Source organism: Schistocerca americana, chromosome 3 (assembly GCF_021461395.2).
Source record: "Schistocerca americana isolate TAMUIC-IGC-003095 chromosome 3, iqSchAmer2.1, whole genome shotgun sequence".
In the NCBI taxonomy this organism is placed as follows: domain Eukaryota; kingdom Metazoa; phylum Arthropoda; class Insecta; order Orthoptera; family Acrididae; genus Schistocerca; species Schistocerca americana.
The window spans coordinates 761040466-761112554 of record NC_060121.1 but is presented as its reverse complement, the minus strand read 5'-3'; the positions used below and the strand labels follow the sequence as shown (position 1 = coordinate 761112554).

At 40.7% G+C, this 72089-nt stretch overlaps 2 protein-coding genes across 2 annotated transcripts; both read right to left on the bottom strand.

Annotated features, from left to right (window-relative positions):
- Positions 1-2643: 2643 nt before the first annotated feature.
- Positions 2644-14803, bottom strand: LOC124605489 (protein yellow-like). The gene is made up of 6 exons (XM_047137213.1): positions 14706-14803; positions 11036-11337; positions 10072-10271; positions 8949-9128; positions 4766-5083; positions 2644-3028 (listed from the first exon to the last, which is right to left on the bottom strand). Exons 2-6 carry the CDS (start codon positions 11328-11330, stop codon positions 2708-2710), a joined length of 1314 nt encoding a protein of 437 aa, XP_046993169.1. The 5' UTR covers positions 11331-11337; positions 14706-14803; the 3' UTR covers positions 2644-2707.
- A 32072-nt stretch (positions 14804-46875) lies between these two features.
- On the bottom strand, positions 46876-63378 carry LOC124605488 (protein yellow-like). Its single transcript, XM_047137212.1, has 5 exons — positions 63072-63378; positions 59106-59305; positions 57974-58153; positions 49781-50098; positions 46876-47325 (listed from the first exon to the last, which is right to left on the bottom strand). Exons 1-5 carry the CDS (start codon positions 63367-63369, stop codon positions 47005-47007), a joined length of 1317 nt encoding a protein of 438 aa, XP_046993168.1. The 5' UTR covers positions 63370-63378; the 3' UTR covers positions 46876-47004.
- Between the last annotated feature and the right edge of the window lie 8711 nt (positions 63379-72089).

Below are 72089 nucleotides of genomic sequence, written 5' to 3'. Positions count from 1 at the left end.
AATTATCGTGATTTTAAGAGTGCAGCAGTTAGGAGACGGTCGCAAGTGAAAACTAACACCTCAGCCCCAAGTAAATGTGCTGACACAAGTATTGTTTGTCAAATTGCCTTTTGAGCTAACATTTACCTGGGTGAAGTACATGTTTTGTCAAAGCGCCATTGAGAAAAGCCACATACAGTGAGTATAGATTATCTTAAAGAACAGGAAGTAATACAATTCACCTCATTCTTTGCGAAGGAAATTTCAAAGCTCAAAATTATCGTGATTTTAAGAGTGCAGCAGTTAGGAGACGGTCGCAAGTGAAAGCTAACACCTCAGCCCCAAGTAAATGTGCTGACAACTCGGTCTCTCGTCTCAGTCTACGAAAGTTTGTATAGCACAGTACTGACACCTTCTTGCGAACCAATTGAAAAATGAAGCAAATGATTTCAGTGCCGTTCACTATGATCGTCTACGCATTTTTCTTTATAGTGATGTTGATATTTCGGTTATCTGTCGTCACTGAATGGAGGTGGAAAGTAAGTTTGAGTATAAAGATTCATTCTTGTGTAGCGTAAAATAAAATTAAAATGGAAAGTATTAAAAACAAGTGCTGGAAAATGCAAAGTTGGAATTCGGCAACTTAACGTAACTAGCATGTTAGCTACACAAGGATCTATGTGTCGCGTTCGTGTCGTGAGATGCGCTGAACCACATTCCACTTCTTTCTGGGTAGCTACCGCATGTATATTTTCAGATGTATCCTCGCAAGCAAAATGTGTACGTGTTTTAAAAATTAAATGTCACATTGCGTGGTTGAGAGCTCTGGCGCGAATATTAGAGTGCCACGTACGAATACCCTCGCGAAACAAGTCAAAAGACATCGGATTGCGATTTCAAAAAGTGCAGTAACACCTACAGGTGCAACACAACAACAAATAACATCATCGCCATTCTCCAGTAAGGCAGTCAGTTGATCAAAACACTGCGTTCAGCCAGCAGTCACAAAAACGTTTCATCGTTTGAACAGAAAAGTAAGCTGTATTAAATTTTTCAAGGCAAATTTAAAATATTTATTGATTTTCCTCCTTCTGCGCAAGTCTTTTAAAAACAAAAATGAAACGTCATAGTGGTCTCAGTCGTATGCAAGAAGAAAACGGGTTGCCTCCTTTTTACTTCTGTTTCACAAGAAATACATGAAATTACTAATGTCAAACATTCATTCTTAAGAAATGAGCCACTGTGCTATTCTGTGATCCATAAGTGGCCTGTAATTAGACTGGTTCAACATCATATCGATATAATTCTTCTCATTGATTTCTGACACATGAAATCAACTAATTTCATTTCTATGGTGTGCACCCCCGGTACCTGAGTGGTCAGCGCTACAGAATGTCAATCCTAAGGACCCGGGTTCAATTCTCAGCTGGGTCGGAGATTTTCTCCGCTCAGGGACTGGGTGTTGTGTTGTCCCAATCATCATAATTTCATCCCCATCGATCCGCAAGTCGCCGTGGTGGCGTCAAATAGAAAGACTTGCCTCTGGCGAACGGTCTACCCGACGGGAGGCCCTAGTCACATGGTGAGACACCAACAGTTCTCAGTGTCCTAATTATTTCTATTGTCTTTGTTTCATCAACGGACATGAACTGAGAGACAAAAACAAATGACACAGTGCTTATTGGAGGAGGCTCGCATTCGCGAGGATAACGGTTTAAATCCCCACTTTTGCGTCAAGATTTTGATTATCTATGATATACAAAGTTGATTTAATCAAATGACTGGGTGTTAGCCCAGAAAAGACACGGCTGATGTTCTTCCCCTGTCTGAGTTTGTACACCATCGTTAGTGGCCTTAGCGTCGATGGGGCAAGACATCACACATTTCCAGTAAGAAAGGGGTTATCTTGAAGTGAAATGTTCAGTTTAAAATGTCTGTGCTTTAGTATCTAACTATTGTACTACTGAAGTTTGTTGATTATTCAAAGCACTTTTCTAGTGCTCCCCCCCCCCCCCCCCCCCCCCCCCCCCGGCCAAATTCTTTTCGCTTCCTTGAAGTTATCTACTCGTCTTTTTCTCTTTTAAAAACCTAATGTATAAGGGTGTAAGCCAACATTCTTTAAGTGGAGTAATATTTATTTGAAGAACCAAATTAAACAGTAGCAAGAAAATAAGCAAAATTGATACTTCTGCTTTTCCAATACTTCACGTTCATTGCCTGGATAGGCTGGCGACCATTAATAAAACCACCAAATAAACTTGGAAATGAGTTGTTCTAGCTTCAGTACAATGTTATTCATACTGCCTTTCTATCTAACCGCTGGGTAAGATCTTAAGAAAAGAAGGGAATAGTCTGATTTAAGTATCCATTAGACCCAACACACGGTCAAACCCTGTAAAAAGGGTGACTACATTGATTAGCTTTTCATATTCACGGGACTATCCTCCCATAGAGTACTTTATATGGAAACTAAACAAAATTTTATTAAGAGGGTTATATGTGGCCACATAGAGACAGGTTTTCTGTTATTCAGGTAAAAGCACACTAATTTACAATAGTATTGGTAGGGTTACAAGTTCATGAAATTAGATCGACCCCAATTTTTGCAGTCTATATTTAATTCGTTTCAGTATTTCATATAGTGGTAGTTACATTCGTTTGATCTTCCAGGGCACCAAGTTTATTCGTCTTCACAAAATTCACAAAACAAAATCTGTGGTACGCACAACTAACATTTTATATCCTTTATGTCAATATACAATATCTGGTAGTTGTCTTCAGAATAGTTGGTGGTATTTGAAAGGTATGATGTAAGTCGATCGCTCATTATATATAATCTTTGTGTTTTGGTGTCTATTTCCATGCTGCTGACAAATTGTAGATGTTCTTCATCTTGAACAATCAGGTGGAAGTTCTTACGATCGTGAGGCTTGCTCGTGTCCCAGCAGTAGATGGCCAGTTCATCCAGAACAGGGAAGAATAGTAGCTGACCCTTCGGATCCACCGTCATTACTCCACTCTGTCCCGGTAATTGTCCTGGCAGATCAACCTGAAACAGATACATCAGTCTCGATTAGAAAGTTAGTATCAGATAACAGAAAAAGTATTACCTGTATCACCCACTACTGAATTTCTGTAGTAATACCAAGGAACCACCCAACATTACTATTTGTATGGCATTTTTGGTTAACCACATTTTCCAAGATCATTAAGAGTATTTTCTTAAATGTGTCATTGGCTGAGTAAATAAATTCGTAAATAGAATCCAGAAAATTTTACACGACGGTTAATGTCCCACAGAAACGCAAGTAACTTCGGATGTGTTTCAAGTGAGAAAAAGCGCGTAAAAAACTTGTTAGATAGTATCAGCTGCTTTATAAGATTTTTCACTCACAGTATTGCTGTACTCATCAAAATGTCATCGCTCGTGATTTTTCTAAATAGCAGAAACACTTTGACATAAATTCCAATGTGTGCAACGAGCGGCAGACCTTCAATGCTTACAACGAAGAGAAAGAATGTGGCAGTATCTGATTCCATGATTAGTAATGAATAACTAGATAAAGTCACATGTTAAAAATATTTGGTGGTAATACCAAGAAGCGGTACATATAGGGCCATTACGCAATTTCAATATTATGTGAGGCGAATAGAAAACGAACTTCTTGGAAAAGATCTATGAAAATTCAATGCATTTGTAAAGTAAATCACATTCAAGAAGCTACCGCCACTAAATCTAGAGTAGTGGTCCAGCTTTTGGAGTCCTTACAAAGTGAGCTTGAGAAAAGACTTCAAGCGAGAATATAGACACTCGATGTTGAGATCGTTAACAGTTCGGTGTAGGCCACGTGAAAATGTGGCAGAAATATTGGAGATGGAAGTGGCAATCCTGGAAGAGAGGCGATGTAATCGTCGAGAACCACTGTTAGGTAAATTTAGAGAAGGTGTCGTGAATAATATCGTGGCTTTCCTTTGGACGATGACACTGACCACAACTCGCAGCCATAGAATGCCTAAAGATGAACAGAGCTGCACCACTCGCATAGGTGTAAAATTAAAAACAAAGATGGTATACTGCAGCATCACGCTGATAAAAGAAACCCAATGGCCCTGCAACTACATGAATGAGAGTTAATGTCTACAGTAACCACAGAATGAGTACAGTTTCCAGCAACTACGCGCTAGATTACTCTCGTTTACGTAACAGGTTTCCCATAGATTATAATGTTAAATTTGGTACTCTAAGATTTGACAAATGCGTCTAGAGATAGCTGGTTGCACTAGCAACCGTACGAGAAACTGAATGAAAAAACGCTATCATTGCATAGGGCTTAAAAAAGCCATCGAATTCTTCATTTCGTGTTATGAATAAGACGGTAATTTGTCATTCTGCTAGTGACAACTAAGGTAAAATTAGTTGTTCTTTCACACCATGAATGAGAATTGAACTGTAAAAATTCAGGAAATTACCAGTGCAAAGCATGAGTGGAATGGCTTCGCATAAAAGTGGATTTTTGTTTAATTAGTTTTTCATAGATGCTATGACACCAGTAACAACTGTACTGTTGCTGTAAATGGAAACACAGTTGCCAAGGAAAGCCGTGGTGTGAAACTTAGTATAGTTGACTTGCGCAGTTTAGCACCCGCGTCTTATAGTCTGTTCCACCGAGGTTCTCAGAAACTGAAGGATTCATATTCCAGAATCACGGCATCACACCAACACAAGTACTCGCTCCATGCGGAAGTTTTCACGTATTCTGCGACAGCGGAACCCATGTGACGTTACCTGCGTCTTGATATCCAAAACATCCCCGTCACATGCATCTCGGATGACCTGCTTGTCGACAACGCCCTGGATGTTGCTGGCGAACGCCTGGAAGTAGAGTTTCCCATCGCAGCTCTCGTCGGCCGTCGCTCCATTTATGCCGTCCGGTAGGTAGTAGGCTGGACCTCCCGCCTTCGTGAAGAAGAAGCCGGGTTTGGGGTAGAAGTACTGGCTCTGCAGGTGTTTGGAGGCTCCAGTGGAGAGGTCCGTCACCGACAGTACGTTGCCTCTGCTGTCGGAGCTGTAGGCCGTCAGGCAACCATCTGGGCACGCGTCCACCTGAATAGGAACTCATGTCTGTGTATGTCCTTTAACACACTCGTTATCCGTGTTTGAAGTGAACACAGAGGTTATTTTAGACAACTCTCAATTGACTGACATAAGAACGTACATATCTACCAGGAAAATAAATGTAAATCTCTTTCATTTAAACAATGTGACTGCATCATCAAACAATTCCAAAAACTATATTTGTCTTTCATTTGAATGTCTATGTCTAAGGAAGATTGACCATGGAGGTGGGTGAATCCTAATTCTCTCAATAACACAACCTCTCTCTTAACTATTGGAATCATAAAAGACCTTCTTCTACAAAAGAAATAGTGACCAGTTAAAAGAAACTTACGAAAAGCTACTCAGCTGTATTACGGTTTATTCCATTTTTAAAAATTGGCTTAAATACAGCAAAGTTAGAGAACAGATTTGATGACGACAGTAATATAGAAATCTTTTACATGGCAGGTAGGGGCCATATTCCGAAGCAGCTCTCCCATGGAGTGGTGTCCCTGTCAGTTCACAGTTTTGCAGCACACTGGCCCAGTGCACAGAATATGTTAGAGATTTCAGCCTCATCTACCAGCAAAGGCCCTAACGGTATCTGCAGCGCTCAAGATGGACCTCGATAGTGTGAAAATAAGGGAAGACTTTTTACTGAGTGAGTAATATGGGTACAAGGCTCGTCAGCACTCACTACTGGTGCAATGCTGCTACCGTTAGATGACTTTGGATGAGTTTTGTTGACTTAGGTTGCCCTTGTGAAACACGACTCCTAGTTGCCAGATGTAGAGTGAGTAAGAGAAACAAAACAAATCTTCTCTAGTCCTCCCTCACCCTCGTCCCCCTCACCACATACACACCACACACCACTTAGTCGCCTCTTGAGGACCAGAGTGGATTCTTGCCCTGACATTTAATGCTTTTATGGGCCCATCAGTGTTCTCAGTATTTCTCCTCCCGCCTCGGCGGTAAAATTACAAATTGAGAACATCGTGATGAATACCTAGGCGCCAAAGGTTCATGTGTTGAGGACATATACAACTCTCCTACGAAATTATTTTAAACGAAGGGAATTAGTAGCAACCAAGATGAGATGGTTTCCGTCAATAAGGGTAAAAAGTATGCACTGCTTTCTTATGGTAGTAATCCTAGTACCAATACTCAGGCTGCATCCTGTGCTATAAGGAATAATGCTCATATTGCTGCCTCTTCGTATGTTAAAAGGTCTTCCAGAGTTTACACACAATGTTATGGGATGCTGTATGCTATGGAAACATCGCGAATATGTAAGACAGATTACGGAAACTATAATTCCACAAGACTTATCATCTACAACCTTAGACATACAACGTTGCCGCTGAACTGGCTCGTTGGATTCATCACTGTTCTAATCATCGTGTCATTCAGGACTAAAGGACCATAATTCCCATGGTTGCTATGGCAGTCGTGTCAGTTATGGAAGGTGTCGACTACGTATCTGCTATATTCACTTATTTACTAGTTCATGTATTTATTTAACCTGATCTGATTAAGGCCATCAGACCGTATCTTTCATTGGACCAACGGTTTACTTACACAATACCTTCGTTACCTCATAGCTACCTAAGAAACATTAATTGTAATATGACAGTTAGTATTAAAGAGCTTTGAGTGTTTATAGTGGCAATGTGAGTAAATAATAAAGACTGTAATGATAATAGTAGTAACAATGATGATAATAACAATAACGACAGTAGCAGATATGAAAAGAATTTGTAGATGTCCAAAACAGAAGTTTCCTGATTTAGGGAGTCCTGGCGATTGAAAAAGTAAGGATTTATACCAGCTAAGAAAACTGGGAAAATTTGTTGAAAGATAGTTGTACAAGGAAGGGTAACGAGTGCATACAGCGACACTGGTGGTTATTATTGTTGCTTTAGTAGATATGTCAACTACTTCTGAAGCTGGATAAGTTATTCAGATCTATAATATAATGTGGGATTTTATTTCAGAATGGGGATCCTGCTATTGAGAAGACGTCGACAAATTCGCTGGATGACGGAGTGGGACACAAAGGACTTAGCACTGTTGGAAACGCCTGCTTCTGCCATGCCCTTCAGACAAGAACGTTATTGTCAAACAAAGATATGAGGGACAGAGTACGTTGATAAGACAGTAGAGAAGGCAGAGGACATGGAAATCTCTGCACCTCTGCCCACACAGTCAGGGTAGCTGTGCATATGTTGCTGAAATATGATCAAAGAGTCGAACATCACAAATATAACAAACACAGGTATTCATAACCACTTACAGGCGCCCTGAGGTTTCCTCAGAAAGATCTTGCCGGATGACATCACTGTTCAATAATTCAGACTTTCCTCTTTCAATACTCCAAGACTGTTTGTTGAGGGTGGTCGGTTGATATTTGACCCAAAGGCTAAAAATGGTAGGGATTCCCGATATTTCGGGCTAATGAGCCTACAGTGAGTAACCAGTACCGCTTAGGTCTTGTATGGGTTGAACTATAAACGTGTATTCTGTTCCAATTTGGATAGTGCACACAGGTCGACATTGCGTTTCTCGACAACTTACTTCAGCGTCATCAATTTTATTCTTAGATACAACTTGAGGTTATCAGCATAAATGTGGTATTTGCGGTAAGACATAACTGATGACACCTCAGTGGCATATTTGCTGCGATGTTTACGGAAACTAGATTGGTATTCTTGTAGTAGGTTGTAGCAGGTTGTTACAGTTATGCACTTTGTTAAATGGCCATTGAGAAAAATACGTTGTCAATCAGTTGTGTAGGAGAGCCGGCCCGGCTAGCCGTGCGGTCTAACGCACTGTTTTCCGAGCAGAAAGGCGTGCCGGTCCCCGGCACGAATACGCCCGGCGAATTAGTGCCGGGGTCCAGTGTGTCAGCAAGGCTGTGGATGGTTTTTAAGGCGGTTTTCCATCTGCCTCGGCGAATGCGGGCTGGTTACCCTTATTCTGCCTCAGTTACACTATGTCGGTGGTAGCTGTGCAAACACTGTCTCCACGTACGCGTACACCATAATTACTCTACCACGCAAACATTGGGGTTTCACTTATCCGGATGAGACGTTCCCAGAGGGGGGGGGGGGGGGGGTCCACTGGGCGCCAAACCGCTCAATAACCCTGGGTTCCGTGTGGGGCGGCGGTGTGGGGTGAGTGGACTGCTGTAGCCTGTTGTGGGGTTCTGTACCACTGAGGGCTATGGGGGGGGGGGGGGGGGGGGACAAAGCCTCTCCATCGTTTCTAGGTCCCAAGTTCAATACATACATACATATGTAGGAGAAATCCTCGGGGCGAATAAGTCATTTATGCTGATTGTATAAAATATAGCTCTTTTTTAATGTCTGCAGTGCGTTATTTTTTGGAAAGAGTGATACATTCCATACAATATGCACGATGCTAAGGGGTGACTGGAAGTACCCTCACGTATACTTGGAAATGTAAACAAGTGCCTGAAAAGAAAACATTGAAACATTATTTAAACATTATAAGATCATGGCTGTTACTATTGTATTGAATGGAAATGAGTCATGGGCCGCTAAAAGAACGTAGCAGTATGGAAATAATAAAGAATAATGAGATCACGAACCAAACGAAATGTATCATAAGTGGCATGACCACATTAGCAAGAAATATACTAAATGATTATCTCTCATGATCATTAGATACAAACCTAAAGGAAGATAAAACAAAGGAAACAATTGAAAAAGATTTCTTTTGACAATATGTAGTTGTGTAAAATAGAATCAGACGTTGATAGTCAGCAACACTATCATAATTTTATAGTCAGTTCTCATACGGAGATATAAGGTCATTTTTACATATACTGTCTTTTCCAATAAGTACTCACCCATAAATAGGTGTAGAATGCGTTGCAAGCTGCGTTCTGGATAACTGTGGAGCTGATGATCTCATCTTTTCGCAGGTCGAAGATAACAATTTTGGGTGGACACACGTTTTTGGGACTCGTTGTCAGGTCCAAAGCACCATTGTCGAGAGCATATAGTGTATCGTCATCCGCCCACGTTTTCTGAAACAGTCAGTGAATGAACTCAAAGTTGAAACTATCGACGGCAGATGTGCGTACTAGAATCTTGGATTACTGCACAGAGGAAAATATTAATCTCCTTGCAAGTTTTTATACCTGGTCCTTACCTGATATGTTGCTTGCTATCTACTATTTAAGTAATCGTAATAGAAATGACAGAAGAAACAGTGACGAACAGCTTTCGTAAGTTACTGACTGAAATTACACGATTCAGAAATGAATGTGTACCACTACTTACGATGAGAACGATTTTAAATCCAAATTAATTTTAACATAAAATACAACTACAACATCGCCAAAAGTAACAATAAACTGGACTTCTGTACCGATAGAAGTTAAAGTGTCCTACAATGTATTCAAGATAATGCTTGACAGCTGAAGCTGTGAAGCAATAACGAGTAGATTGGAATAAGCAGAAGATTATTTCATCGTAGAGGGAAATGGTTTGACTGCTTATTTAATTACAGAAACATTTCACCAAGTAAAATTAAGGCCCCGCCTTTTGTATGCAATCAGATTTCTTTGAAGGTGGTATAACAATGTGTATATAACTAGTGATACTCACAATCTTAATATGATTAATAAAAATAAGGAAAATAGTTACAAAAATTAGATAATTATTGCAACATTCTCAGTTAATATTATGGAAAAAGGTTTTTGGCACTGTAACGTTAGTGTAAAATGAACTAAATAGTAACAACCAGATAGATAGGTCAGAAGCACTGGAAATGTTTATTGAGTACTAGCACTATTTTCGGGATGAAAAAGAATAATAGAAGTTACATAGAAAAGGTTCTGAAGAAAGAACGTGATGAATGGAAGAAAAGGACACAGATAACCAGATAAGGATGGAAACGCCTGGAAGACCTCAGCACAGAGACTGCTGATGTGCAGATTACGAATGTACATGCCACGAGAGACTCACGGTCGTTCTGATGACGTCCACCAACTGTGAGTTGCAGTCGGTGATGGAGTCCTCGGTGGTGTGGTGGATTTCCAGGTTGGGGTACGGCTTCAGGGGCGAACTCTGCTCTCCGTCACAGGGGATGGTGCTCAGCGTTACCGGGATGCCGCGACGGACAAGAGGGGTCGTGACAAATATGCGGTTGCGCTGGTGATCGTCCACTGCGACGAGACGAACATAGGCAGTTCATATTGTGTATTATAATCAGACATCTAAATAGACATTAGCTTCACTGCAGAGCAACATGACCATAAAGGCATCACACGATACTCAATTCACCCATAGCAGAGTACTAGCTAAAGCAAATCTACACCCACTACCTGCTTCCGCATCTCCTTTTATCTCTATGTTCTGATAGCGTCTGCTGTACTTTTGCGTACACGAATTAGACACAGTGTGTTAGCCTGAAGCAATTTAAACATAAATTTTTAAAATAACTTATAAAACAACGGTGCTTATTTTATGATTTAATTGTATATCATTACAAATTGTTACTCACTTGTGTGGAGATAATTGACAGTTACCAGTTGTGACTCATTGACATTATCTGCAACATATACCAATTTGAGCATCCAACGTAACATAATATGCTAAATTATGCATCAATACGAGCAGCAACCTAACTTTCCTGTTTCACCAGTAAATGTCACAGTTACACGTATGTTATCTTTCTGGAGTTTTTCGTATTAACAATAATGATACACCTAAACCTAACGCTGCAGATCCCACAGGCGTCACTAATCGATCTCCTTCTTGCTCCCTTACTGTCCCACTTTTTGTAGAAATTAGCACAGTAGAGTTACTGATCTTACTGTCTTTCGGCCACCTCCTTGGTTATGATCAGCATCATGCTATCAGCCACATGCCATAACAAATATCGGATGATAAGAAGTAAGAGTAATGTGTTTCTAACTGGAATTCTTACTTGTGAAGTCGTATCCGAAAACCATTTTAGGATCATAGCGCCCGCTGGCTATCATTTCCTTCTGCAACGTCCCGTCGTCTCCGAAGTCGTATTCGAGCTCTTTGGCGGCCTTGATGGTGACGAGCAGCGACTCATCGGAAGCGCCCTTGCTCCTCGTCCCTGGGGACTTGCCGGTCCTGTGAGCCGCTCTGACACGACCGCCGTGCCTCGTGGCGTGGCTTGACCTGTGGTGAGCGTCACCAGCCGCCACCAGCAGCAGCACCAGCAACGCAAACGTCGACACGCGAGGTCCCATCTCGTACCTGTTTGAGAATATTTTGTTAGTAAAATTCAGTACCCTATCAAAATTAACTAGATGGAAACGAGAAATCAAGACGTCCATAGATGCAAAGTATTGTCATTAGTCTTAGGAGATTGCATAGAACTTATAGAATTGGTTTTCGTGTCGGTGTTTCAGTGATCTCTTGTGTTAATCTGCTTCATCAGCAGAAGTCCAGATGCTGCTAAATCTAATTTGCTTAAAGATTTTTTTATCCGAACGAGCGATCTAACGGGCACCAGTTGTTCTGTTAAGATAGATGGACTGTAATAATCCTTACGGTTAGGGGGTGGAGGGGGGAGGGGGGGGGGGGAGGAGGAGGGAACATTCGCCCCGTATTTACCATGTGGATTGACGTACATGCTCTTGAATGCCGTTCAGTAAAAGCGGCAGACAATCCGATCGGAACATTCACATAAAGTTGCAAAACATTACGCCATTCCTGAAAGGACCCGCGGGACGTTTACAGACCAAGGTCGTTTTTTATCCATTTCTCTTGTTTTACATGTATTTTGAACTGATCAGTATAGTATGTTGAATAGATATTTGTCCCGTTTTGTTAGTAAAATTTGTGCAGAGGGACGGTTTGTAGCTTTCGCAGTCACCTTTCTGCCATGGAAGGAAAATTTGGAAAGCTGGTTAGTAGTATGGTGTGAATGTGCTAAAACGATAGTTGCATTTCTCTCATCATTTCTTGTTTTTAGTTGGGGTAATTTATTGTAGACGCCTTGGGTTACTTGGATCTTGAATTTTTTTATTCCTTTTACAAAAACAGATCGCGTCGGCTTGATTGGATCAGTATGCATTGCTGCTTATGACCACACTGTTCCTCTAATAGCTTTTCGAAATTCACTATAAACGGTAAAAGTGTCCTCTTTTTCGACTCTTGTAAAGTGAAAGTCTGAATGACTTCATGAGCGAGTTGTCTGGCCACAATAAGAGCAACAGACCCACTGACAGGTTTCAAGCTCACAGGTAAACATACAAACCACGCCTGAGGTAGTTGTTTGCTTACATTTCACACAGTAAACGCTTGAAGGACATCTTTTCCCATTTCACAGTGTTTTCCGGCTGTATCATCTAGTTGACACTTGATTAAATTCTACTCCTGTTGTGTCGTAGAAGAACTGTTTGACGGCATTTTACGTTTTGTTGTTCCCTTAGAAAAGTAAATTCGTTGTCGTAATTGAGCAGCTACAAATGATGGAAGCTAATAGCATGCAGCAGATAATTACAACACAAAATCAGTTCTAATTTAGCAAAAGCCATACCTAAATAGTGTTCGTTGTCCTCGATGTATTCGAGCTGAACTGTCTCAGGTGCCACTCAGGGTGTGGGTGTGAATGATAATATTTGAAGAAAATATATCCAAAACGACTGTTCGTACTTATTCCCTGTATTTAGTTGCCACTGAGGCATTTAAAAGTGTGAAGTGCAGTTTGTCCCTTGTTCGTGTTGTTCAGTGTAACAACGAGATCGCGAGAATGAGTACTGCAGCGAGCCAATAATCTTATCACCGTGTTTCGTGAAGTAAGATGAAGCCACACTACTCAATACCACAGGTAAATTTAAGATCCTCTCTGGAGTTGTTTGGGGTAAAACAGCAGAGAACCAGACATTGTAAATGAGTGCAATATATTCCAGCAGGCGATGTAGAACGTATGTGCATGTGATCGACTTCAACCAAAATTTGTACATGTATTGCTTAGTATCCGGAAAAGAAATACTGCAGGGGGAGGGGAGAAGGGGATGAAAATCACCAACCTTCTATTGGGATGGAGGTGATAATAGGGTAATGGATAGAGAAGGGCTGAGGGGGTGGTTGACAGAGATGAGAGATCACAGAGAGACGGCAGGGGAGAGATGTAGAGAGAGACAGACAGAGAGAGAGAGAGAATGAGAGAGACAGAGAGAGAGAAGGGAAGAGGGGATCGATTATAGAAGGTTAGAATAAATAAACAGCTAGGCAATTCCATGTTTCTCAGCTTTCATGTAACAATGTCATGCAGTACAATATAACGAAATAATGTAATACGTACACAAATCAGTGTGTTAGCAGTTTTTTCTCTGTGTCAAATTGTATTTCTGCAAACACATCACGTAATTAGCTACACGATGTTTTCTGGACTGTCATAATTGCACCACTATTTCGACTACCCCTGTCAGTATGGGCCAATCTTTTGTGTACACGTGTGTACACCCGCCCCTTGACCTGTCCATGAAAAAATACACGTTAATGGCTTGGTCTTGCCGCACGTACTTGGAAGTAAAAGTATGCAACTCAAGAAACGTACGACTTTTAATACTTACAAATATTAGTCTGCAAATGACGTAAGTACTGTTTTAATTGTGTTGAGGGCCATCCTCAGAAACATCCGCACTTACATGTTTTACACCCTGTATACGTATTGTGTCGCAGTGTTTTGCGGTAGATCCCTCAGGGTGATACATCGCGTCATGAGTACTTTTGTTAGGAACAAACTGCTACGTGACGCTTCCTAAAGCCATCGTTTCACTGAATTCGTGTGCTCTAACACGATCAAATTTCACGAACTAGTAGGGTCTACTAGGCACCTGTACTGCATCTATCTGCGAACCATCTACGGCAGAGGATGGGTAGAGTGATTCTGAACAAGCAAAACTTAAGAATTATTGTCTCTGAGCGGAGAAAGGTCCATTAGAAGCTACGCCTACCCGCTTTCAGGGCGCGCAGAGGACTCGCATAAATGCAAAAAATATTGTCTGTAACAGACAACGTTTGTGGCAAAGATTTTGAAATGACTCCTGTATATTCCTGTGTGCCTTCCAGAGTCCATTCCTCACTTCAGTCTCTCATCAACTTTTTTATTTATATCAGTTACGTACATAAGAAAATGCCATTTCGTGCCTTGGGTACAATAAAACATCTGTTGCTCTTACTGTGAAGGAAGGAGGTAGCTTATGGGAGTAAGCACCTAGGTACGGGAAACAAGAGACAATGAGGCTTTTCTCTATGAACAGTCAATTGTTTCAAGAAGAAATTTCATACCAGCGCAGACCAACAAGTGATTACCAAAGTCGACGACTGTTATTCATTCTGTGTTAAATATTACACCTCAAAGAAAGGGACAGCGTAAATTTAAATGTCTGACTTTTACTGAAAAGCGATGTTTGTCATCACTAATTCTCAGGTGTTACCAATGCTTCTTAACACAGGTACTGTTGCAAAAAGTTTGTTTGAAACGAATACGTATCCAGGTGTTAACGAACTGAAACGTTGAGAGAGGGAAATAGATGGTATTGCCACAATTATAACGCTAACAGAGTCCATAATAACTAACAGAAATCGACTACAAAAGCCACTGTGCTTACCTTAAATGTGGTCTGCCAGAAAGTGAGGTGTGACGACTTCTGAAAGTACCTTCGTCTACGAAAGTTATATATACGCTCAATTCAGTAGTAACTGCAGCCGGTTTCCACATTATCAACTCGGGGAACGTCATTATGATTTATATTGTATTGTACTTCTATCAGCAACTTGTTCCTGCATTGAAACGAAGGAAACAATAGAAGTAGATATGGAGTGTGTTGATAACTCGGCACAATGCTTAATTTCCATCGTAGGCGTTATGCTTCCATGGCATTCAGCAAGTTATACGTGACTCTAGGTGGTGGCAGGTGGCTAGCACCCCATGAAGCTCAGTCTTATTTGGGTGGTTTCAGGTCTAGCGAACCTGTAGCGCTTGGTCTGGGGTCCAGGTAGCGCAGCTCATCCTCTCTAACTGTAAGATCACCGTGTGGTGAGGCGGTGCAACGTTGTCTATCATAGGGATTATTGTTTACCTTTCTGTATTTTAAGTATGGTGTAAACATCAGACTCTAGATGTGCTACTTTCTGATGGGAGGGTGGCTGTTAAGGGAAAAGATCTGGAAATCATTCCTCACATGTCCCTCGCAGCACCATCCTGATTGTAGTCGCATATTAAATTAAAAACATTTATTTCTATATGTCTCCTAATCTAGACCAAACATTATTCTTATATGGGACTTGTAACACAGAACGTGTACTAAGGAATCCAGTGGCAGAGCCAAGTTCTGTTGACAAAAATTCATGTGCCCTGACAGGGCGCCGAACAGTAGTGTGTATGTTTGTATATATATATATATATATATATATATATATATATATATATGTGTGTGTGTGTGTGTGTGTGTGTGTGTGTGTGTGTGTGTTTCTGTGTTTGCTTGCTATGTAGAATACAAACACTGTGTCATCTAATGACAAATATTCATAGAAGATCAAAATCAACTTTCTACACCTACATCCATACTCCGCAAGCCACCTAACGGTGTGTGGTGGAGGGTACCCTGAGTACCTCTAACCGTTCTCCCTTCTATTCTAGTCTCGTATTGTTCGTGGAAAGAAAGATTGTCGGTATGTCTCTGTGTGAGCTCTAATCTCTCTGATTTTATCCTCATGGTCTCTTCGTGAGATATACATAGGAGGGAGCAGTATACTGCTTGACTCCTCGGTGAAGGTATGTTCTCGAAACTTCAACAAAAGCCGTACCGAGCTACTGAGCGTCTCTCTTGCAGAGTCTTCCACTGGAGTTTATCTGCTATCTCTCTAACGCTATCGCAATTACTAAATGATTCTGTAACGAAGCGCGCTCCTCTCCGTTGGATCTTTATCTATTCTATCAACCCTATCTGGTACGGATCCCACACCGGTGATTAGTACTCAGGCAGTGGGTGAACAAGTGTACTGTAACCTACTTCCTTTGTTTCCGGACTGCATTTCCTTAGGATTTTTCCAATGAATCTCAGTCTGGCATCTGCTTTACCGACTATTAATTTTATATGGTCATTCCATTTTAAATCACTCTTAGTGCCTACTCCAACATAATTTTTGGAATTAACTGCTCCCAGTTGCTGACCTGCTATATTGTAGCTAAATGATAAAGGATCTTTCTTTCTATTTATCGCAGCACATTACACTTGTCTACATTGAGATTCAATTGCCATTCCTTGCACCATGCGTCAATTCTTTGCAGATCCTCTTGCATTTCGTTACAATTTTCCATTGTTACAACCTCTCGATATACTACAGCATCGTCCGCAAAAAGCCGCAGTGAACTTCCGATGTTATCCACAAGGTCATTTATATATTGTGAATAACAACGGTCCTACGACACTCCCCTGCGGCACACCTGAAATCACACTTACTTCGCAAAAATTCTCTCCATTCACAATGACATACTATGTTCTGCTATCTAGGAACTCTTCAATCCAATCACAAAATTTGTCTGATAGTCCATATACTCTCGTTTTATTCATTAAACGACTGTGGGGAACTGTATCAAACGCCTTGCGGAAGTCAAGAAACACGGCATCTACCTGGGAACCCGTGTCTATGGCCCTCTGAGTCTCGTGGACGAATAGCGCGAGCTGGGTTTCACACGATTATCTTTTTCGAAACCCATTCTGATTCCTACAGAGCAGATTTCTAGTCTCCAGAAATGTCATTATACTCAAACATAATATGTGTTCCAACTTTCTGTTACATTCCACAAAATTTGACTTTTTCATTTTATGTCTCATTTTAACATTAATGTTGAAACGAAGCAAACAAGTTCAGCATAGCTCCTAACTTTAATTTGAGGCAGATAAGCACATCTCATGTCCCAGTTTCGTTTCACTTCAACCATAATGCATACTGATAGTTTTAAAAATCTTAACATACAAATAGTTATTTTACAGTATTTCAACCTCTCTCTGCATACCTTAATCTCTGTCTAACAATCACTAATATCCTCTCGTTGACAAAGACATGTCCAATCTGCTATCAATATTTACTCAACATAGGGCATTTCTATTCAAATACATATTTTATTTCTACACAGAGCAAACCTGCAATGGTTCCCTTTTCGCATTATGATGGGGCATCTCAAGTAAGATATCATATCTCTTTCTCCAATATGCAAAAAGTCATCACTACAGTGTGTTACTAGAATGATTCCAGTATGTGTAAGTAAACATGAACCAAACAAAAGTTCCCTCAGTTAGTATTATCATATAAAAAGTTCAACATCGCCTTTGTATACAAGATCAAGAAATGGAAATCAGTAGTTTTCATACCAGAAGTGCCAGTGCATATTTAAAATATATCTAACAATTCTGAATTCAAAAGTGTGATGTACGTTGTACTAAGCAAAATCTACTATGTATTTACAAAGATGTGATGGCATATACCACAACTGTCAAAGGATCAAAGAATGTTTTCATAAAACTCTATAAATGATGCCTGTTACGTACAAATCTTTTGATAAAGCTCTTTACCACTAAATGTGATAATATCAACTACTTCAAAATATTGTGATGTTGCTACATTGTTAGATAATAAATAAAACCTCGAAAATCAAACTTAAAAAGAAAAAGTAAACTTATTTTCATCTCCATATTTCGAAAAAATGATTCTAATAACGTTAGTAATGGTTAAGATGAGACTGAATTTCTTATTTCAATGTTTCTGCAGTGTCAAGATGCAACTTCTTTGTTGAATATTGTGCTGTTCCGCACAATTTTAAACAGAAGCTGTCGCTTTCAGTTTTACTCATGCACTGTCAGATTTTTATGCTCCAGTCAATGCGCTCTACTTTTTAGTGTTTGTCTTGCGTTTTCTCAGTTTTGTTTTGTACAGAAGAAATATGATTTCAAATTTACTTCGCTCTTTGTTTATATATGTTTTAAAATCATTTCATTCTACTTTTAGTTCCTCAGTTGTCTCTGCAGTCTGTCTGAATACTGACACTCTCTAGGGCTTTCCTAATGCATTTCAGTGTCTAGCCTTGCCTCTCCAAGTTTTTACCCAAGTGATTTCCCCTAAGTTCTTGTTTTTTTTTTTCAAATTACTCACTCCTGCTGTCTAGCTTCTGGGTTTATTTTTCAGTGAGTCTTACAAGCATATTAAAAGAGCTATTATTATCGCCAACTACCTCCTCCAGACTGAAAGCTTGGAACAGTGAGCGAAAGCTGTCTGAATCTCCACCTGGTCCTTTCCCTTCTGGTTGTACATCACTAAAATTGTCCTGAATTTCCTCTTCCCTATCATTTGTCAATTTTTCTATCTTTTCCACCTCTTGAATGTTAGCTCTAATATCGTCACACATCATGAAAATATTTTTCTCAGAAAACACACAAGACAAACAAAAAGAAAAATACACTCTCTGAACGAAACGTTTTTCACACTACATGTTCATTTTACAACACGGAAGAAAAGATGAACTAAGTGTAGTTGGTAAACCTCGGTTATTGTGATGTTAAAGCTGATTGTACCCAATGAATCTCATAATTCCATAGTCCATTTTCATTGTCCACGTAATTTTTTTGGTTGCAAATGATTTCAGCATCCAGTTAAGAATTTGGGTTTCCATATGAAGTCGTCTGCCACTCTTGCTGTTAAAACTGATCCAACTGAAACTCACAAATTAACTTTAGTATTTTGACGCAAATTGCATTACTATCCAAGATTGCACCATCATGCTGTGGTTACCTGCAACTGTAGGGATAAAAGAAAAGTCACCACAAAAGGAAAAAAAAGTGAATGTCAACCAACTTGTCGTAATATTAATGTCAGGTGAAATGGAAGTTTTTGCAAATTGTTGGCTGTAGCTCAGTAACTTCAGACTAATAATTAACGATGTGAACTTATCTTGTTCTTGACGCTCCTGATGATTCGCTGCAAATGATGTATGCTGGGACCGCTCGGGGTAGCCGTGTGGTCACTGGCACCTTGTCACTGTTGGCACACCTCGCCCTATCAGAGGTTCGAGTCCATCCTCGGGCATGGGTGTGTGTGTTGTCCTTAGCAAAAGTTAGTTCAAGTTAGATTAAGTAGTATGTAAGCCTAGGGACCGATGATCTCAGCAGTTTGGTCCCATCGTCCTTACCACATATTTCCAATTTTTCCTGGAAGTTTATTAAGTGGAAATGGGCAGCGTACTTCATGGTTCTCAATAACCAAGTAAAGACAGGTGTAGTACATATTATGTCACAGAGACTTCATCGAAATCTTTCATCTTCCTTGCTGCTGCTAGTCACTCGCACTTCTTCCCTTTACCAAGTTTTTACAACAATCAGGACATTTTTACACATACTAAATCCACTGATTACAATGACAACGGTTATCAGCAGTTACAAAAATTTACATCAGCCTGTAGCTACAATTGAAATGCATTGAATATGATAACACCTGAACTATAATTCTTCTCTATTTAAGGAAATATTATCGAAACGCTTTGAATAAACAATGCTGACTACATTTCTGTTAATTACACAGAAATTAACCTTTCTCTCAGAAATTAACCTTTCTCAAAATATTTTTGGTTTCAGATATGTGTACACCATTTTTTTGGTACGAAAGGAATTCAATAAATATTACAGTAACCAAAATAATCACTTTTTTAACATCATCAATAAGATTTCGTTTTATGATTTTCAGTAACTACTAAGTAATTAGATGTTTCTATGATTAGCAGTTGCATAGCAAGCTGACAGTGTGTTAAGCAGGGCTGTAACAGGTTTCAAGCACTATAAGAACATATTTTTTGTGTCTTTCTCATTATCTCCTAGTTTGTAACTGAAGCTTTGTAACCTCCCCTTTCCTTATCAATCTACCGGATTGAAATAAAATCGATAGTGATGGAATTTGTCTAATGAAATATTACAGGCAGTAAGGTTATCGTTGCCGAAGGAAAACAACGACGGTTAGTAGGAGGAATGTATACAACAGACCCTTCTGAAGAAGGTATCTTTTCTAAACCAAATCTAAATATTGATGATAATTATGAAATGGGTGAAATATAGTGAAATTGCTTGCAAACGCAGGAGGGAAAAGAGTACCACATAATATTTTATACAAAAAATACTGATAATGCAGAAAACTACTGATTAGCTAAAATGCAATTATTAAATGCTCATCAGCCCACTATGGCAATGAATGTACACAATCCCAAGAAAGGTAATGACAAAGAAATTTAAGCAAATAACCACTAGCATGGCAGCAAAAGCTTGTCACGATTTTCCACAACACGACAGGTGATAAGAAAATAAATGAATCTGAAAACACTGAGTTCATAGTTACTTATTGTGAAATACTAAATTTTGAAAGTAATGTTAAATGAAAATCCTGGTTAAATAAATGACTGGGCATAGCTTGAACTTTATTATTTTAAAAATGACTTTCAGTAATCTCAGTGTAACGTACTGAAAAAATCAGAAAAGGGCAAGCACTTTGTTTTTGATTATTGAAAGATTGAATTCAATTTAAGGAAATGTGCAACTGATTTTACTTTTAATATAACAACGATGAAATACATACAAGACAGCAGAAGCCGCTCGCTAAGCTAAAAACAGAATAAATGAAATTCAGCATTTTTAATTTGTGCTATATCTTTAGACACTACTATTTGCCAGTCAAATTTTACGTTAATTTAAGTGAATGCAGTTTATACTCAGAACTGCAAATTAGTTAAACCGTGCATGGGGGCTTTATTATTTAAATATGAAAATAAATACTTTTTAAATTTTAGTCGCTGTATGTCCGATTACAAGTCTCGTAAACGGTTGGCCCTGACTAGCATTATTACGCAATCTGACTGCATAGAACAACAACAAAGAATGACAGAAAATTTTCGTTAACACAATTAATTAATTAATTAAGTCCCCAGCAACTATAAAACCTACGAAACCAAAACACAAGTGTAATTGTTCTGTGTGTGGGAGTGTGATTCAACGTACACATCTGGCACGGTTCCTCTTTGATAAGACAAGAAACTTCAAATACCATTTATACTGAAGTGATAAAAAAATTAGAAATACTATAATGGCGCAAGAAAACCAGAATTACACTCAAATACAAGAACACAAGCCAGATGCTTTGTTGACTGAACCTGTAATGACGCATTCTTCAGGACATTGAAATAATGAGAAAAAAAAGAAAAGTAGTTTGTTACCTACATTTATATTGATGAAAACCACTCTAATCATTACAATATCTTCACACCGACTCGCTACTACCACATCTCAACAAGAACTGACTACTGCCACATCTCGACAAGAACCCTTCACTACGACATCTCAGCAAGCACTCACTACTACGAGTTCTCAACAAGCACTGCCCTTCGCTACCTCTCAATAATCACTTCCAGTGGAGGCGGCGAAACAAAACTCTCTGGCGCTGTGGCTCTGTGTAGCCACCTTTCATATGCCCTTCCTCCACGGGCTAGAATTTGATGGTATTTTTGCCAGCATTGGTGGTGAAAATACCACCAAATTCGTAAAAAAAAACACAAACAAAAATAAAAGATAATATTAATACGTAAATATCACGTAATTAGATAAAATTTTGGCTTTGCACTGACCTCTCAATAACCTAATATATAAAATACAGTAGGCAATACAAATTCTTTCATACATGTGGCTTTACATAATAGTTTACACAATACACAAAAAAAATCAGTTTATACAAATGTTCACATAAAATACTTTTAATTATTCAAAAAAAAAAAAAAAAAACAAATAGTTGATAGTTCCAGCAGCAGCACCCAGCAATGGTCAACAGGTGCAAACACCAACAAGTGACATCATTTTAATAAAAGCAGTTCCATCTGTGGCACCCAGTAATGTTGAACAGGTGCAGACAGCAAGCAGCAACCTCATTTCAGTAGAAGCAGTCCATCAGTGGCACCCAGCAATGTTGAACAGGTTCAGAAACCAACAAGTGACATTATTTCAGTACAAGCAGACCATCAGTGGCACCCAGCAATGTTGAGCAGGTGCAGACAGCAACAAGTGACATTATTTCAGTAGAAGCAGTTCCATCTGTGGCACCCAGCAATGTTGAACAGGTACACACAGCAACAAGTCACATTATTTCAGTAAAAGACAGTCCATCAGTGGCACCCAGTAACGTTGAGCAGGTGCAGACACCAACAAGTGACATTATTTCAGTAGAAGCAGTTCCATCTGTGGCACCCAGCAATGTTGAACAGGTACACACAGCAACAAGTCACATTATTTCAGTAAAAAACAGTCCATCAGTGGCACCCAGCAATGTTGAGCAGGTGCAGACACCAACAAGTGACATCATTCAGCAGAAGCAGTCCCATTAGTGGCACCCAGCAATGTTGAACAAGTGCAGACACCAACAAGTGACTTCATTTCAGTAGAAGCAGTCCATCAGTTGCACCTAGCAATGATGAGCAGGTCCAGAGAGCAGTCCATAATATTCACTACCACTGATCACACTGTTCATCAGAGTTTATAAGCAGAAATTAAACATGTCCTAGTGGCACCAATCATGTAGAAAAAGTACAAGTAACAGTCCATAATATTCACTATCCTAATCACGCAGTTCATCATCAGAAATTAATCATTTCTAAGTGGCACCCATTATGTTGAAAAAGTGCAGGTAACAGTCCATAATATTCACTATCACTAATCACACAGTTCATCAGCAGAAATTAAACATTTCTAAGTGTCACACATCAATGTTGAACAAGTGCAGGTAACAGTTCATAATATTCACCATCACTAACCAGACAGTTCAGGCATGAACAATAGTTTGAATGCACATACAAATGCTTTTACAAAATTATTCTCAATGCTCTTACACTAAACATACAAATTCTAATAAACACACAGATGATATCAGATAATTGTCATATTAACTATTACAAATACTCAAATATCAGTAAACCTACAATATTTATGGGTGTCAGTGCAAGCCACTACAAACAAATAAAATAATAATTAGGAGATAGGTGGGTAGGGTTAGGAAAGGAAAACACACAAAACACACTCACTCATCTTTCATCCACATTAAGTACTACTGTGTAATTGAATAGTGTTAACTGTGTAAATGCAATTCTGTCAAAATTTGATGTTCATCATGTGTATCAAGTAGTAGTGGCAGCAATGTATAACAGTCAATAACAGTTAAGTCAACGTCATAGTCATCATGTCAAGACCAATGTTTGCCAAGCCAGATCAAGATGTACGGTTGCTGAACAACTGTCAGTGAGCCAAGATATGCAATTACTTCCTCGCTCCAAAAAAAAAAAAAAAAAAATGTACTGCTTATTGATTTAACAAAGTGTGTGTAGACAATCTTCCTTCTACTTGAGTGTTCTAGTCTGCTATCTTCCTCCCCCTTGTTCCATATAGACCAACAAAAAAAAAATGTGCATCTCACTTACTTTACCTCTTATCCACCAAAACTCCAATAATCATCAGCATCACATAATCTCAATACTTCAATAATACCTCTTACGTCGATACATATAAATCTTATCATCAATATTATTTACCTTACCTCTTGTCCACAAATACTCCAATAATCATCAACTTCATATAATCTCAATACCTCAATAATACCTCTTCAATACGTCGACACATATAAACCTTATCGCCAATATCATTTCACTTCCATAACAACTCTTTCCTCTAGTCAGTCTCCTCGATCAAGTACAGATAAAATCCTAATGCAAACCTCATCATCCCATACAATCCGAAGACACACTGTCAACACACAACCTCTGTGTAATCCATCTGACCCAAATCTTCTACTCATTATAAATTATAAGATGGATTTTGGTTACCTTGTCCATCATTAAATAAAATAAATGCATACATTACCTCTAACAGACTTAGTTCGAATATCTCTCAGTAATTAAGTACGATTACGGAGTGTGAATGATCATAATATTTCACAGTGTGTACACCACTTCAAGAATTATGGCAAACAGAAGCAAACATGTGGAGTATTTCTTGTGTCAAGTGTCACTTCCTATTTCAATTGGTCACAAAAAATGCAGTGTAATAACTGTCAATGGTCTAAACCTAGTTTTGGTATGTCATGTCATTAGCTTCCTTCCTATTAGCATAAATTTATACAGCTTCCATAAAACCTCCAGCTCATGTGACTTCTATGAAGTTTCTTGTACTAATGTCGTTTATGTCGAATTACAGCAGTTCATTTTCCTATCTTAAAAATATAAGACACTGAGCGTAAGCAAAACATGCAATAGCGAGTAAATATACCAGTAGAGAACAGAATGTCAACAAGCGGATGCAGCACAATTCTTACAACGAGGCTCTGCCAAGCAAACAATCTATAACTAATACCGTAGTGTGACCTAAACTCTATGTTTGTACACAGTATATCAGCATTTCTATATACCAAATTAAAGAGTAGTTATGACAACAAACAGAAATGTATAAATATGCAATCCATACGCATAGCAGCAAACATATATCTTACGTAATAAACAGGTCATTAGCATCATATCAGCATAAGCAAATAAATGTTCATATGTCATCTTAATAAGTAAACATGAAGGCGCAAGCAGATAAATCACAAAGTATAACTTACATACATATCAGCACAACTAATCAGGTGACAATTGTAATGTAAATAAATAAGCACAGCAGACACATAATAAAAAAAATGACATCAGTGAAAAAGCTGTGCAGCCAAGCGATGTATAATATATACAAATATCAACCCTGTTCATTAATAAAACATTGACAAAAATCAGCAAACGTACGCAAGCACGTCGCTTCACAAGTAAATTTGTAGAACATGAAATTAGCACAAAGTATGAATCACGTAATTGCGAGCAGCAAATTACGTCTAAAGTACGTACCTAAGTGGAAATATGTTACCTGAAAAATAAACTCAATTAATAGTTACCCTTTTTAGTTTATTACTTTTTTCTTCGAAATTACATCCTTCCTGAAATTTTCTCCATAGCAAGTCGTCTTAACGTCGGACACGCACAGAATTTACCTGAAGTTCTTAAATATTTTATACAACCGTATCCTGAAAAATACTGAACGTTAATAACATAATTCATCAAGTCACTATAGCTTTATACTGAATTTAGTCGGAGAAATTAGACTGTGTATTTGTTTACGGCTGTCAGTGCATTCGCACTGAGCGCTCGATCAGCTGTAGGCGCGTGACGTAGGAAGCAAATGTTTGCGGTCAACGACTGCCTTGTGCGGCGCGCAGACTTGACTGTTGCTTTGAGTATATGCCGCCGCCAAAACACAGCGCGGTATCCTTGTATTCTCTGCATGTTTACGTAAACTGTTGGTTTCTCGAAAGTATGTCATTCCACAAAAATTTTGTTTGATATATGATGTATTCCCTTAGACCGTCGTGATTTAAGAGTTTCTACTTCAACAGTGTTATCATGAATAATTTTGCGAATTCTATATGGACCGTTATAAAGCAGAAACAATTTGCGACACAAGTCTTTTCCTTTGTGAGACAAACGATGAGACTTAATTAACACCTTCTGACCAACTGACAAAATTTTTAAACGACCAGGACGCTTAGCTGATTTCTCTCTTCTAGCAGCCGCAGATGCAATATTTTGTAGAGCCAGGTTGACAACTTCAGGATGCCGCAGTTTCCGTGAAGGCGGAAAAGGAACGATTTAAGATATGCGATTTGTCGGTGCTTTGATTTTTAATAACAGTATAGGCGGTAAAGAAGTTGAGTCATTAGGAAGTTCATTCAGAATGTTTTGAAAAATATGAAGATACTGATCCCACGTTCTGTGATTCTGATGACAATAAAGACGACACAATTTATTGATTTCCTTCATCCATCTATCTGAAGCGTTAGATTGAGGGTGAAAAACTGAAATGAAAATTGGTTTAATCTTACAACGCCGTAGAGTACGAAGCCAAATTTTAGAACGAAACTGTGATCCATTATCTGATATAACCTTATCAACATGACCAACTTCTTTAAGAAAATGGTTAATGAAAGCATTAGATACTGAACGAGCTGTTGCTTTGCGTAATGGTGTAAAACACACATATTTTGATGTCAACTCCACTGCTACGAAAATGTACGCAAAACCATTAGTAGAACGAACCACTGGACCGAACAAATCGACTGCAGCCATCTCCTTTAATTTCGCTGGAATGATAGGAAACAACGGTGCTCTGTGAGAAATTGTTGGCGGCTTAGCCTTTTGACATAATTTGCATTTGGCCAGAACAGATCGAATACGTTTTTCCATATTATTGAAGTAGCAATTTTCCCGTCATTTATGAAAGCATTTTCTGGGACCAAACTGTGCATAACTAAAATGTGTATACCAAATCAGCTTATTAACCCACTCATCAGGAATACAAACTAACCAAACAGAGTTGTCGAACGATTTTCGTTTAAAAAGAATGTCATTGCAAACTAAATAATGCTGTCTAATCGCTACGCTTTCCTTTCTCCTCCACATCTCCTTAATGTCCTTCCAGATTGGATCCTTATTTTGCTCCTTAGCGATGTCCTGGAGCGAAGACGAAATAAAATTCTCAAACGCAACACCTTAAATATACATCAAGCAATAATTGTTTTCTTTGCAGCCCTCCTCAGCACTTTGTTTCAAACCCATAGGTGCACGTGATAAAGCATCAGCAACAATATTTGAAGAACCCTGTATGTAAACAATACAAAAGTCAAATTCCTGTAGATACAACGCCCATCGTGACAATCTGCCGTGAGTTAATTTTGTTGACATAAGAAATTCCAGAGCTCGATGATCCGTGTAAACCTTAGTATGTCTGCCATACAAAAATATGCGAAATTTTGTGAAAGCCCATACAACAGCCAAAGCTTCAAGTTCTGTAATCGAATAATTCTTTTCTGATTTAGAGAGAACACGACTTCCAAATGCGATAGTTTTCTGTACTACAACGCCGTCTTCTTCTATCTCTTGAAATAAATGTACACCTAGGCCTTTGTATGATGAGTCCGTCGCCAAACAAAAATCTTTAGATAAATCCGGATGTGAAAGAAGTGGAGCAGCAACTAAAGCATCACATAGCTGTTCAAATTCTGACTGAGCTTCCTCATCCCAACACCAATTAGATTTCTTTCCAGATAGTTCACATAAACGAGGTGTGGCCAAATTGTCCAATCTAACAAAGCGTCTAAGAAAATTACAGACACCAAGGAAACTACGAACCTCACGTTTTGTGGTAGGAACAGCATAATTACGAAGAGCGTCTAGTTTCTCTGGATCAGGAAGAATACCTTCTGTAGAAATAATGTGACCAAGAAATTTCACCTGAGAATGACCAAATTCAGATTTTTCCAAGTTCACTGTAATGCCAACTCTTGCAAAAATACGTAACAATGAATCCAAAATTTTGTTGTGCTCACTCCAAGAACGTTTAGCAATAAGAATATCGTCAACATATGAAGTAATATTGTCACGAAGATAAACAGGTAAAATTTCATTTAAACTGCGAATGAATGCTGCTGAAGATACAGTAAGTCCAAACGGTAATTTCCGAAATCACTTTTGGGTAAATAGTCATATCAGGTTTTTGTTTACTTACTCACTAGATAGATTGATAGTAGAAGAGTTGTTTTGACAGATGCAAAGAATAGTAAAAGAGTAGGCAGCGGTGCAGAAAACTAAAAGGGAAATAGCACCACTACAGCTCGGGGCCCTATGCACGCTACGGCACATATTCACTTAGAGTAGTGAATCCCCTGAGGACATTAATAGCTGCACATAATTTCTAATTTGTGACTTAATGGCAAATTTGGCGGAAGTGCGTACGTAAATTGATCTAACCATGAACATGGATGTATGTCATTCTTAGAATTACGAAAGATCTTAAATTTCCGAACAGTCAAAAAGTGTTTATAGTCAAAGTTTTCGCCTCGTGGCGACAAAGACCTACCGCGTCTGTCCCAGTCCCAATGTCGATTATTGTCAAGTTCGCGCGCCTGGCGCTCTCTTGTTGCATCCCGTAAATGAAACAACTTATTTTCTTCAAACCCCTCTGCTATCTGTGATTCCAAATTTCTTTTGCTGTCTTTTCCTACAATTTCGCCTTCGATTTGTTTGACTTGCTTTCGTAATGCCTCAACTTCCCTTTTAACGCATTCATTAAATTTTCCCTGATTTTCAACATGCTTATTTATGTTCTGGTACTCTTCGGTTTCTGCAAATGGTAATGGAGCTGTATCATCCGAATCTCTGTTCCCATTTAAACTAAGACTTGTCAATTTATCTGAAATCTCCTCAACTCTTTCCGATAAATCACCTATTTGTTCTTTCTGTTTATTTACGTCTTCCGTAAGTGTCGCGACTCGGGTTTCAGTATTGACACATTTGGTAGTTAACTGCTCATATTGCTGTGTTAGGTTATTTATTTTGTCATTTGGTACGGATTCCTCGATTCTCTCAAATATTTCCTCCGTATCGTGTGCACGTTGTAAATTTAACTCTGAAAATTTTTGTACTATCACGCGATCTCTTTCTTCCTGTTCTCTATCCTGTTCCTTTTGTCTAATCTCTACTGCAATTAATCTATTATTGTGAGCATTCAAAATCGGTTGTACTTCTTCTCTGATTTCTTTCTTTAACTCAATCTTTCATGTTTTTGAAACATGTCCCTATTCGTGAGTCTAACCGTGTTTCCATTGTTCCCATCTCAGTTCTTATTGTTCCTATTTGAGAGTCCAACCGTGTTTCCATTGTTCCCATCTCAGTTCTGATTGTTCCTATTTGTGATCCTACTGTTTTTAATTCAGATCATAACTGTGATTCCAGTGAGTCTAACCGTGTTTCCATTGTTCCCCTATCTGTTTTTAATTCAGATCGTAACTGTGATCCCAAATTAAATATTGCACTCATCAGCTGCTCCATATTAACTTGTCCGAAATTCTTTTCGCCCCTAACATTTCCCGCAAAACCAGTTTCCTTCGTCATAGCTGTAAAGCTGTCTGTGTTCGATACTATTCCAGAATCTTCTATCGTTAATCTCGTATTCTGTGAATTTTCTGATTGAGAAAAATTTTGAAATGGTTCCGGACTATCTTCCCGACTTATTAAATTGTTTTCCACTTCATTATTCATGATACTGTTTTCCTCTGTTGGCGAGATCGCCATGTTAACAATTTCGTCATTCTCACCATCCATCATTTTTGCCTTTTTCATCGATCGCGTAATCATTTACAAAACATACAAAACTCGTCACTATATGAAAATTACACACAATGACTCCTCATCTCCAACAATACCGTTCACACGAAATGTTTCCCTCAAACACGATTATCGAACAATTGAAATAATTGCACTAAATTGTCAAACCCGTATACAAGACAACAAAATTAAATTCTACAAAAAGAAATACCATTAGAAGAATGACAATTACCAAATCTACACATGCAAAATAGACTACAATTACTAAACTACAAATTACTACAACAATACTGCTGTCTACTATTTTTACAATCAGAAGAATTCCAAGGGACGATCCGAAGCAGCGGTCGCCACGTGCATGGGGGCTTAATTAAATAAAATGCAATTTTTTTTTTTTTAGTATCTGTATGTCCGATTACAAGTCTCGTAAACGGTTGGCCCTGACTAGTATTATTACGCAATCTGACTGCATAGAACAACAACAAAGAATGAAAGAAAATTTTCGTTAACACAATTAATTAATTAATTAAGTCCCCAGCAACTATAAAACCTACGAAACCAAAACACAAGTGTAATTGTTCTGTGTGTGGGAGTGTGATTCAACGTACACATCTGGCACGGTTCCTCTTCGATAAGACAAGAAACTTCAAATACCATTTATACTGAAGTGATAAAAAAATTAGAAATACTATAATGGCGCAAGAAAACCAGAATTACACTCAAATACAAGAACACAAGCCAGATGCTTTGTTGACTGAACCTGTAATGACGCATTCTTCAGGGCATTGAAATAATGAGAAAAAAAAAGAAAAGTAGTTTGTTACCTACATTTATATTGATGAAAACCACTCTAATCATTACAATATCTCCACACCGACTCGCTACTACCACATCTCAACAAGAACTGACCACTGCCACATCTCGACAGGAACTCTTCACTACGACATCTCAGCAAGCACTCACTACTACGAGTTCTCAACAAGCACTGCCCTTCGCTACCTCTCAATAATCACTGCCAGTGAAGGCGGCGAAACAAAACTCTCTGGCGCTGTGGCTCAGTGTAGCCACCTTTCAATCGCTGCAACACAAGAATAAAGAGTAACTGATGCAGAAAATTTAGACGGAACTAGTCATTAGCAAACAATCAAAACTGGCAGTAAATAATCAGTTTACAAATTTGTATGATACTCAGCAATTGTATGAAAAGGAAAGGAAGACAATGACAACACAGGTGTCCTACAAGTTGTAAATATTGCAGATTATTATTCAGCTTAATCATACTTTGGGAAAGCAGTGTCACTGGGTAATGAATCTAGAATACCAGTTATATTCTGCCACTTAACGGACTTACGATGTTGTAGCTGAGTGGACGACGGAGAATGTAGCTGACGACAATCCTGAGCAGCTACTGTTTCTGCTGCTGGTTGAGAACCACTAGTCGCCTCCAGAGCCACAGATAATTTTCAAACAAGCAATAGTTAGAACAGCAGCTTCCTCCGCCTGTCCGCTCCTGCCATGCTCCCAATACTCGCGGGTTCACGATTTAGGTGCGCATACTCTGGCGCAATAATAGCTGCTCACCATATCTGTGGGAGTGCCCAACAAACACTCCTGCACTCTTTCATGAATGTGGTTACCCTTTCTTCTCTCTGCTCGCAGCACGACAGAGTCTCTATACCAAAAGATGAACAAAGGCACAGCTACTGCCATTTCACCGTTGATTTCGATACACGAAAGATTAGGTTTCCTTGGCTATTACTCAGGAATTTACAATATTTGCATTATAACTACAATCGACTATATACATTACAAATTACAGTATTACGTTCACTTACATATTAAATATAGTTTCTGTAACAAAGCCTACAGATTCAGAATTAGAAGTACAGTACAAGTTATCAACAGATATTAAACGGTGAAAAATTTTGGATGGTGTAGAATGTATTTCATCTGCATTTTCGGAGCTACAGCTTTTAATTGTAACTAGACAAATTGATTTTACATGTTCCTAGCAATGGATGGATGTAATATTGACGAGTACTTTGAATGATGTTACTGAAAGTTAAATTTGGTATCCAAAAGTGAAAGTACTTACATGGGTCCTGTCCAATGATACAACCGGTAGTTAGCAAACGGAATTTCCTTTTGTCTCGTGCGAAAGATAAGCTAAATTAGTTCTGTTAAGCGTATGAAGAATGAGCTGCCACGTTTCAGGGGGTAATCTGACGTCTTCAGTGTCATATTTTCAATAAATTAACATCTTTCATAGTAAATCTTGACTTGAGCGTTATTTACGTCTGATACTCCTCATTACTTTAATCCTCCTTCGGTTTATTATCAGACAATATTCTATTCGACTGTTCGTCCCATTCAACAGGCCCTGCAGTTTTCCTCACTTTCACCGAGGACAGTGATATCATATGCGAATGTTATCGTCGATAATAAGTCACTGGATATTAAACCCGCTTCTTCCTTTTATTTTCGACATTGCCTCTCGATGTAGTGCTCGAAAATCAGAGGAGAAAGACTATATCAGCGCCCTGCGCACTTTTTAGTGGTAGATCATTTCTGAGTCTTCCCTCTGGGTTCTACATGTTCCCTGTAAACTATAAAACTTTTTTTCGAGGCTTTCATAAATCTAGCAACATTTTCCATTGTCAAAGGACTTTCATGGAAGTCCTTTTATGCTTAGACTTTTCGTAAGTCTTCTCCTCATTATTAAACTCGACGACAGAGCTTCCCCACTACGCCTTTACCTTTTCTAATACTGAATTGATCGTCATGTTATACACCATTTATTCTCTTTTCCCCGTTTCTGTTCGTTATTCTTGTCTACATGTTGGATGCATGAGCTGCCGAAGTGAGTGTGTGAAAGTTGTGACATATTTGTGTCTATGCTATTTACGTGATCTTGCATATAATATGCTTCCGGAAGTCTTATGTTAGTCCCAAATCCCAGGCATTCTACGCAGGAACTTGAAGAGTCGTTTTGTAGCGAGTTCCCGCAATTATTTAGGAAATTCCGAGTTTTTACAAAACTCTTTCTCTCATACTTCGATTTGAAACTCCCCCCATTTAAATTCCTTATTGGGTTTTGTGTAATTTACCGAAGCCGACAACCACTTAAGTATTATAATTATATGACCGTGTGCTTAATGAAAGAAAGGTTATCGGTTTTTCTGCCGTGTTTTCGGGGGTATTTCAACCGAGTGCGGCTGTTCTGAGACTGAATAGTTATTGATTGAAAGTTTTCGATTATTAAGGACCACAAAGGTTGCGATGTACAAACTGATATATATTTCCTACTAACACATAAATTCTGAGGCAGTTGCTATATTCGCCTTACACGTCTAATTACAGTTATATCTTTTTATTGGTTGCTGATTTTCAGTACTTCGTCACACGCAATGCTGATTGTTAACGTTCACAACAATCCTCACTGCAAACCATGGTTGCTGTTGGCCGACGCGGTTGACGCGAAACACGTAATTCGGCACTTGTCACTTTGTGTTTCATATCACTTGCGAATCGATATTAGCGAGGGTCAACCCCACGACGATCAGGGGGACGTGCTCAGTCGTCATGCTCTGGTGAATTTTACCGTTTATTACTCAATCGACCACCATTCTTGCCCGTCTCTCCAACACCTCTTGTCACTCGACACACCCCAGTGTTACTACACAATCGACACTCGTCTCACTGCCTCCTGCAGCGCTCGACAATCGATTCGTGTCTGCTATCGACCCGGGCGTCGTATACTAGCATCTATGTTCATGGGATCACGGATCCCTTACAGATTGATATACATTTTTTCTTTCATCACGATCACATACTGTCCATCCTCCTCATACACACCATGTGATCTCCATTTCTAAGAGTCCGTTAAATTCATTTTTGTCGGCGATTCGTTGGAGCTCTTCCTCCCAACTCTCATAATCTACTACTTTGAAGGTATTTACAAAGGCTTTCAATTAATTCTTTTCTGGTTTTTTCACTATTCAGTTTTCGCTCCAGGACACAGTTCTAATCGAAACACACCATTTCACGAAAATTTCTTCGGTTAAATGTTAATTTTTCCCATGTTAACATTTCTTTTTATAGAACTTGCATTCCCCTTGAACAAACATTGTTTTCCGGCTGTCTTAATCCATTGCTCTGACCATTGTTTAAAGGCTTGCAGTTCTTTCATTTCTGCCTTCTCCACTGTTCGTACCAATACAGGCATTTCCTCTAAACACAGCTTTTCATCATCCTTGCTCTAGCTTAAAACTTCATATTTTTCCACGTTAGAAGCAGTTTCTTTCTACAGAAAACACTTTCCACATGTGCAATCTCTTTTACTGTTTATTTGTGGCATGTTCATTCGTTCTCTATTTTGTTTCCGAGTTAGTAAAATTAGTCCTACATTTCAGAGAGTCTTTTCACCAAGATTAAGATTTGGTCATTCAGGTTCTCCACTACCTCACTTCAACCTTACCGTAGCCTATTATTGTCCATGTATACATTATAGCTATCAGCTATCATGAGATATTTTCTATTTTGGCGAATACGGCTTTGTCTTTTGTAAATCGGGCCATTCCGATTTTCAGTCAATGAGAAATCAATCGCACGTGGAAACAATCCCTGACTTACTTCATTACCATTTCAGTACACCTATTAACTCATTCCTGTCTATGGGCCCCAGTGTACAATTGGCAGGCAGAACGCCCAGACGCACACTTGTGTAGATTCCTGCCAACGCTGTCGTTATCTGATCTTTGTAATGTCGGCAAACACTTCAGTATTCGCTTGCTCTGGGGCCCTTTCTGCTTCCTAGACCATCCAGCAGATGCAGTTTGATTTCCTAATCTACACAAGACGAAAGAAACGTACATATACAATCTGAAGTGCATCAAGTATGTTACGGAACTGGGGTATCACATGTTGGAAAAGGTGAACAGTGCAGTAAAGGAACATGCAGGATATTAGAAACACTCGCTGCCAAGCGGAACAGAAGACAGTATGAGTTTCCAGCGTTGCACTAGGATCTGCTTGCTTTAAAAACATATATCTTGAAACGTATTTGCCCGATGTTAACAATTTTAATATGTTGTAGCCACATATTTTGGTAGTATAAATCTCAGTTTACAGAATTTTCCAATGAAAAATAAATAAGTTCATACCACATTTATGAAGCAACTTTTTCTTAGCCCAAGATAAATTTAAAACAGAAAGCGTGCGTTCGTTTTGCAGCTGTCTTTCATAAGTTTCAGCGGTCTTTCCGACTTAGTCAGCCGCCAGCAGGCAAGGAGCACCGTATCGTACATTCCGCCCTCGTGGGCAGCCGGATAGGCAGGACTCTTGGCCCCAGCGGCTGCTGCGAGAGGGTTAATTACGAATGGTTATAGTCACGCACTCTGACATATCAGATTACTGATTTTGACAGTCAATATCATTTCGTTTCTCGTGATTGCATCAGTCTACTCTACGTAGACACAATGATTTAGAGATCCTGATAGTTGATAACTCAGTGCTTTAATGAGAATTCATTCCATTCGATATTATCAAAACCCGTGTCGGAAACTAATAACACAATACATGGTTCCTTATTTTTCCTAAGCTAACCCTGTTTTTATCAACAGGAATGCTAAATTAGTTTCTCTAGTTCCCTTCGTCTCTTAAGACAATGCTTGTCCTCTGTTAATCTACTTTCAGTTCTCCTTTACATATGTCAGAGATTTATTGTTATTCTCTTACGTTAGCGGCCATTTTTTGTGTATCCGATCTTGCTTTTATCGGAAGTGTAACAGATTAACTTTAAAACCTAATCGAAATTTTACAACTTCGTAAATTTTAGTAAAGGGCTTGCCCTGGTGCGTAAACACTTCATATGTATCTCACCAATACGTGGGCAAACTCACCTCCACGTTTGTGCAAGGGCTTTTTTTTTTTTTTTTTTAAATTATCATGTAAGGATTGAATGACCCCTCTCATCATTGTGAACAGTGCCGCAATTTTTAATTGGTCATGTTTCTTATATGTTTGCTGTAAAACTTACCTAAATGTTATTTCTCTCACCTCATTTTTACGTTATTACGTGAGTCGTTTTTGCAATCCTTATCTCTATAAATAATGATGGTCGAAGTATAGAGGATATAAAATGTAGACTGGCTATAGCAAGGAAAGCCTTTCTGAAGAAAAGAAATTTGTTAACATCAAGTATACATTTAAGAGTCAGGAAGACGTTCCTGAAATTATTTGTATGGAGTGAAACATGGACAGTAAATAGTTTGGACAAGAAGAAAATAGAAGCTTTCGAAATGTGGTGCTACAGAAGAATGCTGAAGATTACATGGGTAGATCACATAACTAATGAGGAGGTATTGAATAGAATTGGGGAGAAGGGAAATTTGTGGCACAACTTGACTAGAAGAAGGGATCGGTTGGTAGGACATATTCTGAGGCATCAAGGTATCACCAATTTAGTATGGGAGAGCAGTACGGAGGGTAAAAATCGTAGAGGGAGAGCAAGAGATAAATACACTTAGCCGGTTCAGAAGGATGAAGGCTGCAGTAGGTACTGTGAGATGGAGAATCTTGCATAGGATAGAGTAGCATGGAGGACTCCATAAAACCAGTCTCTGGACTGAAGACCACAATAACAACAGCATCTCTGCGATCTTTCGTCATCACACATTAACGAGATTATTTATAAGTCGGTGTGCACCATCTACGTTAATATCAGTTTGGAATTAACTTCTTATCATCTTACATACATCCGTTCTTTCTTAGTTTTGCTACGTTTCCTCTCAAATTTATTTCCGAGCAACTTGTTCCTCCCGAGATAAAGTGTTTTAGGTTTCCGTAGTTTATTTTTAATTCATCTCGACTTTTATCGCCAGCTCGTTGTTGCGTGATTTTTGTCAAAGCCAGCTCTTCATTCGCTACACTTAGTACGCCTTTTTTTTTGTAAAGCAGTGGTTACGTTTCTCTACACCAATAACTGCTTGAAGTTTTATTAGACCTTTTGTCTCATGTTCTCACAAGTTAGTCTGAGGTTTTAGTTTCTTCAGCTTATCTTGTTTCTTAAGTTTCAAATGATTTCTTTGAGATAGTGAATGGCCACGGGCCGGCCGGTGTGGCCGAGCGGTTCTAGGCGCTTCAGTCTGGAACCACGCGACCGCTACGGTCGCAGGTTCGAATCCTGCCTCGGGCATGGAAGTGTGTGATGTCCTTAGGTTGGTTAGGTTCAAGTAGTTCTAAGTTCTAGGGGGCTGATGACCTCAGATGTTAAGTCCCATAGTGCTCAGAGCCATTTGAACAGCCACTGGGTAACATTCCAAGCAGGTTACGATTACTGTCAATGTCAGCACAAAAAAAACTCTTTCTGTCCTCCATATTTTACCAAATGGTATTCAGCCTGATATCTTCGTTTATCAGCTGGCACCCTTCACGTGTGCCTGACATTTAAGGGGTTTTCGGGAAGCCGCTTGGGATTAGCCGAGCGGTCTAGGGCGCTGCAGTCATGGACGGTGCGGCTGATCCCGTCGGAGGTTTGAGTCCTCCCTCGGGCATGGTTGTATGTGTTTGCCCTTAGAATAATTAAGGTTAAGTAGTGTGTCACCTTAATGACTGATGACCCTAGCAGTTAAGTCCCATAAGATTTCACGCACATTTGAACATTTTTTTCAACATTTTTGTTTTCGGAAAGTGTTTCTCACGACTAACTTGTTTCGTGTGCCAACCTCAGTTACCCTTCATTTTGTTTTACTTGTTTCGTTTTCCAAGCTCAGTTTCCCTTAATTTTCTCTAAATTCGCTTTTTGAGACCCATCCCTCCGTCCCAACGTTCACCAATAACAATATTCCGGTCTCCCGTTTTCATTAAATTTTTATCATCTTCCACTTCCCTTCTGAATTCGTGCAATTAAAATCTGTCGTAATAACTAAGTGGAAGCCGATATATGAAAGATTGTTGTTGACGTCTAAGCTTCCAAATTGTTAAATTTTTCTTTCTACTGTACCACGCAATCAAACATATAGTTACAACGATGCAAACCTACCACAAGATATACAGGATTCAATCTGCCTCACGCTAAAGGGGAACTCTCAGGAAAGTAATTATAGAATTTCAGTTTGATACCTTAAGGTTTTCAACCCTTTCAGACATGAATTTTTTGTAGAATAAGGAAAACTTGTCGTCATGCGGAAATGCTCTCAGGCGATTTTTCAAATGATTTTTAGATGCTACATTTATACACAAAATATATAGCCGATTTCAGAACTTAATTTGTACACTTGGCTACATTTTATGGTCTAAAATAATTAAATCCGAAAAATTCTTTATTGTAATAAATTGTAAAATTATCATTGAATAATTATCAAGCAAAATATTCAATTACACAGTACAATATAGCGAACCAATCACATCCGTGTATACTGGCGGTGATGAGCTACTGTTCACTATTCCATACAGTTGCAATGACTTTCTGATATTTTCATGGTGTTTAGCAACAGTTGGCTGCACTTGCACATGATGAAAGGAATGAAAATTCACAAATGTGTACGTCAGGTCTCCATTGTGAAAAAATACTTCTGTTGCAGCGAAGACACATTAAAAATGTTAATATGCACAGTTGTAGCCAGAGGACCTGAAAGGGTTAACAGTTTGGAATGGTGTACTTGTGTTCCATATAGCCAGTGTATTGAGCTTAATAAACGAGGTATGTAGTAGTAATAATCAATAGTAAATGTAAATAATAATAAATGTGTCTACAACCATACACATGGGTTCAACACCATATTACTGTACTAGCCAAGGTACTGAAGATGGTAAAGTCTTGCCTTTAACGAACTTTTGAAATTACTTAACCAGCCAACTGCTGAAGAGACACAGTTTAACGTGGATTCCGAATCATCGTATTCATCGAAAGTATCTTCCATAAGACTGTAACATCTCGGTTTTCTTCATCAGAAATCACTACATGTCACTGGCTGTTTCTGGATAGACTTATCAGAATGCGGTTAGCCTGGGAAGTGTTATTGGTTATTTGTGACAATGTGATCTAATCATGAATAGATCGTTATGAAATGACTCATACACATGTCAGTGTGTTTATGTCTTAATGAGCAGTTCTATCGTTGTAAAGTAAATTATTTCATATTAGACTTACAATAATAATGAGTTAACTTTTCTCCACAGGTAGAGTAGGCAAATTATCCAGTGGGCTTGATAAGTGCGGACCATTAGCCCTGCACATCTTCTTATCCAGAACTGTAGCTTCAGTAACTTGTAGAGTGTTTTGCAGCTTCTAGTAGTCCCTTGTAAGGAGGTATGTAGCAGTGTTAATATGCCACCAAAACATTAACAGAACACGCAATAACTGAAATATATTGCATAAATGAATTCCATTGGCTCTTTAACTACATGGCGTTTGATGGCTCCTAGCTCTTCCTGAAACTGAAGTGCAGAGTAACAAATGTCCCTAGATGCTGTTGAAACTATCATTTCTATGTGGAAAATAAAGACACTATTTCATATCGTCAAGGTGGGCTGTCCTTGGAGGCCAGAGGAAGAACTTTCATTCATTTTGGAACCAGGATATATGTGTATGCAGAAAGACGAGGCTCCTAATGACATGTTTTCACTCTATTCTGCCATCCTGTATTCTTTGAAAAAGGCAAACGTCAGCACAACTCGGTGATATTTATCCACATGCCAGTCACACTTCCATGCAAATCAGACAATTTTCAATAACTGAACATGGTACGCCACTGAACGCAAACACACGATCTTTAACTTCTCACTCGATATTGATTAATGATGAGACAAATATTTTAAAACAGTAATTATTTATTCTTCCTGATTCCAATCTACAATGCCAGGGAGTAGAATTAAATGTACTTTCACGGTTGCAGGCTTATCTAGAAGCTTGTGAACTGTAAATGAAAAGTTTGTATTTTACAGACAGTTACCAGACTGGAAAAAATTTCCTTCTTATTACTGCACTAACTGACCATAAGTTAGAACTATAGAAAATGAATACTGTAATACCACACAATTCTGGATCATGGCTATGTATTTGATAGTTATATCAAGGTGAAAATTTTCATAAATCATAGGTATACTGGAATCATGCATTCAAGCAAATTTGGGAGTTACAATGATTCTGAGTCCACTTTTGAAATGAACAGAAACATCAATAAAACAGCAATGTATTATGAAGGGGAAAGGTTTATAAATATGCACATTCTGACAGATATTAGTGGCAACAATGAAAAAATTCTGACTATAAGGGAAATAAGGTACTATACAATCATTTAACGCTCAAGACAGCTCACAGTTTTACTGAAAAACGGTAATGTGAGTGATAAACCACAAAATGAAAATATTTTTAATTAATTACTAATTAATATTTGGTAAAGACAGGCTCAAGAGGTTCATTGAAGGAGGATGGAGGAAGGAGATGGACTTAAAATGTTATTCATCATAATTTCCATTGTCAGATAGCGCTGATATCTGTTATTAAATTCTTGGAATTAGCAGACTGCCTAAAAATATATGCTTGCGTAGTGTGAAAGTAACTGTCAACCAAATTCCGAAGTATTTTTCTAGATGTCTTTGTTAAAAGTTCTAATGAGAATGATGGCATGGAACATCTAAATAAGTCTGTTGAGTTTCCTTAAAGGCATCATTTTCCTAATTAATGGGACCACAACCTGCCTGTCTAACCCATGTTAATTTAGGTACGTATTTGACAAATATCTGAAAAAACTATTTGACGCAGGACTTCAAATTTTTACTATACATTACATGATGATAATAGAGTCAACTGTACCAAAATCTACTTTATCCATTTTATAGTTTTTAAGAAACACTTTTTTAGATTTATTAACAAAAAAATTTTTTTTTTCTGCAGAAAATATTTTTTGTGGACTTCCTAATGGGGGAATATTAATGATGTAGTACCAGAGGTGGCTTTTTATGTTACGCAGAGTCTCTGAAAATTTCATTCGTTTATCTATGATAGCTTCTGATATAATGGGGCATATGTACTAATAATTTTAGTATGTGGGAAATTGACTTTAAAGAAAATTATTTTGAAATTTGTTCGTTACAGTTAATTAAAACTCTCCTGCTGCATACGATGGCCCATCTTTGGCCTCTAGCATGTCTTCCAGCTTCTTTATCACCTTCCTTCTTGCTTTCTTGGCCATATTAGATGCAGACCTGTCTGCAATGGCTATCATCATTTTATCGAAAAGTTGCAGCCCAGTGATCATATTTTCACCAGGATTAATTCCCAGCTTTTGCAGTACCCTACACTATCCAATATTACCACAATTGAATGTAATAACAGCAACGTGCACTCGTAGTTTCTTTGTATGCAGGCTTACAAATACAGTTTTAGGAAGTCGATTTCAAATTAAGCTGTTGAAACATTCATTTGGGTTCTGTGTCTGCCCATGCAGACATTTCCTTAGAATGTCAGGATAAGCCAAGTCTCTGAAAAAAGGTAATAACAGCAGCAGTAAGGGAATCCTGTTGAGAATAAGATTCTCCAGTTGCCTGAGCCCTGTTGTATTTGTACCACGAATTTTCTCCTGATGGACACAGTCCTTGACATGGTTTATCATCAGTAGAGGAGTTATGGAAGAATATGGCCCAAACATCTCTCTTCATTGCCTTCAGATTTTCTTTATTTCTCCTTATTGGCTGCCCATAGTGTACCTGCAACTTTTCTATTTCAGTTTTAGTTAACTGACCCTGTACAGTCAACAATTTTCCATCTGCTAATTTTTTTCCTCTCATATTAACAGCTAGTTTTCTCAGCCTTGTTCGCAAAAGTTTTTGAATGTGGCCTACACATCTTATTTGGCTAATAGTGGCATCTCCATATGGCTTAGAGTTCACCACATTGTTGTATGCCTTACTGTCCCCAACGCCCAGATATTTGGTGTACCATACACCTCTTGTTTCTACGGGGCAATGAAATATTTGTAGTACTCCATGAACTTCCTTACCACCTCTTGTTTCTCTAAAATTAGCCACACAGTTGTGTTCTTTATGTTCATTGACTTTACAACATTTGCAATATTTAGATATTATCTCCACATCTAACACTTTACTGGGGTCTACCCTCATGACAGTCACTACTCCATTCAGAGAAGTATGTCCTCTTTTCTGCCAACTTCTGCCAAGTGCAACTGCGATATCCGAACATCCATAATTTTCTTCCACTGCTTCCCTAGCAGCCAGATTCATGCTTTCCTCACTAACCTCACACACAGCTATCCCTAATACTGCAGACAGTTTTTCAACTTTATTTGGTGGTTGATGTAAGTTCTTCATGGACCAAAATGTTCTCCCTGCAGCCATGCCCTTGCCAATGGGTCGTAATGCATGAACTAATCTAGTATTCAATTCATAAGGGCCACTTGCATCTGGTTTTAAAGAACTCTTAAATGAAATCACAGCTGTGCATTTAGTGCACTTTAATCCAAAGCAACTGCTAGGCCCTTTCTCCCACTGGCACTCTCCCAAATATTCAAGCTCTGTGACTCACCACACTGTCAGCATCGTAAGAATTTAGAAATTGCATCTGATAATATTCTCAAATTTTTAGTAATGTTACTGCACCCCTTGTCACTTACAGCCAATTCGTTGTACCTCTCTCGAATTGGTGAGAGCTTCTTTGAAGACGCACTTGTTGAAGAATTAAATTTAGAAACATCGTTGCCAGGCGACATAACCTCTTGTATAGATAGCTTTCTAAATTTATTACCTCTAGATTGTCGTTTCTTGAAAATGCCTTTATGTTTCGTCATCTTCAATAAACACAACAAACACCCAAACAAGCACTGCAAACGTAAATATAACAACTACTTACAATCACACTTGAACAAAACTAACCATGTGGTTGAAAGTGTGTTGCTTACAATCCGTAGGAACAAACGAACACTGACCATTCCATTCCAAGGATAGCCAACACACTCAGGAGTAAAAAAAAATACCGAACTTGCAATGTAGGGGATATAAAGATCTAAAATATATGCAGAAAAGTGAGTGACAGAAAAGTGGGCTTGCACATGCACACTTGGTATGAAAATGCTCTTTAAATGCTCGAAAAAAATTATTTTTCTGCAAAATCCTTTTCAGTGTACTTCAATATAACTTTAATCTATCGAAATGTGATGGAAACCGAAAATCTATTTTTTTCGACCTGAACCACGATGTGTTCCCCTTAATATGAGCTAGAAAAGTGTCCAAGAGTATTTTCACATTTAAATATTGAATATTTAACTAATATATTTTATTTGGATATATACTTGCCTAATATTAATTAAAAACTTAGCAGCATGTAATTTTTTAACTTGTACAAATGCATGAGTCTGCATCTTGCCAAGTTACATATCAAGCAATTAATTTTGAACAACCTATGTACAATCGGGTAAACAGCTCTTTTAAACACAGATGGAAGGAGACATTTTGAGATTGGGGAGAAATGATGAGCTACATCCGACTACGTACAGTTAAGTGTCCTCATTACATTTTTCAGTGTTCTAACACCACACATACATCAACCTTAATTTATAATAGTTGTACATAAAAGTTGCTGTTGTTACCCTTCTCAGAGACAGCAATAGAAGAAACCTTCAGTAATGCTTGTCTAAGAATTAGTAAGTACAGTTGTTTCCCAGATGAACTCTTAATTAACAAAAAGCAACACACTAAATTCTATACTGTAACCAGTATAACACAAAAAGTTAATACAGCAGTAGTTAGTGAATATTGTTAGTGCAACATTGGGAAGCATGTAGAACAACTAGAAATTCAAAATAAATCATTTGTAACAGTAGAGGTATACTATGACCGTGAAGCTAATTTTTTCATCAATCACTTCGATTCCCTGTAGGCCTATTTAACAGTACAGATGAGGAAATAACATTTGTCTGGCCTTATAATAAAGACTTTCCTATAATGCCTGAATAAGCATTTGTTGCAGTCAGTAACACTGGCTGCATTCCTAATTTTGCAACTAGGGTAACTGATTGCTCAGTCATTGACAGTATCTTTTATAGAAACTTCCAATGAAGAGAGCAATGTTACAAAACCATAACCTATGTCCTCCTGAATCACAGGCAACAGTTCCTTTTGCTGCATGTTAATACTGATCAAGCTACAAAATCTACTAAATTTGAGATGATTAAGACAGTCAGTAAGCCAAAATTGCTAATTTTAGGAAACACCTTGAAGACATGCAGTGGGGTGATGTATACAGTGCTTGTGTCTGACATCAAATAATATATTGGCAATGTCACAGTCTTGATTTTTACAGATTTCTGATACTGTGAAGGCTTCTTAAACATACAGCAAGAATATGCTTAATTCTTTAAACAGTTAATTACAGCCTGTTGGTGTACTTGTGATCCTTCAAAAGCATTTGACTGTGTAAATCACAATGTCCACTCAAGTAAACAGGTATACTACAATGCCACAAAAGATCTACAGACTGCATCCAATCTTACCTCCCTGACAGGAATCTTAGGGTACCAACACCAGAGAGATCTATATTAAGCTATCAGGCATCATTCAACTGAGAACCAGTTACATGTGATGTCTCACAGATTTCCATCATATTTTTTGGGGTAGATCAATAACAAATCACTACATAGCCAGACCCTGCTTCATTTTGATAGCAAAAATAACAACAATAGATTTTAAAATGTTATTAATTGTAAATCTTATTAACATTAATGAATGGTTGCTAGCCAATATTTCGTCGCTATTTTTCAAAAAACGCTCTTTATGCTGTGCAGAACTTGTATGAAGAACCCCCTCCCCAGTGTATTCCTAAAATACGACACACATGTAGAAGAGCCTGAAGGTGTTAAACTTTTGGGATTACGATTTCATAATGAATTCAACTGGGAGTAGCATATCACACAACTGTTTAAGTCCCTAAACAAATCACTTTTTGGCAATGTGGATGCTGCTACACATAGCCAACATCAAAATAAACAATGTAGCATACCTCACCTCTTTTCATTCCATAATGTCATAGGGGATAATTTCTTGAGGCATCTCATTAAACCAACTGGAAGTACTCCACATTCAAAAGCATGTATTATGAATTATTTGTTTCAGAAACTCAAGAATGTCCACCATGACATATTCAAAGAAATTAGTATACTAACTACTGCCTCCAAATATATTTATATTTTAATAATGATTGTTATAAACAATATATCTCTTTTTTAAACTAAGAACTTGGTTCATGAAAGCAATACCAGAAATAAGTTTAAATTGACAGAGATTAAACTCACTATCTATTTTTCACGAAAAGAAATTTTCATTAACTTTGCAGCAGATACAAAAAATTTAGCAGCTAATAATAAAGTTCAGTCTAAGAGAAACTTAAACAATTCACTAGTGGCGAGCTATTTCTAATGAAGTGACATATTTCTTAGTAGATGTATGAAACGATAAGCAAATCTAATCTAAATTCCAGTTTATTTGGTGTGCCTACTCACAGAAATTTAAAATGGAGAAAATAAACTGCTGAGTTTTTCATATACCTAAATTCTCTTAATACAGCTACTTCTTTTGGGAGATGCAAGTCAATATCTTCATTTATGTCTACGTTCTTCTTATTAACATCTTACTGGACACTCTTGTCAGGTAGCTATTCAGAAGGAGTAGTTTGAGTGCAACCAGCGAGTAATAGCTATCACATGTAGCAGTTCAACCAACACAACATACTGGATGTCCCAGTGTTTGTATCTATTCATTTTCCTATACAACGCTCCATTAGATTCTCGAGCATAAATATTCTTTGTCGAATTGCCCTTTTAGCTAAAGTTTACACTGTTGACATACATGTTCTGGCAAAGCTCCACTGTGAAGAGCTACATACAGTGGGGATAAATTATTTGTGATAGTAAGTAATATAATTCACCTCATTTGTCAAGGGGATTTCAAATTATGACATATAATATTTTTAGACTGCAATAGGCAGGAGAGGGTCACGTGTTTGGCTAACTGCTGAACCCTAAGGAAATAGTGCTGATGGTTCAGTCTCTTATCTCAGTGTGCAAAAGAATATATAGCACAGTACTGACACCTCCTTGAAAACCAATTGAAATCTGCTGCTAATAACTTCAGTGTCTTTCATTGTAATCAACTATGCATTTTTCTTTACAGTAGTATTGTTATTTCGGTTACCTGCCGTGAACAAATGAAGCTGGATAAGAAGTTTGAGTCTCAATAGATATTTATAAGTGCTACAAAATAAAATTAGGATGGAATACGTTAAAAATAGGAATTGGAAATCGCAAGGTTGGAACTCTGAAATTTTGTTAATCGTAACTAGCTTGTGAGACACACCAAGACCTGTGCATGGTGTTCGAGTCGTGAGATATGCTGAAGAACGTTACCCTTCCTGCAGGGTTGCCACAGCATATGTGTTTTCAAAGGTGTTCCCAAAAACAACAGACCGCTGTACATTTAAGGGAATTTTAGAACGTCATGAACATATACCCTAGCGAAACTGGTTAAAAAAAAAGCTATCAAAATTTTAAAAAAGAGCAGTAATATCTACAGAAGCATCACAAGAAGAACCAGTATAATCATATTCATCAGTAGGACTGTCAGTTGATCATAATGCTGTGTTCGACATGCAACCACATAAATCGTTGATAATTTGAACAAAAACGTAAGCTGTATTACATCTGTCAAAGCAAATTTGAGATATATATTGATGTTACTCTTTCTGGGTGCTTCTTCTAAAAAATAAAAATGAAATGTTACAGTGGTATCAGCTGTACGGAAGGAGAAAGAGGATTGCCTCTTCTGCTACACGTGTTCGACAAAACGAACGTTTAGTGGCTCAGGTCGTAATGTTCACTACTAAGAAAATTTAACCACTGCACTGCTCTTTAATACTTAATTGGTCTGTATTCGGAATGATTCAACATCATACCGTTATAAATCGTGACGTTTGACTCTGACACAAGGAATCAACTAACTTCATTTGGTTGGTGAGATACCAGCCATTCCTAGTGTCCTAATTATTTCTATTGTTTTTGTTTTTATTAAGACAGAGACTAAAACAGATGCCACCGCAGTTACCATAAAAGACTCCCATTCGAGAGGATAACAGTTCAAATCCCCGCCCTGCCATCGAGATTTTGATTTTTTTTGTGATTTCCCTAAGTTGCTTTAGGTAAACAATCGGATGGACGTTATGAAAGGACACAGCCAACTTTCTTCCCCCGTCCGAGCTTGTATTGCGCCCTTAGTGGCCTTATCGTCGACATGACTTGAAGTCCTAGGTTTCTCTCCTTTCTTTGTGGTTCAATGAACACAAAATGACGTAAATTTCCATTTATAACATTTTTATATCATATGTTTTTAAGTGTAAATGTGAGATTTAACATTTTAATTAATGATCGTGAGTGATTGTAATTAAAATTAATATGCCACAAAGTAATAAATTTTAATTCGCGTTACTCTGCGTTTTAAAAGTGAATAAATTAAGTTCGACCTAAATTTTTGCAGTTTCTGTATTTAATTCTTAGCAATATTTCATACAGTGGTAATTACATTAGTTAAATCTTGCTGATGCAGTAACTTCCTTCACAAATTCACAAAACAAAATCAGTTGGTACACAAAACTAACATTCTATATTCTTTATGTCAATATACAAAATCCGGTAGTTGTCCTCAGAGTAGTTGGTCGTATTTGACAGATATGATGTCATTCGATCGCTCATTATATACAATCGTTGTGTTTTGGGATCTATGTTGATGCTGCTGACAAACTGTAGACGTTCTTCGTCTTGAACTATCATGCGGAAGTTCCTTGGATCGTGAGGCTTGCTCGTGTTCCAACAGTAGATGGCCAATTCATCGAGCACAGGGAAGAATAGCCGCTGTCCCTTTGGGTCCACCACCATTACTCCACTCTGCCCAGATAATTCTCCTGGCAGATCAACCTGAAACGGGTACACCAGTCTCTATCAGAAAGTTGAGAACAGATGACAGAACAAGACTACCTCTTCCACACATTTCAGAATTTCTTTAGTAATATCCCTTAGTCGCTCTAAATTCGTGGAGCTATATATACCGTCTATGCAACTGAATGAAGGCAGTTTATTTATTGCCAAACGGATTTCGCTTCTTTTATTTGGGATGCATTATCAGTAGCCTGAAATTCAAGTTTCTTTTTGTACATGCAATAAACGTATTATGTGATAGATATAATATACTGATATATTACATTTTGTTATGATTTTTCTTGCTTTTTAGGTTAGAGGCAACTTTTATAGCACAAGTTCCGTATTATAAATGTATCGTAAAGTGTTACTTACGATTTCCTGCTCTATTAACACATGTGTTTAGTCCTCGAGACGTATTTGTTATCTTTCATACACCAACTGGCTGATTTCTGGCGTTCTTTCATCCACATTCGTCACGTCACATGTTTTTCTTTCACTTTCCATTTGGTGATAAACCTATGTGTGTTTTTGATGTGTAGTGTTGCCAACTGTTGTGTGTTTGTCTTTTGTTTGAGTTGGTTTTGACGTTTTTCATTTGTTATGTGTGTGTGTGCTTGTGTATGTATTCTGCCGTGTGTAAATGTATTTTTACAATAAATATGGGATTGTGTGTGTGTGTGTGTGTGTGTGTGTGTGTGTGTGTGTGTGTGGGTGTATGTGACATGTTTGGTTACACCACATTTTCCATACCTTGAAGAGCATACTCTCAGTTGTGTGATTAGATTACCAAATATTTTGTAAACAGAAGCGAGTACATTATACAGGACGCTGAGTGTCCCACAGAAACTCAAGTAACTTTAAGCGAGAAAAAGTGCGCGAACAGTTTATCAGAGATGATCAGCAACCTTATAAGACTATACACTGGGAACCAGTTGTATTCATCGAGTTTAGTGGTGGATAGCTAGAGTAGATCACATCTTAAAACTATTTAGTGTAAATACTAAGAAACGTTGTGAATAGGGACGATTACACTATTTTAGTATTAGTTGAGAAGGATGGAAGACATATTCTTTTGCAAAGGTTCTACGCAAATGCAGTACTTTCGTAAAGGAAATCGCGTACAAGAAACTAATGCGACTAAACCTAAAGAAGTGGTCCAGCTGTTGGAGTCGTTACGAAGTGATCTTGAAAACAGAGATCAAGCGAGACTTCAGAGACACGATGTTGGGATCGTAATAGTTCCGTGTAAGCCACATGAAAGTGTAACAAAAATAATGGGGGAACAGAAATGGGAATCCTCGAAGATCACGTAGTCCGCGAGTACCACTGTTATTTCTATTTAGAGAACCTCCGTTCGAAGAGGTGTATGTAGAATAGAAATTATGTCCATACTCATACATAATTCTTTCTTTAAATTTCGCGAATAATGTCATAGCTTTCCCCTGAACGGTGACAAAGCCCACAATGTCGGAGCCGTAGTGTGCCTAAAGCTGAATGTAAAACGAATCTACTGTTACCATCGACTGGGGTCCACCATTTACTCCGCTATCCGGCCGCCTGTCAAGTGGCAGAACATAGTCCCTATGCTCCTACTGGCGGACGATAGAAGCCCCGCTTAACTCATAGACGCAGGAAACATGACGTTGCTCCTGGATAATGCATGGTTAATGGAAACTCCATTTCTACAGAAAGCATACAAACAGGTGCAGCCGGTAATGGGCACTTCCACTTATAATGTAAGGCCGTAGCATGTGCACGAATCAAAGTTAAGTTCTGCAGTATACATAAAATGAGGACAGTTTTTGTATTTTAGCACTTTCGTTACGTAAATATTTTGCTCGTAGACTATATTGTTAAATTTGGTAGGTAACAACTTGACAAAAAGTGTCTCTAGATATAGCCAGTTGCGTAGGAATTGTACGATAAACTGTATGGATGAATTCAGTCTCTGCTGACGGCTCAAAAACATTAATTCCTACATTTGTGTTGTGAGTAAAACTGTAATTACTTATTTTCTTAATGATGTCTAAGGACAAAGTTAACTCTCCATTTCACCATGGATCGCAGATGAGCTGTAAACATTGAGGAAATATCCAGTGGTAAACACGAGTGGAATAACGTTGCATAAAAGTTCTTGTATCTCGATTAATTGGAGTTTCATAGATACCCTGGCGGTAGTAAATACCTCACCTGGTACACTCCACATTAAAGGCTGCATACTATAACATCATACACTCTTGCGACAAACGGAAACGCAGTTGCCCAGGAAACGCGTTGGGTGAATCTTAGTATAGTGAACTTGCATAGCTTTATACTTGACCATTATAGTACATTTCTTTGCAGTTCAGAGAAACTGAAGGATACATAATCTGGGCATCACACGAACATAAGTATTCGCTCCCTGCAGAAGTGTTGCACATACTGTGTGACAGTGGAAGAAAGGTGACGTTACCTGCGTCTTGATGTCCAAAACGTCCCAGTCGCGTGCATCTCGGATGACCTGCTTGTCGACAACGCCCTGGATGTTGCTGGCGAACGCCTGGAAGTAGAGTTTCCCATCGCAGCTGTCGTCGGCCGTCACTCCAATGAGGCCGGCCGGCAAGTAGTAGGCAGGCCCACCCGCTTTGCTGAAGAAGAAGCCCGGCTTGGGGTGGAAGTACTGGCTCTGCAGGAATTTGGAGACTCCAGTGTTGAGGTCCGTCACCGACAGTACGTTGCCTCTGGGGTCGGAGCTGTAGGCCGTCAAGCTACCATCTGGACACGCGTCCACCTGAATAGGAACTCATGTTTGTGTATGTCCTTTAACACATTGGTCAATTATGTTCTGAAGAAGCCACAGTGCTTAAGTTAGACAACTCAGTTGACTGACATTACAATTTACTTAAGTAACAGAAAAGAACTGCAAATTTATTTCAATGAAACAATGTGACTGCACCATGGAATGTTTCCAAAAACTATGTTTGTCTTTCCTTTCATTGTCGATATCATATCAATAGATGAATCCCAGTCCTTACAATTATACGTTCACTCTCTTAACTACCTGTCAAGAAAGGAACTTCTTCTACAACATATAACAAACAGTTAAAAGAATAATATGAAAAGAGGCTGAGTTATATTACGATTTATTCCAACTCCAAAATTTTGTTTAAATACAGCTAGGTCTGAGAACTGATTTAATGCTGATAGTGGTGTATAAATGTCTTAGGTGGCGGGTAAGTACCATATTTTGAGTCAATTCTAGTATGGAGTGGTGCTTTGCCTATTCATATTCCGCAGTTCAGTGTTCCAGTGCGCAGCACGTGCTAAACATCTCAGCCTGAATTACTAGTAAACGGTATCTATGGCGCACAAGGCGAACGTCGGTACTGTGGCAATAAGGGCGGCCCTGTACACGGAGAGTAATATGGGTACCTCTTGTTTGTAATATGCCTGTCAGAACTCAAAATGGGTGATTCCTAGAACCGTAACGCCTCTGCCTTTTGGTGACTTTGGGTGATTTTTTTTTGACACTGCATGGTTTTGGGAAACGCAGCTCCCACCTGCCAGATACAGATTGTGTAAGAGAAACAAAATAAACCTACTTCAGCTCACTTCTTAGCCCCATGTCCCCTCCACACACACACACACACACACACACACACACACACACACACACACACACACACCACATTCTCACTTCTCGAGCATCAGATTGGATTCTTGCTCTGCACTTGTATTGCTGTTATGTGTTCACCAGTATTCTCAGTGTTAAGTCCCCCTCATCGACAGTGAATTTACAAATTGCGAACAAGCTGACAAGTGCTTAGGAATCACGTGGTCAGACTTGAAGACATATACAACTCGGCTATTAAATTCTTTCGAATGAAAGAAATCGGAAATAACGATGATGAGTTGGTTCAAGTGAACAAGAGCAAAAGGGTTACACTGCATGCTTGCTAGCATCTTGCACTATGAGAAATAATTACCTATTGCTGCCTATTAGGCACACCAATAACTTCATCCAGAATTGGCTTACAATATTAACGGATGCTGTAGCCCTGTAGCCTACAGAAACTCACAGACATATAAGACGGGGCTAGGGAGACCACTAGTTTCACAACAAGGCCAAGTCGTCACAACCTTAAACAGACTACGTTGTCATTTAGTTGACTATTCGAGTTTACCACTGTTTTGTGCTGCATACCACTCAGAACAATGTGACAATAATTCCCAGGGTTGCAATCATAGTCATGGAAGAACTGGACTAAGTACTCATTAGGGCCGTCAGACCATCTCTTACATCAGGCCAAGGTTCACATGTACAGTACCTTTTCTGCATCGTAGTTACGCAAGAAATACCAATTTTAATAAGACGAGTAGTGTATGACAATTGTATGGTTTGATTGCCTGTGATGACAATGTGAGTAGATAATACTGACTATAAACTAATAAATTTATTACTGACAATTCTTCTACTATTACTGCTGCTTCTGCCACGAATAATGATAGCAGTGATAATAAATACGAAAATAGCAACAATATAAGTAGCGATATCAAAATAACTTAATTATGTACTAAACAAATGATTTCTGATACAGTGATTTCTGTGGAAAGGAAATATAAGGAGGCTACATCAGCTAAGAATACAGGGATTCATAAGGAAGGGTAACGAGTGCATCTAGCGACAATGATAGTTTTCATTGTTGCTTTATGTCATTGAGTGTCTTAAGGAATTTTCTCTGATGGGAATAGGTGTTTCGACCCTGTTATTCCGACAAAGGCATCAGGGCCGAGGAGACATACGAGTGACAGTGTTTGTGTTGATAGGACAGTAGACGAGACCGATGGGATGGGAATCTCAGCACTTGTCTGCAGGCAGGATAGCTGTGAGTATGATGGTGAAATATAACCAAAGAGTCGAACATCACTAATATAACAAAAACACAGGCATTGTTCAATTCGCCATGAGCTTTCCTGACAAATATCTTGGAGAATAACATTGCAGTAATCAATAACTGAAAGTATAAGTGTTCGTATAAGTTTATTTTCCAGGTCAAGAGAGAAGGGCTTTATATGGTTTTGTAGGCCATGAAGAGATGTTGAGCCTTTCTTACTCTTAAAGCTACGTCCTCATTCCTATTTAGATTTTGTCTTTCACTACTCACAGACTATTTGCTGGGGGGAGATAACTTGGTATTTGTGTATCTTGAAGTTTTCCCGGCGTATTGATTGGTCCATCATATTTCGGGCTTGCAGCCGGATCACGTTGACATCTTGGCACGATATTTAGGCTACCAAACATGCAGCCATCTTCAGGTGAGTACGAGACTGAAGATTACTGGTGCGCGTCGTTCTATAAACACCGAAAATTGGCGCGGCGGCGCCTGCGCAGTGGAGAAGGCTAATACCGCGCCCCCTATCTAATTTGGCGCGCCCTGCAGCAGAAGCGGGCCGCGCATGCGTAGTGGTGTACCTACATTTGCGCTATCTGTCATAAAGCGCCTTCGCGCAGCTGAGGCGCGGTAGTCGAAAGTATAAAATCAATTTTCGTCAGCCGTCGCACTAGATGCAGACCAATGTCTCTGTGAAGCGATTAAAGAAATTACAGGATCCCATGCTTCATCCATCTGAAAGCCGCCGTCTCGATTAATAAGATCTTCTGCCAATCGTATCTCCACGGACTCCTTGTTAATGGATTCCCAAAAAGATCTAGTTGTCGCTAAAATTTTTGTTCCACAATAATCCATGGAGTGTCCCGTCGAAATACAGTGTTCTGCTATGGCTGATTTGTTGGGCTGTAGTAGACGTGTGTGGCGCTCATGCTCCACGTATCTTTCCCGTACTGTGCGAGTAGTTTGGCTAATGTAGGATTTGCCACATTGACAAGGGATCTTATAAATACCCGCCTTCCTCAGACCCAGATCGTCCTTCACAGAGCCAATCAAAGCCGATATTTTCGTAGGTGGTCGGAAGATCACTTTAACTTAATGCTTCTTTAAAATCCTTCCTATTTTAGAGGAGAGGTTACCCATATCCGGAAGGAACGCCCTGGACCTGACCACCTCTTTGTCTTCTTCTTCTTGTTTCTCTTTACATTTCTTCTTTGTTATAGCTGTGCGGATTTGGCGTGTAGAATATCCATTCTCCCTGAAGACGGATTGCAAATGTTCTAATTCTTTAGGAAGGCTGTCCTTATCAGATACCACATGTGGCCGGTGCACCAGAGTACGCAGCAGACCCATGGTTTGTGCAGGGTTGGCCGGCCGCGGTGGCCGTGCGGTTCTAGGCGCTCCAGTCCGGAGCCGCGCTGCTCCTACGGTCGCAGGTTCGAATCCTGCCTCGGGCATGAGTGCATGGGTATGTGTGATGTACTTAGGTTAGTTAGGTTTAAGTAGTTCTAAGTTCTAGGGGACTGATGACCACAGCAGTTGAGTCCCATAGTGCTCAGAGCCATTTGAACCATTTTTTTGTGCAGGGTGGTGGCAGCTTGTCGCCTGCAAATACAGATCTGTGTGTGTGGGCTTCCGGTAGACGGAGTGCCCCAAAGATCAATCGATTCTACGATTGACAAGGACATCCAAAAACGGCAGACATCTATCTTTTTCGACTTCCATGGTAAACTGAATATTCTTGTGAATGGAATTCAGGTGTTTTAAGAATCCTGCCAGTTTATCTTTTCCATGGGGCCAAACTACAAATGTGTCATCCACATAACGCCAGAAGACTTTCGATTTAAATTCAGCCGACTCGAGTGCCTTCTCCCCAAAGTCCTCCATAAAAAGGTTTGCTACCAGAGGGGACAAAGGACTGCCCATGGCAACACCGTCAACTTGTTCAAAATATTCATTGTTGAATAAGAAATAAGTTGAGGACAGGCAATGATGAAATAATGCTGTTATGTCGGCTTTGAACCTTCTACTAATGAGTGCCAGTGAATCCATCAGTGGAACCTTAGTAAATAAAGAGACGACATCAAAACTCACTAATAAGTCAGAATTGTGGAGTTGGAGCGACTTCAGTCTACTAATAAAATCGGCGGAATTACGAATGTGATGTGGACACTTGCCCACATAAGGTCTCAGTAACGAAGACAGATGTGCTAAGTCATAGGTTGGCGCACCGATATTACTGACAATAGGGCGTAATGGTAGTCCCTCTTTGTGAATTTTCGGAAGACCATGAAGCCTCAGTGGAACAGAGCTATGCGGTTTCAGTCTTTTAATGACTTCACGTGGAAGCGTAGAGGAGTTTAACAAAACTGTCGTTTTTCTTTCCACTCTGCTCGTCGATTCCTTGTTGATCTTCCGATATGTGGATTCACCAAGGAGGTTATAAATCTTCTCGTTGTAGATGTTTCGTGGCAAAAATACCGTCGCATTGCCCTTGTCCGCTCGGAGAACCACAGTGTGGGGATCTTCACGTAGTTTGCGAAGTGCAGCCCTTTCGCTAGAAGAAATGTTGTTCTTCAGAGGAGTCGCTTTCTTAAGTGCACGGCATGTTTCACGCCTGATTTCTTCAGCTGCGTCGCTGGGAAGGGGTCTAACAGCTTCTTCAATAGCACTTTGAAATCCGCGAAAGGTGGAGTCTTAGGTGTAGGAGCGAAGTGAAGTCCTTTTCCGAGTGCTGACAGCGTCGCATTGTACAAAACTCTATCCATGAAATTAACCACGGAGCGTCGAAAAGTGCCTTCTTGCGGCGATGCTGTCGATAGACGTGCAAACTTCGATGACTGCCTAGAAGATGACTTGCTGTGAGCCCAGTCCGCTTTGGCCCAAGTGACTCCGTCAACCCACTCCCAGGTGAAAGAAGGAAGACTGGATGCTATTTCCAAATGAGGGTGATACAGTTGTCTTGATATCAGCTCCAGTTCACGGCGAGTGAAGCAAATCCTCTCCTTTACTAGAGCCAGGCTAGCTAGCCTTCCGAGTTATATTCCTGGCGGCGGCGGTCCTGATGAAATGTGTCACTTTGGCAAACTTAGGGATAAAGCCATTGTCCCGACACTTCAATAAAAAACACAGAGAGCTAAGTAATCTTGCTCGTTTGTTGCGTAATTTATCCAAACTCTGGACGTGTGCTACCATCTCCTCCCCGTAAAGGTATCTGATGTGTATCTTGAAGTTTTCCCGGATTATTGATTGGTCCATCATATTTCGGGCTTGCGGCCGGATCACGTTGACATCTTGGCACGATATTTCGGCTAACAAACATGCAGCCATCTTCAGGTGAGTACGAGACTGACTGGTGCGCGTCGTTCTATATATACCGAAAATTGGCGCGGCGGCGCCTGCGCAGTGGAGAAGGCTAATACCGCGCCCCCTATCTAAATTGGCGCGCTCTGCAGCATAAGCGGGCAGCGCATGCGTAGTGGTGTACCTACATTTGCGCTATCTGTCGTAAAGCGCCTTCGCGCAGCTGAGGCGCGGTAGTCGATAGTACAAAATCAATTTTCGTCAGCCGTCGCACTAAATGTAGACCAATGCCTCTGTGAAGCGATTGAAGATATTACAGGATTCCGTGCTATATCCATATTACGAAACTACTCTGGCCAAACTACTCGCACAGTACGGGAAAGAAGCGTGGAGCATGGGCGCCACACACGTCTACTACAGCCCAACAAATCAGCCATAGCAGAACACTGTATTTCGACGGGACACTCCATGGATTATTGTGGAACAAAAATTTTAGCGACAAGTAGATCTTTTTGGGAATCCATTATCAACGAGTCCGTGGAGATGCGATTGACAGAAGATCTTATTAATCGAGACGGCGGCTTTCAGATGGATAAAGCATAGGATCCTGTAATTTCTTTAATCGCTTCACAGAGGCATTGGTCTGCATCTAGTGCGACGGCTGACGAAAATTGATTTTATACTTTCGACTACCGCGCCTCAGCTGCGCGAAGGCGCTTTACGACAGATAGCGCAAATGTAGGTACACCACTACGCATGCGCGGCCCGCTTCTGCTGCAGAGAGCGCCAAATTAGATAGAGGGCGCGGTATTAGCCTTCTCCACTGCGCAGGCGCCGCCGCGCCAATTTTCGGTATATATAGAACGACGCGCACCAGTCAGTCTCGTACTCACCTGAAGATGGCTGCATGTTTGTTAGCCGAAACATCGTGCCAAGATGTCAACGTGATCCGGCTGCAAGCCCGAAATATGAAGGACCAACTTGGTATTTGTCCCATTTATAGCTATTTATTGTAGGGATTCCCTATGTATTGGACTAATGAGCCTATAATGATCTATCACTAGCGCTTAGGTTTTGTATTGGTTGAGCTTTAACGCTACATTCTGTTCCCATTTTGATAGTGCACTCAGGTCATTATTGAGATTCTCAGTAGGTTTCTTCGGGACTTTTGGTTTTTTGCTTGCAATTGGAGGTCGTCAGCTTACATGTTCTATTTGCAATAGGAAAAATTCATCCCACTTCATTGACACACCTGTACAATGAAAAGAATATAGGGCCGAACCCTACGGGGCGCCAGCCTCCATTGTGGTTTTAATGGTGCCGGACATGACGCATAGCTGTCGATACTTGAGGTATGAGGGAAGCTTTTCTAAAATTTAGGCTGCTCAGTTTAGCAAGAAAATGCCGAAGTCGACTGTGTCGAAGGCTTCGCTGCAGTCTAAATGCATATGATAGTCGCGCCTTTTGCTTCCATGGGAAGCTTGAAGTCATCTTTTACCTTTATTAAGGCAAATAGACTGCGATGTTTAAGACAACCAGACTGATATTCGTCTGGTAGGTTGGTTGTAGTTAGATTGTTTTTTAGCTGGCTGTGGAGAAAAATACAGTAGCAAATCCACAATCTAGTTAAATGCCTTAGGGAGAATAAGGCATTCCTGCTGAATTTATGAAACGTAGCTCTCTTTTACTGACTGAACTATGCTATTTGTTGGAAACAGGTTCAAAAATGGTTCAAATGGCTCTGAGCACTATGGGACTTAACAGCTGTGGTCATCAGTCCCCTAAAACTTAGAACTACTTAAACCTAACTAACCTAAGGACATCACACACATCCATGCCCGAGGCAGGATTCGAACCTGCGACCGTAGCAGTCGCACGGTTCCGGACTGCGCGCCTAGAACCGCGAGACCACCGTGGCCGGCTGTTGGAAACAGGGTTACATTCCGTAGGATATGCGCGCTGGTAAGAAGAAAGTAGCAGCACTGTCAGATGTGGAACTGTAATTAAGTGCTTGAACTGCAAAATACGGGAAAAGACACATTTAAAATTTTATGAGACCATGAGTGTCCTTACTTTACTGAACAAAAATGAGTCATTGGTCAGTAAAAGGTTATACAAGAAGGGATGTAATTAAGGATATTGGTATTAAGAATGAAATAACGATATTGGTATTAAGAATGAAATAACATCTGTTTGCAATGTAGCCGCATGAATACATCAGTAATGTATGTAGTGAAAAATTACTTGTCGTAATCATTAGATAGTAATATAAAGAAGGGAGGAGTAGAATAAATATGTGAAAAGGCTGTGTTTTGGAAAGATGCAGATGGGTAACGCTTGCAATGAAGAAGAACAGTGGGCAGCAAGAGGAAATTTCTAGCGTATAACAAGACTGTCATAGTTTTGTAGCTAGTTCCCACATAGAAAATACTGTTTTTTTTATACATATTCTGTCTTTTCCAGAAAATACTCACCCACAAATAGGTGTACCATGAATCGCAGTATGCGTTCTGGATTTGTACGGACTTGATGATCTCATCTGTTCGCAGGTCGAAGATGACAATTTTTGGTGGACACACGTCTTTGGAAATCGTACACAGGTCCAAAGCACCGCTGTCGAGGGCGTATAGAGTATCATCATCCGCCGATGTTTTCTGAAACAAACGGTCAGTGAAGGAACTCAGAGCTGAAAAACGACGACATACCTCCGTAAGAGAATCGTTGATTACTGCTTCGAAGACAAGACTGTCCACGCTCTAAATTAGTATACCTGGTCCTTACTGGGTATATCCTTATGGCTTATCCAATTTGCTGTCTGTGAGTTAAGTAATCGAAACAAAAATGAGAGAAGAAACGATGACTAAGAAGAGTTTTCATTAGCTATTGACTGAAAATGTGATAACGAAAATAATGGACAGTCCTGAAAGGAATTCGAATCACTAGTAAAGAGGAGAACCAAATTCATTTTAAGGTAAAATACAAACTAAGGCAATGACAAAAATAAGAAGAAGTCGACCTATGTATTAGTAAAAGATAAAGTGTCCTACAATGTATTCAAGATTACGCTCGACAACGGTAGCTATGAAGCAATAACGAGAAGACTGGCATAACACGAAGATTATTTCATCATCGAGGGAAATGATTTGATTGTTTATTTATTTATTTACAGAAACATCTTATCAAATAAAATTAACACCCGCCTTTTACATGTACGCAGATATCTTTGGAGGTGGTATATCAATATGAATGTAATTAGCGGTACTCACAATCTTATTATGAATAACATTAATAAGGAAAATACAATAATCATCGTAATTATTACAACATACTCAATTATTATTATGATAAAACAAAATTTCACGCTGTAACGTTACAGTAAAATGAACTAAATACTAACAACAAGACAAGGCAGAAGCACCGGAAATAAATTCTTTGTTCGGAAACGAAAAATAATAAAAAGTCAGAGACAAAACATAATGAACGAAGAACGTGGGAAATGGAAGAAAAGGAAAAAGGAAATGAGATAAGCATAAAAACATCATGAACAGTTCAGCACAGAGGTTGTATCCATTCCGAGCTCCAATGTACATGTCAGAGGAGTCTTACCGTCGTTCTGATGACGTCCACCAGCTGGGTGTTGCAGTCGGTGATGGAGTCTTCGGTGGTGTGGTGGATTTCCAGGTTGGGGTAGGGCTTCAGGCGCGGACTCTGCTCTCCGTCATAGGGGATGGTGCTCAGCGTCACTGGGATGCCGCGGCGGGCAAGAGGCGTCGTCACGAATATGCGGTTACGCTGGTGATTGTCCACTGCGACACGACGAACATAGGCAGACCATATTATGTTTTATAATCAGACATCGAAATAGACATTAGCTTCACTGCAGAGCAACATGACCATAAGGGCGCCTTAAGATACTGTGTTTACCCATAGTAGAGTGTACTGTGTATTGAACCGGGGCCTAGAAACGACGGAGAGGCTTCGTCCTGCCTTAGCACTCAGTGGTTCACAATCCCATAACAAGCTACAGCAGTCCACGCACCCCACCGCCACCCTACGTCGAACCCCGGTTTATTGTGCGGTTCGGCCCGCAGTGGACACCCACCCGAACGTCTCATACCAGACGAGTGTAGCCCCAATGTTTGTATGGAGGAGTAATTATGGTTAACGCATACGTGGAGACAGTGTTTGAGCAGCAATCGCCGACATAGTGTAACTGAGGCGGAATAAAGGGAACCAGCCCGCATTATCCGAGGCAAATGGAAAACAGGCTTAGAAACCATCCACAGGCTGGCCGGCACACCAGACCTCGACACAGGGACCAGCGCGCCTCCCCGCTCGGGAAGCAGCGCGATAGACAGCGCGGCTAGCCGGGCGGGCTCATAGTGGAGTACTCGATGAGGTAAATCGGTCCCACTACCTGCTTGTCCGTCTCCCCTCATATCTAGTTCCACAATTAAGTCGTGAAACTGATTGCGGAGTGCTATACTTTGGCATACATGAAATAGATATAGTGTGTTAGTCTGTACCAGTTAATACAGAAATGTTTACAAGTAAATAACTCAACCAGAAACATTTGTATCAGCAACATACAACATACAATCTGTATCACTTTCATCTCATTCTTTTTTGTAGGAAACACGACAGCGAAGTTACTGATTTTATTGTACTTATTCCACTTGCTTGGCATGACAGCATCATGGGGGAACAAATATGTATTGATATTAAATGTGAGAAATGTATTTCTAACTGGGGCTCTTACTTGTAAAGTCATACTTCCAGACCATTTTAGGGTCGTAGCGCTCGCTGGCCGTCATTGCATTCTCCAACTTCCCATCGTCTCCAAAATCGTATTTGAGCTATTTGGCGGCTCTGATAGCGACCAGCAGCGGCCCCTCGGAAGCGCTGTGGCTCGTCGACCCCTTCGTCCCTGGGGACGCCTTGAATTCACCTAGCCCTTTCCTGAACGTTAGAACTTCACACACACGTCCAGTCGGTGATGCTTTATTCACAGTTCTGGTAGAGAGGAACGTAATGTATATTACTATTGTGATAAAGGCACCGTAGCTGCCACACGTATTACTAACTCAAACGTTTGCCGTCAACAACAGCATAAATATTGGCAGTGTATCACATATGGTGCGGATACACACCCAGAAAGACATTAATGAAATATTCTTTGTCCTCGCGTTTCCTAAGAGACCGATAAGCGGCCAGCTGTCACATATTCCTTGATTAAAAATATCGTAGTGTTACCAATTAAGCAGTAACTAGTCGCAAAATCATGTTTTCTTTATGTTTGATCTCTGCTTAAGACAGTGTTACTACACAGGGCACATATTAGTTGAAAGCATCGATTATGGCTGTTAATCAGTTGAAGTCGATTTGCAAAAGTAAATAAAGAAAACATGATTTTGCGACTGGTTGCTGCTTATTTGGTAATTTTATGGTTTACGGTCGCTGCACAACTTGGGAACCACATGGAGCCCACCATTCAGAAATATCGTAATGGTTCTTGAATGTAAACCGGTATTCAGGAGATCCAGATGTTCAAATGGCTCTGAGCACTATGGGACTTAACATCTGAGGTCATCAGTCCCCTAGAACTTAGAACTACTTAAACCTAACTAACCTAAGGATATCACACACATCCATGCCCGAGGCAGGATTCGAACCTGCGACCGTAGCGGTCGCACGGTTCCAGACTGTAGCTCCTAGAACCGCTCGGCCATACCGGCCGGCAGATCCAGCTGTCTTCAAGCATCTAGCCAGTAAGGTTTTTCAGGATTATCGTGACGCTCTTCTGTGACTCAAACAAACTGTTGACCATTCCAACTGCCCTTCATATTATTTGGTGAACATCACCTGTTGATCCTCTTTGGTATGGGTCCGACGCACTAGAGCAACATTCTAGTGCAGGCCGCACGACTGACTTTAAATAACCTTCTTTGTAGTGTGATTGTCTACCAAAGAATTCTACCACCTGCTTTGTGTGCAGCTGTGCCTATGCGATCACACTTTTCAAGCATCTGATCAATGAACACAAGCTTATCACCTATATTGTCTACAAATGTGCTCCTGCGATCATTTAATTTTATTTCCTTACAAATTCTTACAGACAGCTATTTACGCGTGTTTATTCGTCCAGTAGTGGCTTTGATGTTTCCTGCAAAATACGCCCATTTCAGTCTAAAACGTAGTATAATATGCTAAATAACGCATCTCCCACAGTTTATATTCGGATGGAGTGAATTGAAATGCTGAAAAAATGTAGTTAGAGTATGAAGTCCATGTGGTCACATCACAAATGTATCATCATATAAACTTCACAATCGAAGTGGGAAAGGAAGGTACTTTACGTTTTCTTGATGTTTTGGTACTAAGGAAAGTAGATGTAACCTTGGGACACAGCGTCTACCGCAAGCCAACGCATACAGATGTATATCTGCAGGCCACAAGCTGCCATCATCCTGCACAAAACGGTAGTGCCTTACATAAGTTAGTTCATAGAACACATGTGGTATCTGATCATGAAGGCCTGTCGAGTGAAATACGACATTTGAAGACAATATTCCGACAAAAGGTTATTCTGAGAGACAGATACGTAATGCATTCAGGTCCAGGAGAGTTCAGGCTATGGAGCAGAATGAAGACACGAAAACACCTACCACTATGGCCTGTTTGACGTATTTTGGTGCCATGTTATCAGGAACCGGAAGAGTCCTCGGAAGATATGGAATTAAATGTGTTTTCCAACCATCTGAAAAACTAAGAAATCTGTTGGGTTCGGTTAAGAATGGCCTTGGCCTGAGGAAATGTGTGTACAGGATTCCTCGTCAATGTGGGGCAGAGTATATAGGCCAGACATGCCGCACAGCACAAGAACGCTGCGATGAACATCAGCATCATACACACCTTCGTCAACCCGGAAAGTCAGCAATTGCGGAACACTGTCTGAATACAGGACATCGCATGATTTATGAAAAGACGGAAGTTTTATCTCCGGCACCATATTTCCAGAATTGGGTCATTAAGGGAGCAATACGTATCCGTACAGCCGGTAATCTCATCAACAGGGATGCGGGGTTTCAACTGAGCCAAGCCTGGAACCCTGCATTGACTGCAATCATATCACGATGTGAAAATCGAGATTCATTGCTAAGAGACCCGTCGTAACACTGGTCTAGTACGGTCGTAGGGGAGTTACGTCTGGCTGCACTGTTGGCAAGCGCAGCGTACAGCCCACGCGCAGGAGAACCGCTCTGCAATTTTCGGCAGAGGGAGTTTGGATATGGCACAATCTATCTGTTTGGTAAACGCGCATGCGCATTCTTCGCGCCCGTGTTCCAGAAACGGGGCGTCGCCGTTGGGATACCGTCAGTCGTATCTAGCCACCAGCAAGGCTGAACCACCTGATCATGTAGAACAGTGGCTCCGAGGAAATATTGTGGATTTGCATAGCGTGTTCTGGCGGCAAACGCGTGAAAACTATTTACAACATATCAGCATGAAAAGCTTGAAGAGTCACTTTCTGAATCTAACTTGACAGATCGTATTTATAACTGGGATTCTTACTTGTTACGTCGTATCCAGCGAGCATTTTAGGGTCGTAGCGTCCGGTTGCCTTCATTTCCTTTTCCAACGCCCCGTCGTCTCCGAAGTCGAATTCGAGCTCTTTGCAGGCCTTGATGGTGACCAGCAGCGGCTCCTCGGAAGCGCCCTTGCTCCTCGCCACTGGGGACGCCTTGCCGGCCCTGTGGGCCGCTCTGACTCGACCGCCGTGCCTCGTGGCGTGGCTCGACCTGTGGTGAGCGCCACCAGCCGCCACCAGCAGCAGCACCAGCAACGCGAGCGCCGACACGCGAGGTCCCATCTCGTAACTGCCTGTGAATATTTTGTAAATGACATTCAGTACCCTATAAAAATTAACTAGATGGAAACGTAAAATAAAGATCTCTGTAAATGTGATGTACTGGCATTAGTCCTAGGAATATGCGTGGAATATTTAATGTTGGTTGCCGAGTCTGTGTTCAAGTCGAAATTATTCACTCATTGTAGTGTTCGTTATAAATCACATAAAGCAGTCTCGAAAAATGTTACTTTAACATTTGCCACCGATACCACCGATAATTTTCCTAGTAACAAATCGTCTTGCGTTTTTCAGTAAGCTATAGTGGGTAATGTGGCAAATTTTCTGACTTACACAAGTTACTTTTAAAGTTTGTAGCTGTCGAACTATCTCACAGACTTATAGTTAGTTCTTCTTGTAGAGTTACAATGAGTCTTTGAAGAAGATTTCCACTTAAAAACATGTGTTCATCTTAATAGAACAGTAATAAAAGTACGCCGTAGGATATACTGTCTCTGCGTCGGGAGAAGAAACACCACATCTGTACAAAATGTTAACAAACACGTAATTACGTAATTCGAATACTGTTCGTGAGTTTATTATTGTGACACCCACATCCAGCATTCAAATTCTGATCTTTAGCATTAATAAATGGTAAATTGCGATTCTGGCTATACGATAATACTTTTCGCATCCCAGCGTTTCATTTCTTCGAGAACCGTCGGTGTTTCATTGAGCTCTTGTTTTAATTACCTCGTCGGGGACAATTCGATACATAAATACCATATATAGATTGCCTTAGATACAGTGGGCTATCATTCGATAACAGCGGCTGGGTTTCAGCGGGAAACTGCACATTCGTCAATAAAATTGCAAACCTATGATGCTATTCGCGAAGGCCCCCACCACACTTTTACATACCAAGGTCGTTGCTTACCCACTTCTCGCGGCCTTCATGTATTATGGCCCGATCAGTACAGCATATTGAAAATTGACTCACCGAGCATTATATAGAAAATTTTGCTTGGAGAAAATTTGCAGTTTTCGTAGTCACCATTCTGCTAAGGAGCGAAAAGTTGAAAGCATGAAGTTCATATAATTGTACTGTGATATTGGTAGACTACTTCTTTTATTTATTCTACTCGCATACTCAAGCTGTGTTGCAGCATCGCGTGGATTTGATAAAAGTCAATTGCATTTCTCTCTTCAGTTCCTGTTCGCAGTAGGCGTAATTTATTCTGCACACCCTCTGTTGTGTGTGTGTGTGGTTTGAGGCTTTCGGGCGTTAAACGGCGTGGTCATCAGCGCCCAAACGCATAGAAACAGGAACACATGCGGTGAAGGGACGAAGACGGACAGCGAACAAGGAGAACGGCTAAAAGACACAGACCAGACGCAGTTCTAAATCCTCACATACAGAGGCAAAACAAGAGGAGAAGAAACGCACTAAAAAAGGAAAGGAAACACAAGGAAAAGAGAACAGAAATCGAAGTGAAACAAGTAGGTAATAGGGACTGGCGGACCTCGTACCTAAAACCTGGGTGAGCTAGTCACCCAGCAGCACATTAAAATCCTCTCCCTAATATCCGACGCAACAAATTGGACAGGACACAAAACCGTAAGATCTTAACCACAGTCGTTGCATCATCTTGCAAATAGAGGGAAAATCCGATGGCAAGGAAACCACCGCCTTCTGGTCAGAAAATAAAAGACAGTCAAGTAAAATGTAGCGGGCAGCAATCTGGACGCCACAAGCACTACAGATTGGGGGGTCCTCCCGCCGGAGTAAAAAACCATGTGTTAAGGCACTGTGTCCGATGCGGAGAAGAGTGAGGAGAACCTCATCCTGCCTGAATGACTGGTAGGACGTACGCCATGGCCGCGTGGTGGCCTTGACTAGACGCAGCCTATCTTCACCGACTGCCAGCCACTCCTCTTCCCATTGACACATAACACGAAAACGCAAAAGGGAGGTAACAGCATGGAGGGGGACGGCACATTCAACAACGTGAGGGAGGGAACATGCATCTTTGGCAGCCACATCCGCCAGTTCGTTTCCCCTAATACCCACGTGTCCCAATACCCAGCAGAAAGACTCGCCTTATTTGTTCATGAGACCCAGAAAATATTAGATACAGGCTCCCAGGTAGATGCTATTTTTCTTGACTTCCGGAAGGCGTTCGATACAGTTCCGCACTGTCGCCTGATAAACAAAGTAAGAGCCTACGGAATATCAGACCAGCTGTGTGGCTGGATTGAAGAGTTTTTAGCAAACAGAACACAGCATGTTGTTATCAATGGAGAGACGTCTACAGACGTTAAAGTAACCTCTGGCGTGCCACAGGGGAGTGTTATGGGACCATTGCTTTTCACAATATATATAAATGACTTAGTAGATAGTGTCGGAATTTCCATGCGGCTTTTCGCGGATGATGCTGTAGTATACAGAGAAGTTGCTGCATTAGAAAATTGTAGCGAAATACAGGAAGATCTGCAGCGGATAGGCACTTGGTGCAGGGAGTGGCAACTGACCCTTAACATAGACAAATGTAATGTATTGCGAATACATAGAAAGAAGGATCCTTTATTGTATGATTATATGATAGCGGAACAAACACTGGTAGCAGTTACTTCTGTAAAATATCTGGGAGTATGCGTACGGAACGATTTGAAGTGGAATGATCATATAAAACTAATTGTTGGTAAGGCGGGTACCAGGTTGAGATTCATTGGGAGAGTGCTTAGAAAATGTAGTCCATCAACAAAGGAGGTGGCTTACAGAACACTCGTTCGACCTATACTTGAGTATTGCTCATCAGTGTGGGATCCGTACCAGGTCGGGTTGACGGAGGAGATAGAGAAGATCCAAAGAAGAGCGGCGCGTTTCGTCACTGGGTTATTTGGTAACCGTGATAGCGTTACGGAGATGTTTAATAAACTCAAGTGGCAGACTCTGCAAGAGAGGCGCTCTGCATCGCGGTGTAGCTTGCTGGCCCGGTTTCGAGAGGGTGCGTTTCTGGATGAGGTATCGAATATATTGCTTCCCCCTACTTATACTTCCCGAGGAGATCACGAATGTAAAATTAGAGAGATTAGAGCGCGCACGGAGGCTTTCAGACAGTCGTTCTTCCCGCGAACCATACGCGACTGGAACAGGAAAGGGAGGTAATGACAGTGGCACGTAAAGTGCCCTCCGCCACACACCGTTGGGTGGCTTGCGGAGTATCAATGTAGATGTAGATGTAGAAACCTCCTTCCCCTGCCGTTGCGGGTGCAGTAGGGCATCATGGATGTTCTGGACGACCGTAACCGCTGGGTACAAGTGTTGCATGGTCTGAAGGGCACTCAGGGAGTCAGAACAGATGAGAAACTTAAGACTGGGAACACATCTCATCTGCTCCAATGCCCGCAAGATCGCAAGTAATTCGGCATCAAAGATAGTAAACGCCGCAGGAAGCCGTAACTTGACGCCTCGATCAGGGAAAACAACAGTACAACCAACAGAGTCCCCCTATTTAGAGCCATCCGTAAATACTGGTACATGGTCGGGATGCTGGTTTAAAATATCGTAAAACGCAGGAATGCAGCTCCTTCGGTACTCTGACAAGTCTAAAAGGACGCTGGGCCTCTGGAGCAACCAGGGAGGCAGGCCGGTAAAACCGTGGGTGCCACATGCTCCACACCAAGGGACTCAAGCAAATGTTTGGCACGAATCCTAAATGGTCTCGTTGCCCTGGGACGACTGGAAAAGAGACATTCCATAGGCGGTCGGGCAACGGTAGGGTACGCAGGGGAGGTAGGACAGGCAAGGAATTGACACACCCGTCGCACCATGAGGAGTTTCCACCGGATGGCGAGCGGCGGTTCCCCTGCCTAAGCACACAGGCTGGGTATGGGACTGGTATGGAAGGCACCAGTGGACAGCCTGAGACCCTCATGGTGTACTGCGTCAAGAATCTTCAGATACGAAGTCCTCGCTGACCCATAACACGGTGCATCCATAGTCAAGACGCGATCGGACGAAAGCCCTATAAAACTGCAGCAGACGCGCCCGATCTGCTCCGCAGGATCGATGGTTCAGACACTTCAAAATATTCAGCGCCTTCAGGGCTCGCACCTTGAGGTCTTTAAGGTGCGGCAGCCACGACAACTTGAAATCAAAAGTGAGGCCCAGGAGCCTCACAGTGTCGCTCAGTGTCCCTCACACGCAATTCAGGGGGAGGGGGGGGGGGGGGTAAAAAGACGTCGAGAACAATTAAAATGAACCCACACACATTTGTCTGCAGAGAAGGTAAAACCCGTCTTCGCAATCCATGCCTGTAATCGCTTTATCGTAAGCTGCAACTGCCGACTAGCAGTGACAAGACCGGAGGAAGAACAGAAAACAGCAAAATCGTCCACAAACAAGGAGCACTGGGCAGGACCCCGGATAGTGGACGTGATACTGTGAATGGCGACTGCAAAGAGGGTGACACTTAAAACGCTTCCCTGAGGAACACCATTCTCCTGCACGTACAAATCACATAGCACATTTCCAACCCGATATCGAAAGAGGTGGTGGGAAGAAAGGACCGAATGAAGATGGGAAGATGGCCACGAAAGCCCCACTGATGGAGTTGATTGAGGACAAGGCGGCGCCAAGTAGTGTCATACGCCTTATTAATGTCAAAGAATACACCTAGACAATGTTGGTTACGTAGGAAGGCCAGCTGGATAGCCGCCTCAAGCAGGTCAAGTTGTCTATAGTTGAATGACATCTCAGAAAGCCACACTGAGAGTGGCTAAGGAGCTGCCTGGTCTCGAGCAGCCAAACCAGGCGACGGTTGACCATGCGTTCCAACGTCTTCCTGACACAGCTCTTCAAAGCAGTACTCCGATAACTACTGGGATACGTTCGGTCCTTCCCCGGTTTGAGGAGGGGAATGAAAATCGCCTCCCTCCACGAATCAGGGAACGTGCCGGATAACCATACCATGTTAAAACAATTCAGGAGAACTTCCTTGGACCGCAGCAACAAGTGCTGCAGCATGCTGTACCGGATTTGATCGTGACCGGGCGCAGTATCGTGATCCACAGACAGCGCCGAATCAAGTTCCCACATTGTGAAGGGGCAGTTATAGGGTTTAGAATTTGGAGACCGAAAGTCCAAGTGACCCTTCTCGATGGCAGTGCTGTAGCGGCAGAAATCTGGATCACAGTTAATAGTGGCGGTAGATTCCGCAAAATGCATGGCCAGCGTCTGGGCAATGTCTCTCGGAGCTGTAAGGAGACGTCCCTGATGCAGCAATGCCGTGACAGGTAGTTGGCTGCGTTTCCCGGAAATCCTCCTGATGGCTTCCCATACTTTCGTAGAACTAGTGGAGCGGGAGATAGAGTTCAAGAACGATTGCCATGATCGTCGTTTGCTCTCTTTAATCACTCGCCGCGCCTTGGCCCTTGCCACCCGAAAGGCCGCAAGATTGTCAGCTGAGGGACGGCACTTGAAGCACGAAGAGCTGCACGGCGGGCTCGGATGGCTGAGCAGCACTCAGTGGTCCACCAAGGGAAGGACGCCTCTTAGGATGACCGGATTACCGTGGAATTGACAGTTCAGCAGCATGGGAGATCACAGCTTTAGCATGGTCGACCCATTCGTGGACGCTGGAATGGTGTTCCAGCCAGATGGCTGAAAAGTGCCCAGTCAGCTCTGCTGAGGTGACACCTGGGCGGCACTGGTAATGCCACAGCCTCACCCAGGAGACGAATCCAAAGGGGGAAGTGGTCACCAGAATGGAGGTCAGCAGCAACCTCCCACAGAGCAGAATCCGCGAGTGATGGAGAGCAAAAGGAAAGGTCAATAGCTGAAGACGAACCAGAAGCAGTACAAAAATGAGTGGGAGCACCAGAGTTGAGGATGCACAGTTCGTCGGACGTCATGAGGCTTTCCAGAACACGACCCCTGGGGCAAGTAGTCGTAGAGCCCCATAAGACAGTATGAGTATTGAAGTCTCCCAGAAGGAGATATGGGCGGGGGAGTTGGCTAATAAGGTCTGTGAGAGCCTCAGAGTCTATTGCAGCCTGAGGTGGTAAGTAAACGGAACAGACTGTGAACCTCCGCCCCACAAGAAGGTCAACTGCAACTGCTTGCAAGTTCGTAACGAGAGGGAGCTCAGATGAGTGGTCCATGTCACGGACAAAAATCGCAACTCCACCCTTTGCCCTTTCCCCCATCAGATCATCTTTTCGACATACGGTATAGCCATGTAAAGAAGGAGCATTAGTGTCCCGAAAATGTGTCTCTTGGAGACATAAGCACAAGGGGCACTCTCGTACAAGGAGTGGTAATTCGGCCACATGCGTCCTGAACCCATTCAGGTTCCACTGTAATATGGGAGCCAGTGATCAGGGTGGCTGAACTTTCACCCTGTCTCTGTGGTTTGGAAGAGAACCTGTACAGGCTGGAGATTTATTCCTGGGGCGAAAAGATCGCCCCCAGTCGACATCAATGTCCATCAGCTCTGAAGACGACCCAAGGGAGATGTCAGACAGTACGATGGCCTCGTAATTGGACTGACCCTGACTAGTCTCCTCAGGTGGCTAAACCTTCACCTTCGGCGTCTTTGTCTTGGGGGGGATTAGAATGCAGAACCTTGTCAACAGTTGGAGCTTTACTCACCTGGGCAGATGGCGCCATATGGGGAGGGGCAGGAAGTACCACAATGTCAGCAACCACGACCTGGTCCGACGTTGTGGGGAGAGCTGCAGGTTGCAAAACAACCGCAGCAGTACAAGTGCACTGGCAAACGCAGGTATTAATGCTGACACTTGCAACCTCCGTTTGTGTAGCAACAGTGGCCAACTGTAACGGTTTCTTTGCCTCACCATAGGGGATGCGCTTAGATGTTTTGATCTCCTGTATCTTCCGTTCCTCGAGATAGATGGGACCGACCTGGCTCCAGACAGGGTGACTCCCAGAGCAATTCACGCACTTCACAGGCGATGAACAATCGGCTCCTTCATGGGCAGGCTGACCACATTTACCACAAGTGGCTATCCCATTGCACCCCAAGGTAGTATGCCCAAAGCACTGACATTTAAAACAGCACATTGGGTTGGGGAAATATGGCTGTACTGGCAAACGTAAGAAACCCGCTTTAGCATGCTCTGGGAGTCTCAGGCAACTGAACGTGAGAATAAACGAGTCGGATTTGACTAGTTCCCCATCGACTCGATTCATAATATGCTGCACATCAACAATACCTTCGTCAGCCCACTCAGATTTCATCTCGTCTTTGGGGATATCCACCAAGTTCCTACATGCCACAACACCCTTACTATAGTTGAAAGTGGAATGGAGCTCGGTCTCGATAGCGTACTCTCCGAGACAGGTTGCTTTCCGAAGAGAAGCGACTTGACGGGAACTAGAAGTCTCAACTAACAAAGTCTCATTGTGCAGTCGCTTCACATATTTCAGTGTTCCTGCAATTCCCTCAAGACCCTTGTGGATGTAAGAGGGAGAAACTCTCTCAAAGCTACCCTCCTTACATTTGACAATCAAAAACACATTCAGGTTATCAGCATGTGCGCTGTTACGACAGTCTGATAAATCTCTAGTAACACCAGGCGCTGGAGGACTCGCGGCACGAAGTTGCTTTTTCGATGGGGTGTGTTGTCCTACCAGTGGCCCACGCAATTCACTGGTAGGGGGAAACCTAGAGGTCGAAGGGTCCATTGTGGTCCCACGAGCAGCTATGGAACTAAAGATCCGCTCAGACAGAGCCCCGCATGCCTGAGTAAGTCTTATACAACTGGGGTGCGACAGGTGCCCCAGAGGTTGCTTGCTTGCGACTGTTCCACCGCAACAGCCACGCATCTTATAGGCGCGCAGCACACCGTAAGACTGAGGGGTTTTTATAGAGGTTGACCTTCCTCGCAATCCAGGCGGTCAAGCCAAGATTACCATTCCCCGCAGCACACAACATTCCACAGCCGCACCATACGGTGGTCGCTGAAGCATGTCCGGGGACAGGAGACTGGCGGCGCTGACCAGTCCCCCATCTCAGGACCCCGGGGTCGCCAAGCCCGTACTCAGCAACTGAATGCTGAGCCCCTCGGGCGGACACCCTCTGTTACATGAATTTCTTTACAATGTATGCCAAACCAGATCGTGAGCGCTTACCTGGATTAGGATACTTTTCTGCATGTGACCTCACTGCTGCTCTTACAGCTTGACGACATTCAGTATAAACGAGAAACATACCCGCTTTTTCGAATGTTGTAACGTTGTGAAACTGTGAATAGCTTCATAAGCAAGTTATCTGACCACAATAAAAGCAAAGCACTGACTGACAGGATTGCTCACAAATAAACATAAGAACCATGCATGAGTTAGGTGTTTGCTCACATTTCGCACAGAAATAACTTACAGGAGATCTTTTCCTATTTGGCAGTGTTTTGCGGCAGTGCCATCTTGTTAATATTTGCACAAATTCTACAGATGCTGAGTCGCCGAAGTTATATTTGACGCCTCTTTCCGTTTTCACAAATGAAATATGTTGTTACTTGAGGAAAGTAAAATCAGTGTCGTAATTCAGCAACTCAATTATGAAACCTACTAGCATGCCGTAGATAATTCAACATATAACGAGCTGTAACTTGTCGAAAACTGCACCTCAATAAATTTCCTCCTCACAGATGTATTTGGAGTGGACTGTGTTAGTTGCCTCTCCCTGTATATACTACATGTTTTAAGTCTAAATAACACA

What these genes read in the sequence shown, in the direction of transcription:
- LOC124605489 (XM_047137213.1), bottom strand. Translation starts at nt 11,330, where the DNA reads ATGGGACCTCGCGTGTCGACGTTTGCGTTGCTGGTGCTGCTGCTGGTG. An exon ending in TGGACGTCATCAGAACGACC is followed by an intron (nt 9,129 to 10,071) that starts GTGAGTCTCTCG and finishes TGACTGTTTCAG; the next exon opens with AAAACGTGGGCGGATGACGA. An exon ending in CATTCTACACCTATTTATGG is followed by an intron (nt 5,084 to 8,948) that starts GTGAGTACTTAT and finishes GTTCCTATTCAG; the next exon opens with GTGGACGCGTGCCCAGATGG.
- LOC124605488 (XM_047137212.1), bottom strand. Translation starts at nt 63,369, where the DNA reads ATGGGACCTCGCGTGTCGGCGCTCGCGTTGCTGGTGCTGCTGCTGGTG. An exon ending in TGGACGTCATCAGAACGACG is followed by an intron (nt 58,154 to 59,105) that starts GTAAGACTCCTC and finishes CGTTTGTTTCAG; the next exon opens with AAAACATCGGCGGATGATGA. An exon ending in CATGGTACACCTATTTGTGG is followed by an intron (nt 50,099 to 57,973) that starts GTGAGTATTTTC and finishes GTTCCTATTCAG; the next exon opens with GTGGACGCGTGTCCAGATGG.